General features: G+C 39.9%; 1 protein-coding gene across 5 annotated transcripts; it reads left to right on the forward strand.

Annotated features, from left to right (window-relative positions):
• The first annotated feature begins 501 nt into the window (after window positions 1-501).
• On the forward strand, window positions 502-44,213 carry FMO4 (flavin containing dimethylaniline monoxygenase 4). 5 transcript variants are annotated; one of them, XM_012523798.4, is made up of 12 exons: window positions 559-699; window positions 802-864; window positions 2,456-2,529; window positions 4,114-4,253; window positions 8,303-8,386; window positions 11,331-11,519; window positions 12,131-12,293; window positions 25,891-26,033; window positions 27,410-27,609; window positions 28,707-29,059; window positions 32,401-32,470; window positions 43,307-44,213. In XM_012523798.4, exons 3-12 carry the CDS (start codon window positions 2,520-2,522, stop codon window positions 43,713-43,715), a joined length of 1,761 nt encoding a protein of 586 aa, XP_012379252.1. In that variant the 5' UTR covers window positions 559-699; window positions 802-864; window positions 2,456-2,519; the 3' UTR covers window positions 43,716-44,213. The 5 variants fall into 5 exon arrangements, with proteins under 5 accessions (XP_071063674.1, XP_012379252.1, XP_012379253.1 ...); XM_071207574.1 differs by having other exon boundaries at window positions 563-864; window positions 10,449-11,519; XM_071207573.1 differs by lacking the exon at window positions 8,303-8,386 and having other exon boundaries at window positions 502-864; window positions 10,449-11,519.
• Window positions 44,214-72,089: the final 27,876 nt, after the last annotated feature.

The raw sequence follows: 72,089 nt of genomic DNA on the forward strand, positions 1-72,089 counted from the left end.
TAAAGCTCACTTAGCTTCCAAGCACTCAGTGGAGGGGAAAAAAATAAATGATGACTACTTAGCATTCCTTTATTGCCACTCTTTCTGTAATTTTTCCTCTTCTAGTGCCCTAGGCTAATAAATAAAAATAATTTTGTATTTTCTGAAACACATTTTACCAGCTCTCTCCGCTGACCCAATCTGAAAGGAGGAAACTACTCCTTACAGTATATGAATTTTAAATTCACCCTTCTGGGACTAGAGAATTCTGAAGACGTGGAAGAACTAGATGAGGTAAATAGCCACCTTGATTACTTTCTGCCTTGGACAGCTCCTATTATGGTTTCAAGAGCCTAATACAAGGGTCATGGTTTATTAATAGAAGTTTGTGCCGAAAAGTCAAAGGTCTGTTTCCCCGAGAATACTGTGATTTGGCGCCCTCTAAAGGCTACCATGAGACGCGTTCTGCTCACCGCAGGTTTCCGGTAAATTTTCGGGCTTCGGGAACTGTGACGTTTTGGAGGGTGGGAAAACAAGTCCTTCGAATCCAGAAGCCGTATTCTAATTAGCTGTTCAGCCCTCCTTTGAGATTACGGAAGTTAGCAAGCCTACCTTACACAACTTTTTTTACTTTGTACTTTCTGCTGTCACCAGCATGACAGGAAAGATGAATGGCGTTTGTTTTAAACTGAGAGCACGTTGATCAACGTCGACCTCCCGGTTATCATTTTTTTCTTTTTTTTTAGGACAAAGAATTGGGTTACAAGCTTTCTGTTTTTGTTTGCTGCTGCTTTTTTTAAATTATTTTTTTATTTTTTTAAGGCAACCACTCTGTCTATATAGCCTTGAGAAATAACAAGTCAGAATCTGCTCCATGCCGACAAGGTAAGTATAGCAGATTTTTTTTTCCCCAAACGGGGAAGTGTTTTGTCCCGTGGACTTCCAGAAACTGCTTTTGCAGAGAATGACTATTCTCCCTGGAGAGTGCATTCCATAAGAATGAATGTGATTCCCTTCTTCTGGAGTCTCTGGATTAGGTTGGAGTGACAGAATTAAGGAGAGAGCAATCAAAGGAAAATTGTGGAGAAACAGTTATGCTGTGAGGGTGGACGGACTGACAGGAAGGTGTCAGTGAGAATACAGAATCATAGGACTTTCACCCTAGTTCATCTGGTGGATGAATGGGTTGCCACATATTGGGAGACAAAATATCCCATAGGTGATGTGATAGAAAATACTGTAACAGAGCAGAGTGGGGTATTGTTAAGAAATATAAACAGATAAACTCAGTTACCCAATTTGCAAATCATCTAGATTTCTCCAAGTCTCAAAAATGATTCCTATATTTGCTGGTCAGTTAAGATGGGATTTTCATGTTGTACAAAAGTCCATTTCAATGGATAATGGCTCTTTACTGCCTGCCAAGGCATCAAGTATAAGCAACCTTTGAACTTTAAAGTGTTAAACATTTGTAGTGCACTTTGTAATTGACGAAGAACTTACACATACCTTGTGTCCTCCCAACCAGCAAGTCCACAGTATTCTCTCCTAACTTTGAATTCTCATCTTTTTTTTTTAGCACCAATTATTTGGCATTCAGGCATAAAAGCATAGTCCTTTCAAACTGTAGGAGAGAAAAGAGAAAATTACTACAACTCTCTATTTTACAAATGTGGAAACAATGGCATGGAGAAACCAAGGATTTTGTCAAACATAGCACAGCTGGTTAGAAACAGAATCAGAGCTAAATCTCAGATCTCCCAATTCTAGTTCACTCCCTACATCCCTTTATTGAATTAAAGTATATTTTTAAATGTCTGCCCTGACTCAGAAATTTATAGTCTGTATATAAGGTGTAAGTTTACAAGGTCAAATTCCCTGTGTACTTTTCTGCCCATTTAGTCTCTAAGACAGTCTGAAAAACACAAGTGTTTTTTCCCAGGAACCTTTTTATCCACAGCCTGCTTCTATGTCTCTGACTAGGTCTCCAGGCAGGACTAAACAGCCCCAGAGAGTCTGCAAGTATTGGCATCCAGAGCAGCTTGTTATAGAAGTACCACATGGAACCCTGGCTATGCCTGCCTCTCTCCATATATTTGCATCTCCTTGGGGATAGTCACTGGGTCTTTTTTAAGTCTTTATTTCCATTATTTATTCTCTGGGTCTTAGTTACCTTTGGGGACTCCCCACTCAATTCAGTACCTGCGCTTTGAGGTATCCAGGTGCATCTTTAAATGAATGAATTTGTTGCCAGTCTGCACATGTTGCACTTTTCCAATTCAATTAGCAACCATTACTTTTGTGTTATTATTGCAAAGACAAAGCACAGGTGAGATCTGCCAACTGGAGGCCTCTACTTAGTGGACTGGAAATTCAAGTTTTCTTGTTGGTGGAGGCCATTTATTTCTGGTTAGAAGCTGTTTTGACCTTCTACTTCTCAACCTGAAGGAAGGTATGTTTATCTATTTGTTTATAGATCCTGATGATATACTTTATCTTTGTAAACTGCCTTTTCTTTGGAGAAGAGAAAGGAAAGCAGGATGCAGAGAGGTAGGAGAAAGATTACTGGGTAAATATGTTGTGCTTGACACCTTTGGCTAAGTAATATTACATTGTTTAAAACTCAAACAATTCTTCAACCTATCTATTTTTCTTATTTTACGAATAATATTGGCATTTAAGTTAGGTTGCTCAGGGTTGCATGGTTAGTCATTAGCAGAGACCTACTTTAAACCCAATTCCACTATCTCCAAAGTCCATTCTCGTTGCAGCCCATCTAGCTCTCCCAAACGAGTCAAGAGTCTAAAAGGAAGAGGCATAAATTTTACAATAGATCCTGAAGCCAGGCATAGCGACCTCAACTTTACAAAGGGCAGGGTGGCCAATAAGATTTAGAAATGAGCGATCCTGGGAAATCCCTCTGATCCTCATGGACTTTGAGTCCATGCATCTGCTCCAGACCCAGTGAGTCAGAGAGCTCAGAGTCTTCTTTCTGTCTGCTGTAAAGTCAGTTAATCCAATTTATTATTACTATTATGCCTGGAGATTCCAATCTGCTGAGGAGGTAGATTGCAATGCCACAGGGACAAACTCCTCCAAGCCCAACCCAGGGGTACTGCAACAAACCTGAGCCCCAGGCAAGGCCTTGTGATGCAAATCACAGGTCACCTCAGGCTCTCAGACCAAGGAGGACTGCCTACCCAGACTTCAGAGATGGAGACCTAGTTTCAAATCCAGATTCTGCCTTTTATTAAATGGTGTGAACTTAAGTTGCGCCAAATGGTGATGCTATTCATTTTCCCAATTACCCAAGGGCTCAAGAAATATTGGCTCTCTTGGTTCCCCAAGGCAAATACCATTATGATAAAGACAAAAATCACAGAAGGTTTATACAGCAAAAATCTCTCCTCAAAAGCACAGTAAAATAAGTTATACATGTTTTATTACAAATACTTTTACTTTGCCTTTACTTGAAAGGCAAAGTAAAATAAGTTATATATATTTTATTACAAATACTTTCAGGTCTGAACTGCCTTTTCTATGTTTTCTGAACTAGCCAAGGGTGTTGCAGGGAAAAGCAGTATTTGTAGCTGAGTCTACCTGACATGTCAGGGGCCTCAGCATGATATAAACCTGATTTGCTAGGAAAACTAGTTATAAATCCCCATTAGACATGCTTCCTCTAGTCTTCCCCTAACAAACACAGGCATTCCCATTTCCACTTGGAGTCATCTTGGACTCCAGAATATTCCATACGACTTACCTTAGTTACTTTGTTCTGTATTGTGACCAGTTTTACCTGGATACCTTGGCCTTCCCAATCAATTTATCCAATATCCTTATTGCAAGGCAGGGCAGGGCGCAGGGCCAGACATTCCTCAGGCTTCTAAATGTTTTAAATAAAAGCTAATGTTTCTGCTGCAAAGGATTCAGAGGGGCTAAAGGATGGCAAGGGGCCCGCATAATACTGAGGGAATCTAGAGTTATAAGGGGGTCAAGGGTTTAAACCAAAACAGATTTCAGAACCTGCTTTTTAAATCAGGTTTTATATCACTATAAAAGTTGGGTCCTGTGACAAGGGCTTTCTTCCAGCCATGTCATATAAAGAAGCTCTGCTTGACCTTTCTCTAACAGAGCATACCATGGCCAAACGAGTTGCAGTGGTTGGAGCTGGTGTCAGTGGCCTATCCTCCATCAAATGCTGCTTGGATGAAGACCTGGAGCCCACCTGCTTCGAGAGAAGCAATGACTTCGGGGGACTGTGGAAGTTTACCGTACGTGCTTTGCACCCTCCAATCTCTATAAGCAGTTTGCTTTGTCCCTGCTCAGCCATGGTGGCTTTAGCCTACTTTGGTGATCCAGACAGGGAGCAGCTCACTGCAACAATGCATAAACACTGTACAGGATGCAGTCTGATAAGTAAGGAATCTTGGAAATGGGCAGGGCATGACCAGGGACAGTTAGGAGAGAGGGGAAGAAAGAGTTAAATCTGGTAGAAAAACATAGTATTGAAGGTTTACAGTGATTTCTGAACCATGGGCATTCTAAGACAAAGTAGCAGAGTGCCACTTCAAGTAAGATGAATGGCATATTGAATACAGAATGGACTCTATGGGGGATGGATATGGGCATCAGAGAGTGAAGCCCCAGCCATTGTTCAGGTCTTTGGTAAGACAACTGGCAAGGATGAAACAGGACCTCTGACCTTTGAAGGTCAGTGGGCGTGGGGAAGGTGGTAGCTTTCATGTTACCAGAAAAAGAAAGCAGTCACAGACCAATCAGTCATTGTTAGAACTGGGGTTTGCAGCTGAGAGGACATGACTCAGGGCCAGGCCAGCTGTACGGTAACTTGAGCATCAAAAAGTCGGCTGGAAATAGTTAATGCCACCACTCTGGGGCTCTGGGAGTAGGAAGGTCTTTAGTGGGTTTCAAGGGATCTGCCACAGTGATGGGGTCTAAGAAAGTGTCAGAAAATGGAAGCAAGGTAGGCCCAAGTACTAAATGCTTCATTTGAAGGGAAGGGCTCATTCAGTCATTAAGGGAAGACTAATTCCAACTAATAAAATGAGGGAAGGCTTCACGGAAAAGGTGAAGAAAACAGAATAAATAAAAGTATGTAAACAGGAGTGGTCACAACTTTAGGATATATAGTATACTAGGAGTAGAACCCTTTTCTGGTATACTGTGAGCCTCATCAAGCCACCAAATGTCAATGTAGAGGGAAAGTATTGGGTTTGGTGTGCCTATCTTCTGCTATTCAACCCAATGGTTGGTTTAGTTTCCTTTTCATATTCTGAAGTAATACAGATTAATTTTAGAAAATAATGTTGAATTTTTAAAAAGGAAAATAAAATTAAGTATAATAACCGTACCCACAAGTGGACACTGTTAATGTAATATTTTGATGTAATTCCTTCTAGTGATAGATATACATATATATTTTAAAGATTTATTTTACTTGTTTATCTCTACCCCAACTGTACCCTCCCCCGCCATTGTCTTCACTAGCTGTCTGCTCCCTGTGTCTGTTTGTTGTGTGCTTGTCTTCTTTTTTTTAGAGGTACCAGGAATTGAACCTGGGACCTCCCATGTGGGAGGGAAGCACCCAATGGCTTGAGCCACCTCTGTTCCCCGTATATGTTTTAATGATGTAGTAATACTAAATTTCATTCATTCACCAAGTACCTCATGTCCCTCTGCCAGGACACTGGTAAATAAGATAGACAGAGGCCCTGCCCTCCTTACAGTAAACAGTAAAAAATGATTCTAATTCAGCATGATCAGCTCCATGTTAGAACAGGGTGCTATGGAATCACGACTACCTTCCTCAGATCTGTCATGTCATGGAAGGCTTCTTGGAGAAAATGACACTAAGAAAGAGACTTAAAGGAGAAATAGCCATTAGCTAGTTGAGGAGAAAGGAAGAATATTCCAGGAAGAGGAAATAAAAGGCCCAGAAAGGAGTAGAAACATGGGACATTTGAGGAACTAAAGTAAGCTCAGGATGGCTGAAACTTACTGTGCTAGGTGGGAGTTAGACATAAGGTGAGGGGGAAAGCAGAAGTTGGATTCTAGAGGGAACTGAACCCATATTCGTGAGTTAAGACTTTGTCCTAAGAAGAGTGAGGCCTGTAATGTATTAAAACAAGAGAAGGACATAACAAGATTTGTGTTTCAGAAAAATCACTGTAGCTTCTGGTAAGAAAGAACGGTAGCAAGATCAGAAAGAGGGAGACGGGAAGCGGACTTGGCCCAGTGGTTAGGGTGTCCATCTATCACATGGGACGTCTGCGGTTCAAACCCCGGGCCTCCTTGACCCGTGTGCAGCTGGCCCGTGCGCAGTGCTGATGCACGCAAGGAGTGCCATGCCACGCAGGGGTGTCCCCCGGATAGGGGAGCCCCATGCGCAAGGAGTGCGCCCTGTAAGGAGAGCCGCCCAGTGTGAAAGAAAGTGCAGCCTGCCTAAGAATGGCACCACCCACACGGAGAGCTGACACAACAAGCTGACACAACAGGCTGACGCAACAAAAAGAAACAGATTCCCGTGCCACTGACAACAACAGAAGCGGACAAAGAAGAAGATGCAGCAAATAGACACAGAGAACAGACAATCAGGGTGGGGGGGAAGGGGAGAAAAATAAATAAAGAAATCTTTAAAAAAAAAAAAAAAAAGAAAGAGGGAGACGTGTTAGAAGGCTGTTGCAAGAGATGATGGTGGTCATGTCAACTAACACGATTAGAGCAGCCGGGAAGAGCCGTGACGGATGAAGAGACACTAAGAAGGCAGAATCAGTGAATAGATGTAGAGGGAAAGGAGGAAGGACCAAAGGTGACACCCCAGTTTCTGGCTGGACAGCTAGTGTCACGGTGGATCATATACTGAGGTAGAACAAGAAGGAAGTGCAGGTTGAGGGTAAAGATGACAAATTGGTTTGTGCCAGTTGTGATGTCCAAGTGCCAACTTCCAGAAGGCAGTAGGATATACTGGTCTGAAGCTCAGGAGAGAAATCTGGGCTGAAAATTTAGATTAGAAGCCATCAGCAGGAAAGGACATGGTTGGGTCCATGAGCTGAAGAGAAGTGCTGAGCTTAGGACAGAGCTCTAAAAAATACTGATACTTAAGAGAAAAGCAGCTCCTTCCCTGGTCCCCAGGTGCAGGCACCGGCAGGGAGCAAAGGGTGACATCTTCAGGAGACACGATGGCATCATGACAGTGGGAGCCATGCTCTGAAGCGAGGTGGCAAGGAGCTTCCCGCACTGTGGGCCCTGAGGGCGAGGGCAGATGGTGGCAGGGAATGAGGAGGTGGCCGTCATCCTGAAGTACCTAGAATGCGAGGACAGGGATGCTGCGGTGGCAGCCAGCAGGTTGGACTGGCAGTGCCCAGGGTCCCAGAGCACAGAGCGTGCCCTTCACCTCATCCCCGAGCCCTATGAACCGCTGGAGGAGCCGGCGCCCAGGGAGAAGCCCAGGCAGAGGTACGGCAAGACCCTGGAGCGGTATGTCCAACATGTTGGGAAGGTCATCACCAAAGTAAGCTGCTGCACAGCCCTCGGCCTGCAGGGATTTGCAGAGGGCCACTCAGCCGCCTTTGGAGTAGCCACCAGCAAGGTATCCTTTGTCCCCTAGTGGGAGCTGCCAGGGCAGAAGCTATACAAATGAACTGGAAGTCTCTGCTCTGGGAACAGGGTGAATCCAAGAACATTTCAGACTTGAACCCACAAAATACTTGGATAAAAATAAAGTCTTTCTTCCTCGAGTTGGATGAGTTCATGAATGAGTCATCCCTGTCCCCATCTGCTGAGGTTTTCATGTCTCTTGGACACACATGGATCTGTGTGATAATCCACAGAGGATTAGGCCCAGGTTAGGCTTGCTATTAGAATCAGTTTACCAAAGTAGAGCCTTCATATGAAAGTGGAAGAGAGGTGGATGGAGGAGAACACTGACAAAGGAGAGCACTGTGGTTGGGTATGCATAGGAGTGGTTATGAAGGGAAGAGAAGGATTTGACCTAAAGTCACAGGAATTTTTATATTCTCCTGAAGAGATCACCAGTTGACCAGGCACTCGCACCCTTGGCTGCCTTGGTTCTGAAGGCAGCAAAGGAGCTCTTTATTTCTGTAGCCATTGTTCCTCATCTCCTCCTTCCACCCCTCCCATTCCTAGCCCTTTGTCACCAGGATTTTAATTGCAGGCTTGAGAAGAAGGAAGGAAGGAAGGAAAATTCTCTTTGAAGGCTATGATGCTTTGAAACTGTGTTAACAGATATGTCATGACTGTTTAAAGCAGACAAGAGCTTGCCATTTTAACCTATCTCTTACAGTGTGCAGCTGTCAATGAGGAAAGGCAAAACAGCAAGTTCAGATGCAGAATGGGTGACTCGTTTGTTGTGCCCAGTTCAGCCCAGGTAGGCCCAGCCACATGTTTGTGACTGGTCAGACTCCTGTGCAGCAGCTCCAGGGCCCACTCTGAGCAGGCTGAGGGGTGCCTTTTGACCCCAACCTGTCTAGCAGCATCACCTCACTCCTGGTTGCTGTTCAACTCCTCCTCTAGGCCCCCCTGATGAAGGGTGGTTTGTCTTGGGGCTAAGGGGCCAAGATAGAGACAGAGAAACACAACACCTGAATGGAAATGTGTGATTTAGAGAAAGAACCAGGAAGTAGAAGGCAGGTGAGAAGGACATTGGAAAGAGAGAAGCAGAAGTACTGGTCCAGCTCTGGATTATCCATGTTAGGGAATCTTAGGAGGGCCAGGCTTTCAGCTCTAGATAGGGTCCAGAAGAGGCTGAGTGAGCTCACACTGGCTGTCTTTGGAGCATCCTTTCCTCTTCTACAGTTCCCAGTTTGCCTTCATCTCACCTGAATTCAAAGGTGAGGATGAGAGTGGGTGCTGGGCCTAACACCCGCCAAGGATGACCCGTGGGCTACCACTGAACCGTGGGTCAGGGAGGTGAAATAAAGAGGAAGTTCTTCTGTCAACCTGCACGATAGGGCAACTGTTTTAACTTTGATTCCAGAATATCCAGAAGTCCAAAGTGGTTGTTGCTGACCAGTCTGCAGGTGCATTAGCGTGCAAGGGAGACCTCCACTCTCATGCTGTACAGATCAAGTCCAACCAGGGGGAGAGTAGAGACCATGGGAAGAACACTGACAGACAGACAGAAAAAGGAATGGGGTGGATGAGAAAGTTGTAGCTGTGAAGCTAGACTGAGATTTAGTTCTGGAGACTCTTTTTTAAGATGAACTTGGACCCAATTCCTGAAACATTAATATTTGTGAGGAGGAGAGAAAACAAATGATCTTGTTTTAACCTAAATGATGAAATTTGATTTTTCTTTTTCACACATCTAAGATAATTATAGCTTGCCTGGCAAAACTTGGAGACATAGGCAATGATCGTAAATGGAAGAAAAAGCATAGTTTTGAGTGTCTTATTTTCCTGTCTGCTAAAACAAATAATATACAATGGGTTGGCTTAACAACAGGAATTTATTGGCTCGCTGCTTCAGAGGCTTGAAGGCTTGCTTCCTCCTGGGGTCAGTATCCTCTGACTGGTCAGCAGATTTTGGAGTTCCTTGCCTTTTCTGTCAAATGGCAATGTACGTGGTGATGTGTTTTATTTTGTCCTCTGGATTCCATTGATCCTGGATTCTTCCTGTGGCAAGTCCAATTTCCTTTGCTTTTAAGACTGCAGCCATTGTAAATTAAGGCCCACCTTCATTCAGCTTGGGCACACCTTAGCTAATAACATCTTCAAAGGTCCTATTTACAGATGAGTTCACACCCACAAGGCAAGGCATAAGGACCTGAAAATGCCTTATTGTGGGGGACATGATTGAATCCCCATTAAGAGACTCAGGATGTGTGAGGCTTGTTGTTCGCAGGACATGACTATCAGGAGAGAGGAACTTGGGCTATCTTAGGAGGACACCACTTAACCAGTGATGCTGGTGAGCACCAAGGAAACCCAGTATGTCATTTTGGGAAATGCAAGTGCTACCCAGGGAAGAGAGATCTACTGAGGGTTTTTCCTTGCCAGGGAAAGTGTCCAAGGAAGACTTTTTCCCCCAAATTGGAGAAACAATAAGACCAAATACGTTTGGCCCTGAAATTCTTGAAGTCTGGATAAGAGTGAACCGAGAAATTTCAAAAATAGAAACTCCCAGAAGCTGTTCAGGTTCATATGTACAGAAGATTAATGTCTCAAAACTGTTCCTCAGCCTGAGTGGCCATACATTGATGTTTTCCTTTTACTCAGTTCATTGAGCTTAAGAATTTGAACTCTAGCCATCATTTTGCCAATTGCTTTTTCTTTCTTTTTCTTTTTGTTCATTTCAGGGCCCACACCCTACTGAGAACTGAGTTTTAGAACTTTCCCTTTACATGTTTGACCAAGAGATTTTTGTGTTTCCTTTGCTTGCTCTACTATGTAAATAAAACCCCCTAATTTGTTTTTGTTTTTTTTTTAAGAGATAAGCAGAGGAAGAGACTCTATCTAACAAGGGGAAACAATCAGATATACTGGAGGAAACCCAGAAATGTGGTATCTTAGAAGCCAAAAGATTGTTTTTCCCTAGAAAGAGGGAGAGCTCAACATCATCAAATCCTAGAGAAGAGTCAAGAAAAAAAATAACTATGAGGTATCCATTGGCTTCAGTAACAAGTAGTTCATTTGGTGCCTTTAATATAGTCCTTTCTGGTTTTGTTTTGTTTTGTTTGAGTGATGGCAATGGAAACAACAAGGTATTGAAGAATATGTAAAAATAATTCTTTCATGAAGATGGAGAGAGACAGAGCTAGAGAAGACATAATGTTGAGAGTGGGTTTTGTTTGGTTTTGTTGAGTCTTTAGTACTTTAAGTACTGATCAGAAGAAGCCAATAAATAAAGAAATTGAAAATATACATTGACCTGATGTGAAAAATCAGTGAGGAGTTCTCAGAAGAGAGGCAAGAAGAAGCTGTCCAGAGCATTGTTGAAGTGATTAGTGTGATGAAGAGGAGGACGTATCTACTGCTGTAACATGAGAGTAGAAGGGAAGGATGAACAAGGCAGACCACAGGCTCTACATTCATGGGCAATGCTAGCCTTGGAGAGTCGTCCCTGTTAGACTTTGTTAGCTTCTTTGTGGTTTGAGAAAGGTATTGTATTTAATAATTCCAATCCCACCTGTAATTTCTAATAATTATACCATGGGAACCCAAAGCTGAACTTCCTGAAACTCCTTGAAATTACCAGTGGCATGCTAATACTAACTGCTGTGAACCTTTCTCAGCTGGGCTGGCAAGAACCACCTGATTTCTGTTCTCTTCGTCCTATCTAATCCATCAAGCTAACTGTGCCTTCACCACAGGAAATTTCTAAAGATGGGATGACCACAGTCTATAGGTCATTAGTGACAAATGTCTGCAAGGAAATGTCATCTTACAGTGACTTCCCCTTCCAAGAAGATTATCCCAATTTCATGAATCAAGGAAAATTTTGGGAATATCTCCAAGAATTTGCTGAGCATTTTGACCTTCTGAAATACATTCGGTTTAAGGTAAGACACCTTCAGTTATGGAAGAATGGTGAATAGGGACTTTCCTATTTAACAATTTAATAGAAACAGATGCTTAAGTAACTTTTTTCCTGATTTTCTGTTTATGTAAGTAAGGCAGATAATAATGACACCTTATTTCTCCTAAGGCTCATATTTTACTCAATCATTAAAATACTGAATTTCCTGATTCCTCCATTATATGCCAACACTCAGGATGAAATCTAGAATTTTTTGAAAGGAAAAGAAAAATGAATTTTGTTGATAAACCCATTGCAAAGAAATGATTGAAGTCTGGCCTACAGAAATAATAATCCCCACTCATTTTCTTACATTTTTCAAGTGCATCGGGTATTGTAACTCATCTCTTTCTCACTAGGAATAAAAACTGTCTGCCTTCCATGGAAGGAATCATGTTTTGTGTTCTAGTCTGTACAACCCCTTTGGGACCTTGTGCAAGTTGCTTAAATTTCTCTGAGAAGATAAACCATTATATATAGACCTCCTGTTATGGAACTTGGCCTACTTAAAATAAAAAACACAGTTACCATACCAGTTATCGCATGAGGTCCCAAGGTATTGATAGGAAGCAAATGTTTGTCTTTTGCTTTCAGACCACTGTGTGCAGCATAACAAAACATCCAGACTTCTCGAAAACTGGTCAGTGGCACGTTGTTACAGAGACAGAGGGCAAGCAGGACAGAGCTGTCTTTGATGCTGTCATGGTTTGCACTGGACATTTCCTGAATCCTCATTTTCCTTTGGAGTCCTTTCCTGGTGAGTCATTTTATCCAGGACCATGCCTACCCTTTTGTATTCTTCTAAAAGAAAAGTCACTCGTATGTAGTGGGAAATGCTTCCTCTTGATTATAGATAATGTCATGTTCCCACTCAGAAATAATATTACTTTGAAGGTATAAAGTACCATATAGGGTTCAGTTATTATTTGCTTATTAATATAAACATTATTGCTGTTGTTATTTTTATTTCAGTTTTGTAATGTCTGTCTAACCCAAGATCAGTGATTACATAAGGTTTAAAATTATCAGATCTGTCACGATAAAGAAGAGACTTTGATTTTCATGATGGAATTACAGGTCATTTGTCTCAGGAGTAACCTGTAATTCAACGACTTAAAGTGACAGTATAAGGAAATCTGAGAGGTTGTTAAAGAAACAAATGAAAAATTATGTATGCAAAGGAATATTTTCATCTTAAAAAATAGTCTCCACAATAATAATCTACACACCTCTTAAACCAGGACTATCAACAAAATAAGTTTTAAAAAGTCCCTTTTGGAAATGCTTTTGACTCCAACAGCATGTTTTTCTAATATGCTCATGATTGGCCTATCTCCATGTTTTGAGGTCAAAATTGATTATTTAAAAAGCCAAAACTGTTCCTATTCAGATGAGAGAAATAAAATTAGTCTTAATAAGGATTACTAAAATATAGTAAAGCCACTATTCTTTGATCATTTATAAGTATCCCTAAAGGCATCAGTAAGTGAAGTTTTAAAACTTCTTCAAGGAATTAAATGATTTTAAGGAAAGAAGAGTGTAAAGAGTAAAATTTGCAAACTTTGATGAAAGAAGAAAGGAGAGGAGGGAGGAAGGGAGAGAGAGAGGGTCTTTTCACCATAATCCCAAAATCACAAAATATCCCATTCCAAAAAAAAAAAATGATGTGTTTAGAAATAGAACTCAATACATAATCTTGCAAAGAAGCAATATTGTAAATGGTGGATGGGCACAGGCTTGCTGCTGGGCTGAGAGCTAAATACAGAATAGTACAGCATTAAAGGAATCTATAACTACCTCTTATAGCAATGTTTCTATGGAAAAATGTATTACAACTGCTGTGGAAGACAGTTTGGCAGTTTCTCAGAAAGTAAGTATAGAATTACCAGATGACTCAACAATCCCACTTCTGGGTATATATACCCAAAAGTACTGAAATCAGGGACTCCAACAGAAATTTTCACACTGATATTCATAGTCGCATTATTCACAATTGCCAAAAGATGGAAGCAACCCAAGTGTCCATCAACCAATGAATGGATAAATAAATATGGTGTATTAGTCAGCCAAAGGGGTGCTGATGCAAAGTACCAGAAATCTGCTTGCTTTTGTAAAGGGTATTTATTTGGCGTGAAAGCTTACAGTTACAAGGTATATATACCTTTCTCACCAAAGTCTGTTGCATATGTTGAAGCAAGATGGCAGGTGATCTCTGCCTGCCCTCTCCTTCCGGGGCTTCCTCTTCCACTTAAGGCTCCATGAGCCCAGCTTCTTCTGTTCTCAGCTGCAGGCTGGCATAGGGCTCGTCTCTCAGGGCTTCCTATATCAGTCTGGCATAGGGCTTGTTTCTCTCCAGGCTTTCTCAGTTGCTCAGCTGAAAAAAAAAAAAAAAAAAGCTGCTCAGCTGCAGACTGTCAAGAATGGCTCATCTCTCCCTGGGGCTCCAGGATCAAAACTGGCAAAGTTGTCTCTCTCTTCTTCTTGTGTGTCTTCTTGAGTGAGTGTCCATTTATATCCGCCCACCAAGGCAGCAGGGACTCAACCCTGAGTTGATCCCTATTGATGTGGTTGAATCAAAACCATAATCTTAGCATGTAATTTGATCACGACATGTCAGCTGAATCGAATGCATTCAAAGGGCGTCAGACCCAGAGGAACAGATGAGTTCACAAACAGTCATTCTTTTGGGGATTCATAAATAGTCTCAAACTGCCACTACACACAATAGAATATTATTCCGCTATAAAAAGGAATGCAGTTCTGATACATGCAACAACGTGGATGAACCTTAAAGACATCGTGTTGAGTAAAGAAATCAGTTTGACAAGCCCAAAGGATAGCTATTGTATGATCTTACTGAGATGAAATAATTAGAATAAGCAAACTCAGAGTCAGAATTTGGAATATATTAATAGGTTACCCAGGGCATGGGGTGGGAGCAAGGAATAGGGAGTTAAGGCTTAAAATGTATAGAATTTCTGTTTGGGACAATTGAAAAGTTTTTGTAATGGATGGTGGTGATGGTTACACAGCATTATAACAGCACTAAGCTATATATATGAACGTGGTTAAAAGAAGGGAAATTTAGTTGTATATGTTACCAGAATAAATTTTTTTTTCAAAAATATCCATGGAACTGCATAACACAAACAGCGAACCCTAAATTAAACCATGGACTACAGTTAATAATATAGTTATAAAAAAATGTGCTTTCATCAATTGTAACAAACGTACCACACCAATGCAAGTGTTAATAACAGGGTAGTATATGGGAATTCTGCATTTTATGCATGATTGTTCTATAAACCCACAACTTCCCTAATAAAAAAGAAAGAAACATTGTCTCCCTCCAGGAAGCCTTCCCTGACTCAGTCTAGGCCAGATGCCCTATTGGGTCCATCTTAATACCTCCTGTTCTGGGAGGAAGTATAGTATCATGATTGAAAACTGAACTCCAGAGTCAGAAGGGCTGTTGCTATACAGCCTTGGGTAAATTGTTTAACCTGCTGCCTCAATCCCATCATTAGTAAAATGGAATAATAATTGGCTAGCCTGTGGGGTTGCTGTGAAGTTTAAATAAGTTAACATGTATAAAGCCCTTAGAGGAGTGCCTGAGAGTTGCATAGTAATGACTAAATGTTAGCTATAATATTTTCATTGTCTGTTTGTTTGCCTGTCTCCCCACTACAGGATGAACTCCCTGAGGGGAGGGACTGCCTTTTACCTTCACATCACCTAGACCTAATATAGCACCTTAAGGTATATAATGTTGAAAGGACAGTATGAGTGAGGCACAATTATTAGCCGATTTTATTTTTACTTCTTTTTTTTCATTTTAAAGCAATTTATTGAGGTATATAATTCATATATGAACATATATGAAAAATAAGTGTATAGTAAAAGTTGTGAACTTACAAAACAAGCATGCATAACATCATACAGGGCTCTCATCCATCACCCCACCAACAACACCTTGCATTGTTGTGAAATATTTGTAACAAATTATAAAAAAGCATCATCACAGTATTACTACTAACTAAAGTCTGTATCTTATATTTGGTGTGTTTTCCCCCCAACCCACCCTATTAATTTTTTATTCATAAACCATAATACTTATCTAGTGTACAATTGATGACATTTGGTATGATCACTGAGTTGTGCATTCATCATTTCAATTAATATTAGAGCATTTTCATTAATCAAAAAAAAACCCACTATCAAACTCATACGCTAGTACTATTAATTACAAATCCAATGATGTGTTTTCACCATTACTATTCATTTCCAAACATTCACAAACAATATTTTACCAATTCTGCACAGTTTAAATCTCAGCTTTCCAATCTCTAAAAACATTCTTTCCTGTAGTGACATATTCTAGCCATTAACTCCATGAATTTGCTCATTATATTTAATTCATAATAGTGAAGTCATACAATATTTGCCCTTTTGTGTCTGGTTTGCTTCACTCAACAAAATGTTCTCCAGGTTCATCCATGTTGTCATATGCCTCACGACTTCATTTCTTCTTACAGCTGAATAATATTCCATCGTGTTTGTATCCCACAGGTTGTTTATATTCATCAATTGATGGACTCCTGGGTTATTTCCATCTTTTGGTAATTGTGAATAATATCTCTATGAACATCGGTGTGCAGATGTCTTTTCATGTCACTGTTCTTAGTTATTCTGGGTCTAAACCTAGTAGTGGTATTGCCAAGACACATGGTAGATATATATCTAACTTCCTTAGGGACTGCCAAACAGACTTCCACAGGGGCTGTACCAGGCTACATTTCCACCAGCAGTGAATAAGTGCCCCTTTCCCTCCACATGTGGGAAACAGGCACTCAACCGCTTAAGCTATATCCACTCCTCAGGATCTCTTTTTTTTTTTTTTTTTATTTTTAACTTTATTTTGTACATTTAATAATTGCAAATATAAATAGTAATTTAAAAAGAAAAAGGAAATAGTTTAATAAAAACATACATTTCTCAGTTAAATGTTCTGGATATATATAAATTCAGTATCTCTTTATATATTATGGATATTAGACCCTTATCAGATGTGAGATTTCCAAATATTTTCCCATTGAGTAGGCTGCCTTTTTACCCTCTTCACAAAATCCTTAGAGGTACAGAAGTGTTTAGTTTTGAGGAGGTCCCATTTATGGTTTTTTTCCCTGTTGTTCATGCTCTGGGTGTAAGATCTAAGAGACCCCCAACTACTGCAAAGTCTTATAGATGTTTCCATACATTATCTTCTAGGGGTTTTATTTTCCTGGATTTTATGTTTAGGGCTTTGATCTATTTTAAATTCTTATGTAAGGAGTAAGATAGCAGTCCTCTTTCATTCTTTTGGTTATGGATATTCAGTTCTCTCAGCACCATTTATTGAAGAGTCTGTCCCAGAAATGTGGATTTGGTAGGCTTATCTGCAGTCAGTTGACCATAGAGGTGTGGGTCTGTTTTCAAACTCTCAATTCTATGTGTCTGTCTTTATGCCAATACCATGCTGTTTTGACCACTGTAGCTTCAAGGTCAGAGAGTGTGTTTTCCTACTTTTCTCTTCTTTGTTAGGCTGTTTTTTACTATTCAGTACACCTTTCCCTTCCAAATAAATTTGGTAATTGCCTTTTCTATTTCTGTAAAGTAGGCTGTTGGAATTTTGATTTGTATTGCACTGAATCTATAAATCAGTGTCGGTAGAATTGACATCTTCACAATGTTTAGTCTTCCAATCCATGAATACGGAAAGTCTTTCCATTTGTTGAGGTCGTCTTTGATTTATTTTAGCAGTGTTTTGTAGTCTTCTGAATACGAATCTTTTATATTCCTGGCTAAACTAATTCCTAGGTATTTGAGATGTTTTTTTTCTTGTGTCTTTTTTTTTTACACATTTTTTTATTAAAGTTAATAGATCACACAGAATGTTACATTAAAAAACGTAAGAGGTTCCCATATAATTCACTCCCCACCCCCCTACCCCCATCATTTTTGTAAATTGTATTTTTTTAAGATATATACATCACAAAAAATGTTACAATAAAAAACAAAAGGGAGGGAAGCGGACTTGGCCCAATGAATAGGGCATCCGCCTACCACATGGGAGGTCCGCGGTTCAAACCCTGGGCCTCCTTGACCCGTGTGGAGCTGGCCCATGCGCAGTGCTGGTGCGCACAAGAAATGCCGTGCCATGCAGGGGTGTCCCCTGGTAGGGGAGCCCCACGTGCAAGGAGTGCGCCCCGTAAGGAGAGCTGCCCAGCACGAAAAAAAGTGCAGCCTGCCCAAGAATGGCACCACACACACGGAGAACTGACACAACAAGATGACACAACAAAAAGAGACACAGATTCCTGGTGCCGCTGATAAGGATAGAAGCGGTCACAGACAAACACATAGTAAATGGACACAGAGAGCACAGAACTGGGGTGGGGGGAGGGGGAGAAAGGGAGAGAAATAAATAAAAATTAAAAAAAAAAAACACATAAGGGGTTTCTGTGTACCCCCTACCCCCCACCCCTCCTCCTACACTAATAACCTCCCCCATCATTGTGGCACACTCATTGCACTTGGTGTGAACATATTTTGGAGCACTGCTGCACCACAGGGATAATAATTTACCCTTTAATTCACACTCTCCCCTTGAGGTTTTTTTATTGCTATTGTAAAGGAATTTTTTCCTTGATTACCTCCTCAGTTTGCTCATTACCAGTGTATAGAAACACTACTGATTTATGCATGTTGATCTTGTATCTTGCCACTTTGCTAAACTCATTTATTAGCTCAAGTAGCTTTTTTGTAGATATTTCAGGAATTTTAAAGCATAGGATCATGTCATCTGTGAATAGGGAAAAATTTACTTCCTCTTTTCCCATTTGGATGCCTTTTATTTCTTTTTCTTTCCTAATTGCTCTAGCCAGAACTTCTCATACAATATTGAATAACTGTGGTGACAGTGGGCATTCTTATCTTCTTCCTGATCTTAGAGAGAAAGCTTTCAGCCTCTCCACATTGAGTACAATGTTGGCTGTTGGATTTTCGTATATGCTCTTTATTATGTTGAGGAACTTTCCTTCTATACCTATCTTTTGAAGTTTTTATCAAAAAAGGATGCTGGATTTTGTCAAATATCTTTTCTTCATCAATCGAGATGATCATGTTGTTTTTCCCTTCAATTTGTTAATGTAGTGTATTATGGTAATTGATTTTCTTACATTGAACCACCTTTGCATACCAGGAAAAAACCTATTTGATAATTGATGTATAAGTGTGTTTATATGCTATTGCATTCTATTTGCAAGTATTTTGTTGAGAATTTTTGTACCTTTGTTCATTAGAGAGTTTGGTCTGTAATTTTCTTTTCTTATAGTATCTTTATCTGGCTTTGGTATTACGGTAATGTTGACTTCATAAAAAGTGAGTAATTTTTTCCTCCTATTCAATTTTTTGGAAGAATTTAAACAGGATTGGTATTAATTCTTCTCGAAATGTTTGGTAGAATTCACCTGTGAAGCCATCTGGTCCTGGACTTTTCTTAGAAGATTTTTCTTAGAAGATTTTTGATGACTGATTCAATCTTTTTGCTTGTGATTGGTTTGTTGGGTTACTGTATTTCCTGTAGAGTCAGTGTAAAGTGTGCATTTCTAGGAATTTGTCCTTTTTCATCTAGGTTGTCTAATTTTTTGGCATACGGTTTCTCATAGAATCCTCTTATGATCCTTTTTATTTCTGTGGGGTTAATTGTAACATCCTCCCTTTCATTCCTGATTTTATGTATTTGCATCTTTTCTCTTTTTTTTTTTGTTAGTCTTGCTATGGGTTTGCTAATTTTATTGATCTTTTCAAAGAACCAGCTTTTGGTTTTGTTGATATTCTCTATTTTTGTTGTTGTTGTTGTTTGGTCTTTGTTGTTGTTGTCCTCAATTTCATTTATTTCAGTCTAATCTTTGTTATTTATTTCTGCTCTGGGACTAGTTTGTTTTCTTTTTTCTAGTTCCTCTAGTTGTTCTGTTAGTTCTTTGATTTTAGCTCTTTTTTCTTTCTGTTGTTTTTTTATTTTTTCTCTTCTTTTTAAATATAGGTATTTAGGGTTATAGATTTCCCCCTCAGCACTGCCTTTGCTGTATCCCATAAATTTTGATATGTTGTGTTCTCATATTCCTTTGTCTCAAGATATCTACTAATTTATCTTGCAATTTCTTCTTTGACTCACTGATTGTTTGAGTATATTGTTTAGCCTCCATATATTTTCAAATTCCCCCTTTCCTGCCTATTATGGTATTTAGTTTCATTCCATTATAATCAGAGAAGATGCATTGTATAATTTCAATCTTCTTGAATTTATTGAGAACTGTGTTGTGGCCCAATATGTGGTATATCCTAGAGAAAGATCCATGAACCCTTGAGAAGAATATATAACCTGCTGATTTGGGGTGCAATGTTCTGTTTATGTCTGTCAGATCCAGCTCATTTATCATATTGTACAAGTTCTTTGTTTCCTTGTCGATCTTCTGTCTGGTTGTTCTATCTATTGATGTGCATGGCATATTGAAATCTCAAACTATTACCATAGAGATATGTTTCTCTCTTCAGTCTTACCAGAGTTTGCCTTACGTATTTTGGGGTACCCTGGTTAGGTGCATAGATATTTATAACTGTTACTCCTTCTTGGTAAATTATCCCTTTTATAAATACATCATGGGGAGTGGATGTGGCTCAAGTGATTGAGGACCTGCTTCCCACATGGGAGGTCCTAGGTTCTGTTGGCAGTGCCTCCTAAAAACAAACAAACAAATTAACAACAAGCAAAACAAATGAAAAAACCACCTCAGGAGCCGATGTGGCTCAGTGGTTGAGTGCTGGCCTCCCACATATGAGGTCCTGAGTTCAATCCCTGGTCCCAGTACCTAAAAAAAAAATACACACACACACACACACACACACACATACATAGATGCCTTGTGCATTTCTTATCATTTTTTTTGCATTTAAAGTCTGTTTTGTCTGACACCAGTATAGCTATACCTGAAATCTTTTGGTTACTATTTATGTGAAATATCTTTTTCCAACCTTTCACTTTCAGTCTATTTGTGTTCTTGGGTCTAAGGTGAGTCTGCTGCAGACAGCATATGGATGGCTCATGTTTTCTTCTCCATTCTGTCAGCCTGTGTCTTTAATTGGGGAATTTAATCCATTAACCATCAATATTTTTATGGTAAAGGCATTACCTACTTCAACCATTTTATCCTTAGGCTTTCATATGTGATATCTTAATTTTTGTCCGTCTTTTTACCTTTTTAGTTCCTTTTTGGATGGTCTTCACTTCTACACTCTCCTCTGAGCCTCTCTCTCTCCTCTTGTCATTTCTGGATGCAGAATTCCTTTTAGTGCTTACTGCAGACCTGGATTATTGTTTATGAACTCTCTTAGTTTCTGTTTATCTGTGAATATTTTAAGCTCACTATCATATTTGAAGGACATTTTGCTGGATAAAGACTTCTTGACTGGCAATTTTTCTCTTTCAATACCATAATTATATCATACCACTGCCATCTTGCCTCCATGGTTTCTGAAGAGAAATCCATATTAAGTCTTACTGGCCATGCTTCACTTTTCCCTTGCTGCTTTCGTAATTTTCTCTTTGGCATTTGGAATTCTGCAGATTATGTGTCTTTGGGTAGGTCTATTTGGATTTATTCTAATTGGAGTATGCTGTGCTCCCTGGGCACGTATATTCATGTCTTTCATGAGAGTTGGGAAATTTTCAGCCATTATTTCTTTCTTTAAATACTTTCTGCCCCTTTGCACTTCTCATCTCCTTCTGGATCTCCCATAATACACAGTTAGAGCTCTTCTTGTTATAATTCAACTCCCTGAGCCCCTGGTCAAATTTTTACATTCTCTTCTCTCTCTGTTCTTCTTTCCCTTCAGTTCAGTTGTTCTTTCCACTATGTTGCTGATTCTTTCTTCCATGATTTCCAATCTGCGGTTGTGTGTCTCTATTGTATTTTTAAAATATTTTATTTATATATTTCTCCCTACCCCCTCGTTATTTTTGCATTTGTCATCTTCTTTTTTTTTTAGGAATCACCAGGAACCGAACCTGGTTCCCATGTGTGAGGGAGACGCTTAATTGCTTGAACTACCTCCATTCCCTGGTTTGTTGTGTCTCTCATTATGTTTTCCTTCTTGTGTCTCTTGTTGCATTATCTTGTTGAGTCAGCTCACTGTGCCATCCCATTGTGTCAGTGCACTGTCTTGTTTGTCTTCTTTAGGAGGCACCAGGAACTGAGTCCAGGACCTCCCATGTAGTAGGTGGGAGCTCAATTGCTTGAGTCACATCCACTTCCCTCTATTGTATTTTTAATCTCACTTACTGTATCTTTCATTCTCATAAACTCTGTTAATTTTCTATCCAAGATATCAAATTTTTCTTTGTGTTCCCTCAATGTCTTCTTTTGTTGTTGTTGTTGTTGTGGCATCATCTTGTGTGTCAGCTCTCTGTGTGTGTGGTGCCATTCCTGGGCTGCGCTTTTTTTTTCGTGCAGGGTGGCTCTCCTTGTGGTACGTGATCTTTGTGCATGGAGTTTCCCTATGTGGGGGACACCCCTGCGTGGCACGGCACTCCTTGGGTGTGTCAGCACTGCGCATGGGCCAGCTCCACACGGGTCACGGAGGCCCGGGGTTTGAACCACAGACCTCCCATGTGGTAGACGGATGCCCTAACCACTGGGCCAAGTCCGCTTCCTCAATGTCTTCTTAATTTTTTTTATTTCTTTAGTTATGTCCTTCAACTCCATGATTTGATTTAGGAGATTTGTATGAAACTCATTGTCTAGCTGTTTCCAGTCCTGTGTCTCAACTGGAACTTTGATTCGTTCCTTTGCCAAAGTCATATCTTCCTTTTTCATTGTAAGACTTGTAATTTTTTGTTAATGTCTAGGTCACTGATTCTGATGTTGAGTTTGCTCTTGATGTTCAGTTTCTCTCTCTTGCCTAGGGATTTACTGTTAAGTAGCTGTGTGCTACCACTGTTCTTTCGTTGTTTTTTATCCCCTCCCCCCCAAGGTGGCTCTCTTATCTGTCTGCTTGTTGTCACTCATCTTCTTTAGGAGGTACCAGGACCTGAACCCAGGGCCTCCCATGTGAGAAGCAAGTGCAAAACCACTTGACCTACTTCTCCTCTCTGCTGTTTTGGCATCTGCTAGTTGTGGCATCTGCTGATTGCAGCATCTTGCTGATTGTGGTGTCTGCTCATTGTGGTGTCTTGCTGATTGTGGCATCTGCTCATCTTCTTTAAGAGGTACCAGAAACCAAACCCAGGACATCCCACATGGGAGGCAGGTGCCCAGTTGCTTAAACCCCATCCACTTGCTACCACTGTTTTTTGACTCTTGGTTCAATTTGTTCCAGGTATTTAGGATTGCTCCTATTTACCTGCTCAAACCAGGGCTAAGGACCCAGTAATGGGGTGCAGGTCAGTTTCCTAGGGCTTTGGGAAGGGTGGCAGTAAAGGTACCTGCTTGCCTCCTTTATTTATTTATTTTTCTTTTATATGCATTTTTTGGTCTGGCCAGCAGATGGCGATCTTGGGCAGACTGCTAACCTCAGTCAAATCTCACAAACAAACTTTTTAGACGGTGTTCTCCACTCTTGGTTGGCCACACCCTCCCTCCCTCCGCCTCTTCAGCAACCAGCCCAGGGCAGTAGGGAGGGAGTTTGAGAGGGCAAATTATCTTTAGCTCCTGCCTGCTCTCAGGACAGTGTCAGTACTCCATCTGGCCTGGAAGTGTGAGACCTCTCCAAAGCAGGAGACAAATCTCACTGGCCAAAATCTGAATTTGCTGTAGGCTGTGTCTCTCCCTCTTCCCTTTCCTTGGGGAAGAGGATCCCTGCAGTCCACAGCTGCTGCAGTCTGCAGACTGTTTTTTGCTCCATAGTTAAGGGGAAGGGAGCACTCTAGGGCTGTTGCAGTGCTATTCACAGAATTTTTCAGCCCTCTGAAACTCCTTCCTTTGCCCCTCTCTCTTCTGGGTGGTGCCCCCTGGTGTTCTTATTTTTACTTTTAAAAACCTGATCTGAGGTGCCTGTCTTTCCCCTCCCCTGAATGAAATCTCCGACAGTTCCCAGGACTTTTCTGGTAGTTTTCCGGTAATGAAAAATCCTCTGACCACATTAAATTATCGAAATGCTCTCATTTCCATAATTAAAATGCCCTATCATGCAATAATCAAAATCATGGAACTACATGTAATGTTATAGCTTCTCCCCACTCCAGCAGGTACATCTTCCAGTGGAAGACAGCTTCTTAGCTGGCACTTATCTGGAGTAGTTTTCTCTGGCCTCCGGGTGGAAGTGGGGGCTTAGCACTGACTGTTTTGTGGGGTGCATTCATAGGTGCCTCAGAGAGTCTTTCCATTCCTGGGGACTCTAAACTGTAGATCCTTGTTGCAGGGTTTGAACTCTCAGACTGACTATTTACAACCCTTTAAGCCCAAGGTTCCCCAGGTCATCTTGACACAAACTATTTTTGGGGGTCCCATTGCCTGTTCAAATGGCCACCTTGTGCCAAAGTCCCTTAAAATTGGCATCAGACTGACTCACCTATATGGCTTCATCTGGTCCCTGTGAATTATGTATTTCTGCTTTGCCAACAGTTGCAGAAAAACTTGCTACCAGTCTAGCCCCCATCCTTTACAGGCATTTCCAGCCTCTGCCTTTCAGGCAGGGGGTCAAACACCAGTGTCTGGCTTCAGTCAGTCTCTTGATGCCAAGGTCAAGATCTCAGAGTCATCTCCTTGAAGCCCCTTTCACTTGGCTCCATGCCAAGGTGACTGAGCATGCAGTAGCACTTCAACAGTTCTTTTCTTGAAATTCTCCAATTTTCCCCCTCCTGGCACTTCAACTTCAACCCTTTTATACCCTCAGTGTGGGTAAGAGGCTAAGGATCACAAAACTGGTCTGCATAAAGATTCTTTGCAAAGTCTGTATAGTTGGTTTAGCACCTCATTTGGAATGTGGCACCTATTGTTTAGTTTTCAGAAGGCCAAGAATCCTATTCAGATATTTTGTTACAAGTAATTGGGTTTTTTTTTTCTTCTTTATTTTCTTTTAAATGTTACATTCAAAAAAATATGTATCCCCCAACCCACCCACCTCTACCCTCTCACATCAACATTTTCCATCACTGCGGCACATCCACTGCAGCTGGCGAATGCATTCTGGAGCACCGCTGCGCCACATGAACGGTGGTCCACACTGAAGCCCACACTCTCCCCCAGTCCACCCAGTGGGCCACGACAGCGCACAACATCATAGAAAGTTTAGTGAGTAAGTGAATCCGACTGAATGGTAGGACAGTGATATATTCCAGGAGCACGTTTAATCTTTATGCATTAAGACTTCAAAGGCTACTTGAAGTGTTGGGGTTGGAAGCTATCTAGTTCTCCAAACTGATAACCTTCCCTTTCCTCTGACTCTTCGTACATGCTCCTTCTCACCTGTCAGTGGGTCTGCCGGGTCACAGTCCCATCACCGTTGTCTCTTCCACCACCTCTTATAATTTCCGTTCCTGCTGGCCCCGCTGCAAACACCCCTGCTTCCACTGTAACCACCATCTTTAGTTTATGTGAATCCATGATTTATGTCTTTCATGTCTTCCAAGGAGGTAGTGTTTGATTTACCGAAAATAAAAAGAGTAGAAATATTTGTTAACCCTGCTCATACATATCAGTGTCATAACTGTGCCTCTATTGACAGAGTGTCAGGAAACTGAGAGATCAGTCAGAAACATAAGTATAAACATAAGAATAAAGTATAATTAAGACCAGAGTATAATAAATCATTAATAAAGTAAAATACGCATAAAAAAAGTATAAGTAACATGAACATAAATCACAAGAATAATTACTTACTTTACAAGAGAACTTGCCACCAAATCTCTTTTGGGAAATACTTTCATTAAATTAAATTTCACTTTGTAAGCATTTTATGTACACAAATCACATCTTTATAGAATATATCTGTTAGGTAAAATAACATGCATCAACAATCTACTTCTTACCCAGGATGTTCATAATCATGCATGAAATGTTTCTTACTATTTGCCTGCATTGAATTCGATTTCCCAAAGAAATAGTTTTGAAAGGAAACACTCATTCTGCATTTTTACCAAGACAGGTTGTGCTGGCTTGCAGCTTCAAATGCTGGTTCTATTGCTGGCAACAAATGGCAGGGGAAAGGGCTGGCCTGTTTAATATAGGACTTCCCTTCTTCCACAGACCCTATCCCTGAAGAGAGGGGGATTCTAGCTTTAGATATTTCTAATCTTCTGACCCCATCCTTCCCCTTAGGAATCCATAAGTTTAAAGGCCAGGTCCTGCACAGTCAAGAGTACAAGGTCCCAGAAGGCTTTCAGGGCAAGCGCGTTTTAGTGATCGGTCTTGGGAACACCGGAGGGGACATAGCTGTGGAGCTCAGTCGAACAGCAGCTCAGGTACACCATTTCTGAATCCATACCCCTATCATCAATTCTTGCTGGAGAAGTACTAAAGATTATAAAACACATGGGCCAATTGCTAAATTACATGAACACAAGGTAAGTGAAAAAACCTGGAAATTGTTAAAGCTGCTCGTGGTCCTCTGTGAGCTAATTAAGAATCCATACTTATAGACTTGAACTATTCTCAAAAAGAGTCTAGAAAAATTGCATGGATGCAAGACCACTATGCATTTGTCAGAGATGCCCCTTTAAGAACAAGACCAAATGGGCAAATTATCCCACCAGGCCAGTTATCTTTCCGTAGATGAACTTTAACACTCCACCTATGTAATTCTGTAAGGATAGAAAGGGGAGGATGTTTTCTGAGCATCTCCAAATTTTCAATTAAAAGACAGATCTATACCTTGTTTTAAGGTAAAAGCAGCCCTTATTTTATCTAAGAGGTATGCATAAGGATTTTAGAGGGAAACGGACTTGGCCAGTGGTTAGGGCGTCCGTCTACCACATGGGAGGTCCGGGCTTCAAACCCCGGGCCTCCTTGACCCGTGTGGAGCTGGCCCATGTGCAGTGCTGATGCGCGCAAGGAGTGCCGCGTCACGCAGGGGGGTCCCCCGCGTAGGGGAGCCCCACGCGCAAGGAGTGCACCCGTAAGGAGAGCCGCCCAGCGCAAAAGAAAAGTGCAGCCTGCCCAGGAATGGTGCCACCCACACTTCCCGTGCCGCTGACGACAACAGAAGCGGACAAAGAAACAAGACGCAGCAAATAGACACAGAGAACAGACAGCGGGGGTGGGGGGTGGGGGGGATTAAATAAATAAATAAAATAAATAAATCTCTTAAAAAAAAAAGGATTTTAGAAAGTCCAGTCATACACTCACAAATTAGAAGTCTCTTCCAGTTTAGCATAAATGATTAAATTTGGAAAGAATGGATTTTTGTTTAATTCAGTTAAAATTGCTTCCCAGACCTTCACTTTAAATTCTATATTATTTACATGTAAAAAAGCACCAGATCAATACTGTATATCTACAAGTATTATAATTCTTTATATTAAACATGATGAAAATATTACACTTGAGAATATGGCAGTAAGACACATTCAAATTCCTTTACATCACCTTTGATTTTCCTCAATATCACTCTTTTTCACCCTCTTTTTCTCATTGACTGTATTTAACAGATATTTAGATCTGTTAGTGAATTGTGAAAACAGTGGCAACAACAGGGTTGAACAGTCATTTGTAAATCTATGTGCAATTTACCAACCCTCTGTTATTATTAGACAAGAAAGTATTTAGTTTGAAACACACTGAAGAAAAATACTACAAAATGCCTAGCTCGTGCTTTTATTCTTCTTGCCTTATTTTTTAGGTACTTCTCAGTACTAGAACCGGTACTTGGGTTATTGGCCGCTTTTCAGATGGAGGCTACCCTCTTAATATGATGAGTACAAGAAGATACATTAATTTGATTGCACAAGTTCTTCCTTCATGTGTACTAAGGTGGATTCAAGAGAGGAAGTTGAATAAAAGATTTAACCATGAGAATTATGGATTAAATATTATGAAAGGGTATTTTTAACTTTTTTATTTAATGGAAAATAATTAAATCAATAGTTTTCATTCAATTTTATTCAGAAATCAAAAAGTTCAGGAATCATTGTGATTTTACTTCCTTAAGATTGTCGTTCCTTAACATTGTTGTTCACCAAGTGCCACAACAGTTCTTAAAATGGGAGTATTTCCTATGTGGCAACAAAAATAATAATATATGAGGCTAAAGGAAATTCATGAGGTTAGGTGAAAAACTTTCATATCCAGCTTGAAAAATCAGGAAATTTAAATTGAGCAATCTTGAAATTGTTACCATCTGGAAATAGAATACTTGTAATATCAATGAATGCAGATGTCCCACTCTTGCTAACATATAATAAATGTCTACTCTGGCTGATTGACTAGAGGTATGAATTTCAAAATAGGAATTCCTGGTGTGATATATTTTAATATAATCTGTGTAGAGTCCCACATTGGCAAGGAAAAGAAGACCTTTGATATGAATGTAAGGTCATTAAATATGAATTTTATTATATATTTGACCCAAATGTTTTTCTTTGGTGAAATATCTTTCAACTTATGAGGAAAGTTAAAGGCAAAGAATAATTGATAGGTAAATTTTATTAAAGACATATGTCTGATGTGATTAGGTAGAATGATGTTGACAATATCTGTCACTTAAATAATATGGTGTTTAATATAAAATTCACATTCTTTGTTTTATTCAGAATATTTCTTACTGATATCCTCTTTGCCTAGTGTCATTCTCTTGAGGCCTGGGTGACGTGAGACCCAAAACTGACCATCAAATGGACTGCTGTCTACACTTTCTTGATGCACTGACAAAAGTCCCAGAAACTAATTCTAAAAGATAATAGCATTTTAACCCCTTCCAGGAAACAGTAGGTTTAGTCATTTTCCATATGCCTTCTACTGGGAGCAGGAAAACAAAACATATATAGGAAACAGTGTATCAGGTAGACAACTTTGAATTAGAATTGGTCAATTTACAACCTTTGTTTGGCAGATAATTTCCTTGAATTGGCCAAATAAATCATTTGCTTAAATGTCTTGTAGGTGTAGTTCAGTGACTAATTTTCTCTTCTGTGTCAAAGGAAAAAAACAAAGTTCATTGTGAATGATGAGCTGCCAGTCTGTATCCTCTGTGGGGCAGTCACTGTGAAAACCAGCGTGAAAGAGTTTACAGAAACCTCTGCTCTCTTTGAAGATGGGACAGTGGAAGAAAACATTGATGTTGTGATCTTTGCTACAGGATATACATTTTCTTTTCCTTTCCTTGAAGAACCTCTCAGAAGCCTTTGTGCAAAGAAGATGTTCCTATACAAGCTGGTTTTTCCTTCAAGCCTAGAAAGGCCAACATTAGCTATCATTGGTCTCATCGGCCTTAAAGGATCCATCTTAACAGCTACAGAACTCCAGGCACGATGGGCCACAAGAGTATTCAAAGGTACCTTTTTGCTATTGAAAACCTCTGTGATTAACTAAATCTTAAAATTAATCTGCTATTATTTATTTAAAACCAAATAGATGAGAGCTAAGACAGCATAAAACACATCCAAAGAAAGGGGAAAATGGACAACGAATTTTACATATGTATAATATTATAATGGGTGCTATGGCATCAGTGTGACTGAGTGGAAAGAGGTTTCTGATTCCATGGAGGGGCAAATTTGGGCAACAGAATAAAATTAGATTTCTCAGATTAACTGAAATTATTGGAAGCATTGGGATCCTATTCTCTTCTCTCTTTTTTTTTTTTTCTTCTTTTCTTTTCCATTCCATTCCATTCCCCTCCATTCCATTCCATCCTTTCTTAGGTCTTTCCATTTATTACTAGAAGTAGAATTTTGCAGTGCTTTCAAAGAAAGGTATTGGAATAATGTACACTGTGAATAAAGTTGCGATTTGGGGATATAGTTACCTCGAGGAATTGCACCCACAAAATATTTTAAACATTAAATAATAATAGTTGTCCCAGGACACAGCTGCTGGAGTCAGAGAGACCAGAGGTCAAATCCCAACTCTGAAAATTATTAACTATGTGACAACCATTCTAAACTTCAGCTCCTTCATCTTTATAATGGGCATAATAAAACCTCTCTTACAAGGATTTTGTTAAATGTATAATGTCTAAAAAGCAGTTAGTACAGTACCTGACATTTAGTAAATGGTCATTAAATTATAGCTGTTGCTTTTACCATTGCTGTTATTGTCATAGCTCTCTAAAGCAGGTTAAGTTTTAGATTAGTAAATATTTTTTTAAATTGTAGTTGTATTATTTTAAAATATAAATAGCAATTACAATTGGGCCAAATCACTGTCCTTAAGGAGAAGTCTGCCCTTAATGGTTAAAAATATTTACCAGTAATTTATAAACCACATATAATACTGTACTAAGTACTGTTCTACAACTCTTCATTGAATTATCACAAATTTTAAATTCTTTTTCTTTTTTAAAGTTCTTTATTACAGACCTACAAAATGAGAGAATTATATATTACTCTCACTTGCTTGGGGTTTTTTTCTTTCCTTTTTACAAAACAGCAGCAGGAAAGAAAAACACAGGAGGCAGATGAGCCACGCCCCGGGGTTCAGATGAGAAGGGCCAAGGTGAGGACCAGACACTACCACCTGACGGTCACAGAGCAGGCCGGCCTTGGCCACCAGGCAGGGCTGTCCAAGCCTCCTGGGACATGCCAGCACTAAGGGGAGCAGACAGAAAGAAAGCGGGAGGAAGACAGATATCCCCAAATCGGCAGCAGCATCACTCCTGACAGCCACGCTGGGCAGGCGGCTGGCTCGGAAGCACTCCCAGCTCCCACGCTAGAGGCCTGGGCCCCAGAGCATGGGCTTGCAGGGGCCAGGGAGGGGGTGTGGGGTGTGGGGCCACTACAGAAGGGCCGTGCTCTATTGGGGCCCCTCCCCAGGACCACTGGGGGCTCAGGCAGGCAAGGGCAGCAGGGACGCCTCCCTGCTTGTCGGCCGATCAGCTTCTTCAGGAAGGCCTCCAGCAGGTCCTCATCCTTGATGCCCACAAACTTGTCCACCATGTCCCCGTTTTTGATGGCCAGCACGGTGGGCACAGCAGACACCTGGGAGGGGGCGAGGGAGGCAGAGTTGCCCGAAGGAGAACTCTTCTCAACTGCTGTCCCCACACCCTTGTGTGGAGGCTGGTGGCCTGTCCAGGGCAGTGCCTGCCTGAAGCCATGGGTGGGGCCGTTAAATTCTTGAATACCAGTTAAAGTGCTTTCACAGCATTTATTATTCGATTATATTAAAATGGACACAAAGATTCAAAGATGATTCTTAAGTACCACGTTTTAAAAAATATTTTATAATGAGCCCAAAATGCTTGTCAGAGGGGAGCAGGTGTAGCTCAGTGGTTGTGTGCCTGCTTGCCATGTAAGAGGTCCTGGGTTCAATCTCTGATACCTCCTAAAAAAATTTTTTTTTAATGCTTATCAGAATGATTGAACTGACAAATGAAACACACTATAGGAGCAATCACTTTCTTCTCCAGAGAGCCTCCAAGAGGCAATCCAGATACCACCAATTAAAGTCTTACCTTTTTTTTTTTTTTTTGAGGTACTGGGGATGAGTACTGCACCCCAGACGTCATCCATGGGAAGCTGATGCTCAACCACTGAGGCACATCAGCTCCCCTGAGTCAGCTCTTTCATCTGTTTGCTTCTTATTTGTTTTTTGGGTTTTTTTTGGAGGCAGCAGGGACCAAACCCGGGACTTCCCATGTGGGAAGCAGGCACCCAACCACTTGAGTCACATCTGCTCCCTTTACTAGCTTTTTTACAGAATAAAATGACCCTGGGTCCAAGAACACCACAGAGCTAGGCTGAACCTATTCCCTGTGGATACTAAACCCACAGTATTTGGCATCTAACAGGGGCAGGATTGGACAGCCCAGCCAGGTCAGAATGAGATGAGGAACAGGCTAAACTATCAAGGTCCTAACTGGCCGGTGTGGGGTGGGGAGGCAGGGAAGGATAGGGGGTGTGGAGGGTCTAGGAGCCCAGAGAACAGAATGGTTTTTAAATCCTGGAACAGCCAAACTGAAGAGAATTGCTAGGGTTCAAGAAACTGAGTCAAGAACAAGTTTCATGGATTTGGAAGAACAGGAAGAACAGAGTCCAAGTGCTGAGATTGTCTAGACAAGAGACTGAGAATGAGCACATCCTCCCCAAACTCAAGCAGACAGAACCTCTGTAAGACAGACAGAATGCCAGGCCCTTTCCATGTATGTACAACAGATATAAAGACATGACAAAGCAGGGCTATAAAAATGGAGGTCAAATTATTAGTTTTAACACAAAAAATATATACATACACATAAATTTCACTTGAAGAGAGAACGTCACAAAATCTACATTCAAGGTCCTTCAGGAAGGTAAGGACTTGGCAAATTGACTACCTGTGCCATCCCTCAGACCCCCAACTAGAGGTGGGACACTGAAATGAATGTGACTCTTTATTCTAGAACATGGAACTGTTTGCGTTGTGCATGTCTCCCTTTATACATGCTTCTTGACGTGAGAGCAAACAGGGACAAACAGAGCAGGCCATCTGGGGCAGGTGCTGATGATGTGGGCCACTGGCATGGTCTCTCAGTTCTGTCAATAGAGTCCCCTGCCTTAGTGAGTTTGGAGAGGGATTTTTAGCCTCTGCACTCCAATTCCATTCTAAGCTTTGACTCTCACATTTTGGGGGAGAAGAACTTAAAGGCAAAGCTATTAATACCTGTGATGCTAGTATTGTTTCCGTTTTTTCTTGTAGGGCTCTGTAAGATACCTCCATCACAAAAATTGATGGCTGATGCAACTAAAAAGGAGGAGCTCATAAAAAGGTATAAAATATGACTTGATACAGAGAAAAATTACCAATATATTCCAGTTCAGGAAAAAAAAAGATTCTCAATTTTAAAAGCCATCCCTAGAGTACCAGTATGGCAGGTTGGAAATAACTGCACTAAGAGTCAGAAGAATATGTTTTTAGTCCTAACTCTGCCACCAACCAGATATGTGGCTCTAGATGAATTACACAGGGCCACCAAGTCTTCTCAGTGGATCACAGAGTCCATCCTCCAGCTGGTAACAAATCCTATCTTTGCTTGGTCTACAGAACTCCATTCTATCTTCATTCTCCTCCTATTACTCTGGCTACCCCTTTTTGTTAATATTTTCTCTTGTTTCCTCTTCCTCATTTCCAAAAGTTAGTGAACCCCAAACTTAGTCCTCAGACCTTTTCTACCTTCTAAATACACTCACTCCTAAGTTGGGTTTGTGTCTCTAGCCCAAATCTCCCTATAAGTCCAGATTCCTAATCCATCCCTGTCTAGATAGCTCCACTTAAATATTTATTTAAATAGCATCTTTTTAATTTAAAAAATATCTCCAATTTAATATGCCCAAAAACAAACTCTTGACCCTCCTCTACCACCCCATCTGTCCCACAAATATGTGGTTCTGATGGCTTTTCCCTATCTCAGTGAAAGACTACTTATTCCAGTTGGCCAGCCAAAAATCTTGCAGTAATCCTTTTCTCGTCTTTTTTTCTCACATGCCATATCAGAAAATGTTGTGAGTTCCAACCCTCAGAATAAATCCAAACACTTTTCACTAGCTCCTCTGCCACCAGTCCACACCAGGCCACTATCATCTCTCACCAGGACACTTGCTGTCACCTTTGTTTTTCAAAGCATTTTAATGGGATGTAGTTACATACCATACAATCTATCCAAAGGGTACTATCAATGGCTTTTAGCATAATGACAGTGTTGTGCATTCATCATCACGAAAAATTTTAGAACAATTTCGTTACCAAAAAGAAAAACTCCACATCCCTTAGCAGTCACCTCTCAATTCCGCTATCCTTCCCTAGCCCTTCATAACCCCTAATCTAATTCCATCTTTATAAATTGATTTATATTTACATTTTATTTAAATGGAATCATACAATATGTAGTACTTTGTGTCTGGTTTCTTTCACCTAGCATAATGTGAGTTGCTGTTGTTTTGCCTATATTAACATCTTGTAACATTAACATACATTTGTTCAGTTTCAAAGAAAAACTATCTTATATATACAATATTACCCATATTCATATTTCACATGAGATTTTACTGTGTTATACAGTCCCATGTTACATTTTTTAGCTTTCCTTTTAGTAATATATATGATCTTAGATTTTCTCTTTCAACCACTGTCATACCCATATAATAGTACTATTAGTTACAAACACGATGTTGTTATTTCATATTTTCTATTCATGTCGAAAAATTAACAATGTCTTTACCAATTATGCACGAGTTAGCCCTCAGCTTTCCATTCTCTTAACTTCCTCCATTTTCTGGTGACCTATATTCTAGTTATTAACTACATGAGTTTACAATATATTTAGTTCTTAATAGCACAATCATACAGTATTTATCCTTTTGTGCCTTGCTTGCTTCACTCAGCACAATGTCTTCCAGGTTCATCCATGTTGTCAAATGCTTCATGACTCCATTTCTTCTTACAGATGCATAATATTCCATAACGTGTATACACCAAATTTGATTATCCACACATCAGTTGATGGACACCTGGGTTGTTTCCATTATTTGGCAATTGTGAATAATGCCACTATGAACATCAATGTGCAGATGTCTTTTTGTGTCACTGCTTTCAGTTCTTCTGGGTATATCCTAGTAGCGATATTGCTGGGTCACATGGTAGATCTACATTCCACTTCTTTAGGAACTGCCAAATAGTCAGCTACAGTGGCTGTACCATTCTGCATTCCCACCAACAGTGAATAAGTGTTCCTATCTCTTTGCCTCCTCTCCAACTCTTGTAGTTCTGTCTTTTTAATAGTGGCCATTCTAATAGGTATGAAATGATATCTCATATTTTTGATTTGCATTTCCCCATTCGCTAGTGATGTTGAACATTTTTTCGCCATTTTTATTTCTTCTTTGGACAAATATCTTTTTTTTAAAAGATTTATTTATTTATTTCTCTTCCCTCCCCCCCTCCCCCCCCCTCGGTTGTCTGTTCTCTGTGTCTGTTTGCTGTGTCTTCTTGGGCAAATATCTATCTGTTCAGGTCTTTTGCCCATTTTTTAATTGGACCATTTCTATTTTTATTGTTGAGTTGTAACATCTCTTTATATACAATGGATATTAAACCCTTATCGGATGTGTGATTTCCAAGAGTTTTCTCCCATTGAATTGGCTACCTTTCCATCCTTTTAACAAAGTCCTTTGAGGTGAAAAGTATTTGATTTTGAGGAGGTCCCAATTACCTATTTTTCCTTTATCGTTCATGCTCTGAGTGTAAGATCCAAGAACCACCACTTACTTACTAAGGATCCCTATATTTTCTTCCAGTAGTTTTATGGTCCTGGCTTTTATATTTAGGTCTTTGATCCATTTTGAGTTGATTCTTGTATCGGGAGGAAGATAGGGGTCCTCTTTCATTCTTTTGGTTGTAGATATCCTGTTTTTCCAGCACCATTTGTTGAAGAGACTTTTCAAGATTTATTTTATTATTTTTATCTACCTATCTATCTATTCATTTATTTATTTATTTCTCCCCACCCCCTCATTGTTTGCACTTGCTATGTCTATTGTCTTCCTTGTTCCTTTAGGAGGCACTGGAACCGAACCCAGGACCTCTGATGTGGAAGGGAGGCACCTAATCGCTTGAGCCACCTCTGTTCCCTGCTTTGTTGTATCTCTCATTATGTTTTTCTTCTTGTGTCCCTTGTTGTGTCATCTTGTTGCATCAGCTTGCTGTACCTGCCTGTCACGTCAGCTTGCTGTCTTTGCTTATCTTCTTTAGGAGGCACTGGGAACCTCTGCTCCCTGCTTTGTTGTGTCTCTCATTATGTTTTTCTTCTTGTGTCTTTTGTTGCATCATGTTGCTGTGTCAGCTTGCTGTGCCTGCCCGTCACACCAGTTCACTGTCTTCTTTAGGAGGCACCAATAACTGAACTATGGATCTCCCATGTGGTAGACAAGAGCTCAATAGCTTGAGCTGCATCCACTTCCCTTGAAGAGATGCTTTTGACCCAGTAATACGGACTTAGCAGATTTGTCAAAAACCAGTTGGCTGTAGAGGTGCGGGTTTATTTCTGGACTCTCAATTTTATTCCACTGATCAATATATCTATATTTATGCCAGTACCATGCTGCTTTAACCACTGTAGCTTTGTAGTATGTTTCAAAGTCAGGCAGTGAAAGTCCTCCCTCATCGCTCTTCTTTTTTAGAATGCTTTTGGCGACTTGGATGCCTTTTCCTTTCCAAATAATTTGGTAATTGCCTTCCCTATTTCTGTAAAGTAGGGTGTTGGAATTTTGATTGGTATTGCATTGAATCTATAAATCAATTTGGGTAGGATTGGCATCTTCATGATATTTAATTTTCCAATCCATGAACATGGAATGTCTTTCCATTTGTTTAGGTCTTCATTGATTTCTTTTAGCATTGTTTTTGTAGTTTTCTGCATATAGGTCCTGTGCTTCTTTGGTTAAATTAATTCCTAGGTATTTGAGTCTTTTTGTTGCTATTGTAAATGGAATTTTTTTCCTGATTTCCTCCTCAGATTGTTCAATACTAGTGTACAGAAACATTATTGATTTTTGTATGTTGATCTTGTATCCTGCCACATTGCTGAATTCATTTATTAGTTCAGTTAACTTTGTCGTAGACATTTCAGGATTTTCTAAATATAGGATCATGTCATCTGCAAAGAGTGAGAGTTTTACTTCCTCTTTTCTTATTTGGATGCTGTATTAGTCAGCCAAAGGGGTGCTGATCCAAAATAACAGAAATTGGTTGGTTTTTATAAAGGTTGTTTATTTGGGGTAGAAGCTTACAGGCCATAAAGCATAAGTTACTTCCCTTACCAATGTCTATTGCCATGTATTGGGGCAAGATGGTTGCTGATGTCTGCCAAGAGTTCAGGCTTCTTGGGTTCCTCTCTTCCTCAGCTCCATTTCTGTCTGGGCTCAACTCCTCTTTTACTGACAAGGTCAGCTGCAGACTATGAGGCTCTCTAGGCTTTGCCTCTCTCCCCAAGGCCAGCTGTAGGCTATAAGGTGACAGGCTCTGTCTGTCTCCCTGGGGCTCAATTCACTCTGGGCTCAGCTGCTTTCCTCCTTTGTGTGCTTACTTCCTCTGCTCCAGCTCACTATTCCAGCATCAAAACTCCAACTCTGTCCTTTGCCATGGCTTTTATCTGTGAGTCCCACCCACCAAGGGGTGGGGACTCAACACCCTACTGATGTGGCCCAGTCAAAGGCCTAATCATAATTTAATCACATCCATATATAGAACAGTTTACAAACATAATCCAATTATCTATTTTTGGAATTCATGAACCATATCAAACTGCTACAGATGCCTTTTATATCTTTTACTTTTCTAATTGCACTATCTAGAACTTCTAGCATAATATTGACTAATAGTGGTGACAGTGGGCATTCTTGTCATGTTTCTGATCTTGGACGGAAAGGTTTCAACCTCTCCCCATTGAGTACAAGGGTGGCTGTGGGTTTCTCATTTTTGTCCTTTACCATATTGAGGAATTTTTATTCTATTCCTGTCATTCTAAGTGTTTTTATTAAGAAATGATGCTATATTTTGTCGAATGCCTTTTCTGCATCTATCAAGATGATCATGTGGTTTTTTCACTTCAATTTGTTAATATTACATTAATTGATTTTCTTACGTTGAACCAACCTTGCATACCAGGGATAATTCCCACTTGGTCATAGCATGTAAGTCTTTTGATATGCTGTTGGATTCTTTTTGCAGGTATTTTGTTGAGAATTTTTGCATCTACGTTCATTAGAGAGATTGATGTGTAATTTTCTTTTCTTGTAGCATCTTTATCTGGATTTGGTATTAGAGTAATGTTGGCTTCATAAAAATGTGTTTGATAATTTCCTTGTTCTTCAGTTTTTTGGAAGCGTTTAAACAGGACTGTTGTTAATGCATGAAATGCTTGGTAGAATTTACCTGTAAAGTCATCAGGTCCTGGACTTCTCTTTGTTGGGAGATTTTTTTTTTTTAGGATGTACCAGGGATTGAACTTGTACATAGGAAGCAGGTGCTCAACCACCGAGCTACATCTGCTCCCCAATGAGAGTTGGTTTTTTCATTTGTTTTTTTGTTTGTTTGTTTTTAGGAGGTATTGGGGATTGAACCTGAGACCTCATACTTTGGAAGCAGGTGCTTAACCACTTGAGCTGCATCTGCTACATGTTGGGAGATTTTTGATGACTGATTCAATCTCTTTACATGTGATTGGTTTGCTATGTTCTTGTATTTCTTGTAGAGTCATTGTATGTTGTTTTTGTGTTTCTAGGAATTTGTCCATTTCATCTAGGTTGTCTATTTTTTTGGCATATAGTTTCTCATAATATCCTCTTCTGATCATTTTTATTTCTGTGGGATCAGTTGTAAAGTTGTAACGACCACCTTTCATTTCTGACTTTATTTGCATCTTCTCATTTTTTTTCTTCGTTAGTCTAGCTAAGGGTTTGTTGATTTTATTGATGTTCTCAAAGAACCAGCTTTTGGTTTTGTTGATTATCTCTATTGTTTTTTTGTTCTCAATTTAATTTATTTCTGCTCTAATCTTTATTATTTCTTTCCTTCTGTTCACTTTGGGAATGGTTTGCTGTTCTTTTTCTAGTCTCCAGCTGTTCAGTTAGATCTTTGATTTTTTGCTCTTTCTTCTTCTTTAATATAGGTATTAATATTTAGGGCTATAAATTTCCCCCTCAGCACTGCCTTTGCTGTATCCCATAAGTTTTTATAAGTTTGTTCTCATTTTCATTTGTCTCAATATATTTACTAATTTCTCTTGCAATTTCTTCTTTGACCCACTGATCATATAGGAGTGTGTTGTTTAGCCTCCACACAATTGTGTATTTTCCCCTTTCCATCAATTTGATTTCCAATATCATTCCATTATGATCTGAGAAAGTGCTTTGTATAGTTTCATTCTCTTTGTATTTATTGAGGCCAGCCTTGTGACTTAACATGTGGTCTCTCCTGGAGAAAGATCCATAAGCATTTGAGGAGAATGTATAACCCGCTAAATTGAGATGCAATGTTCTGTGTATATGTTAGATCTAGCTTGTTTATCATATTGTTCATGTTCTCTGCTTCCTTGTTCACTTTCTGTCTAGTTGTCCTATCTAATGATGTGACTGGTGTGTTGAAGTCTCTAAATATTATTGTAGAGATGTCTGTTTCTCCCTTCCATTTGCCAGAGTTTGCCTCACATATTTTGGGGCACACTGGTTAGGTGCAGTTATTTCTTCCTGATGGCTGGTCCTTTTTGTTAATATATAATGGCCTTCTGTATCATAAATTTTTTTGCATTTAAAGTCTGTTTTTTCTGATACTGGCATAGCTACCCCTTTTCTTTTTTTGTTTGCATGGAGTATCTTTTTCAACCCTTCACTTTCAGCCCATCCTGGGTCTAAGATGAGTCTCTTGTAGGCAGCATATGGATAGCTCAATAGCTCATGTTCTTTTATCCATTTTATCCATGATCTTTTATCCATATCTTTTGATTGGGAAGTTTAATCCATTCATATTCAGTGATATTACTGTAAATGTATTATTTACTTCCACCATTTTATTTTTTGGCTTTTATGTCATATATTATTTTCATCTGTCTTTTTTACCTTTTCTGGTTATCCTTCCTGCTATTCTTGCCTTCTTCACTTTCCTCCAAGCCTCTCTCTCTCCTGTTTTTTTTTCTTTCTGGCTGCATGGCTCCCTTTAATATTTCCTGCAAATGTGATTCTTTTTTATAAACTCTCTTAGTTTCTGTTTATTTGTGAATATTTTAAACTCACCTTCATAGTTGAAGGGCAATTTTGCCAGATAAAGAATTCTCAGCTGACAATTTTTCTCTTTCAGTATCCTAATTATATCATACCATTGGTTTCTTTTTTTTTTAAAGATTTATTTATTTATTTTTCTCCCCCCCCCCCCCCCCGGTTGTTTGTTCTCTGTGTCTATTTGCTGTGTTTTCTTTGTCCGCTTCTGTTGTTGTCTGCTGCACGGGAATCTCTGTTTCTTTTTGTTGTGTTATCATGTTGTGTCAGCTCTCCATGTGGGCGGTGCCATTCTTAGGCGGGCTGCACTTTCTTTTGCACTGGGCGGCTCTCCTTACGGGGTACACTCCTTGCGCGTGGGGCTCCCCTACATGGGGGACACACTGTGGCATGGCACTCCTTGCGCACATCAGCACTGCGCATGGGCCAGCTGCACACGGGTCAAGGAGGCCCGGGGTTTGAACTGCGGACCTCCCATGTGGTGGACAGATGCCCTAACCACTGGGCCAAGTCCACCGCCCTCATACCATTGGTTTCTGATGAGAAATCCACACCATCTTTCTGGGTGTCCCTTGTATGTGATGGTTTTCTTCTTCCTTGCTGCTCTCATAATTTTCTCTTTATCTTTGGTGTTTGACATTCTGAGTAGTATGTATTTTGGAGTATGTCTATTCAGATTTATTCTGATTGGGGTATGTCGCATTTCTTAGACATGTAAATTCATTTCTTTCATGAGCGTTGAGAAATTTCCAGCCATTATTTCCTCAAATACTCTTTTTACCCTCTTTCCCTTCTCTTCTCCTTCTGGAACTCCTATATTGTTATGCTTTGTGTTATCATTCAACTCCCTCAGCCCCTGCTAAATTTTTTCCATTCTTTTCTCTCTGTGTTCTTCTGTCTCTGTAATTTCATCTCTTCTGTCTTCTATATCACTTATTGTTTCTTCTATCATTTCAAGTTTGCTGTTGTATGCCTCTAATTTTTTTTAAGTAGGTACCAGCAATTGAACCTGGGACCTTGTGTATGCAAAGCAGGTGCTCAACTACTGAGTTATATCTGCTCCCCTCTAATGTGTTTTTGATCTCAGCTATCATGTCTTTCATTCCTATGAGCTCTGTTATTTTTCTATTTAGGTTTTCAAATTCTTCTTTGACTCAATCAGTGTCTTCTTAATGTCCTTTATCTCTTTAGCCATAAAGATGTCTTTCAATTCACTAATTTGATTTTGGAAATTTGTATGCATCTCATTGATTAGTTGTATCAAATCCTGTGTCTCATCTGGGTCTTTGATATATTTATTCCTTTGCTTGGGCCATTTCTTCTATTTTCTTAGTAAGGCTTTTACTTTTTTTTTGCTGATGTCTAGGCATCTGATTGTGATGGTGCATTTACTCTGATGTTCAATTTCTCTCTCTTTCATGGGGATTTAGTGGTAGGAGGCTGTGTGTTACTGCCATTGTTTGATTCTTAGTTCAACCTGTTCTGGGTCTTTAGGACTGCCCCTGTTACTTGCTCAAATCTGGGTCAGAAGGGAGTCTATAAAGGCCAGAAAAGGCTTCTCTTATTTACTTTTTTTCAAAAAAAGATTTATTTACTCCCCCCCTCCCCCCATTGTCTGCTCTCTGTGTCTATTTGCTGTGTGTTCTTCTGTGTCCACTTGTATTCTCATCAGGTGGCACTGGGAATCTGTGTCTCCTTTTGTTGAGTCATCTGGCTGCATCAGCTCTCAGTATGTGTGGCGCCACTCCTGGGTGGGCTGCAGTTTCATGCAGGGCAGCTCTCCTTGCACAGGGGCCACTCCTTGCATGGGACACTCTTATATGGGGGCATCCCTGCGTGGGCCTGCACTCCTTGCATGTAGCAGCACTGTGCATGGGCAAGCTCACCACATGAGCCAGGAGGCCCTGGGTATCAAACCCTTGGACCTCTTATATGGTAGGCAGACACTCCATCTGTTGAGCCAAATCCACTTCCCTTATTTACTTTTAATTTCCTCACATGGACTTCCTTAATTTCTTCACATGGGCTTCCTTGGTCCACCAGCAGATGGTGCAATTCAGCAGCTCTCTCTGTTCAAAGCCTGGTCAGTTTGTGTTTGCTGCATTAGCGGCAGCAGCAATGTGGCAGATGATCCTGTCTGGAGGCTAGTCAGAGCCAGCAATCCAAACTTCCTCAGAGGCTATTCTCGAACCTTTGCTGGTGGCCACCTCCATTTTTGCAAGTAGAAATAATTCCACTCCACTCTGCATCCTCAACAACCAGTCTGGGTCAATAGGGAGAGTGATTGAGAGGGTTGGATCTCTTTAGTCCCTTGTCAGCTCCCAAGGCAAAGAATGGGGTGACACACCTGGCCTGGTAGAACATAGCAGACCAAATTTGTTGGCCAAAGCTGAATCAGTCTGAGACTCCATCCCTCTTTCTCCCATTTCCTAGAGAGATGGATCCCTGTGGCCCCCTCTGTTTGTAGCCACCGGCCCAAGGAGGAGAATTCAAAATTATCTGCTAGTAGGGTAAGGGTACAGTGCCAGCAACTGCCGCTGAAGGATCTCCTCAGTCTTAACATTGAGACTTTATCCCCCTGTACTCCTCTCTCTTTTGGGTGGTATCTAGCCTTCTCCTGGTGTTCTAAACCCTAGAACATTTTTTTCCAGGCCATTTCTGCCTGGAAATTTAGTTATTTTTCTGGGAGAGAAGAGAGTCCTTTGTCTTTCTAATCTGCCATCTTCCCTGAAGAGCAGTCATCTCTTATCTGGTCTCCCTCTTCCACTCTGGTTGTTCTACAGTCCATTCTTGACACAGCTATGAGAACGACTCGCATCATATTGGTCTTTGGTATAGAAAACTCCAATTGCTTCTCATTTCATTCAAAGAATCCTCACTGAGTCCTCAACCCTACAGGGCACACAGCAATCTCTATAGTCTCACTGCCCACCATTCTCCCACACCATCCATACTACTCCAGTCACTACTGTCTCCTCACCAGTCCTCAAACATGCCAGAATATTTGTACCAGCTATTCTCCCTGCTTGGAACGTTCTTCCCCCAATTACCTGGATAGCTCACTCTGCTCAAATATCACCACATAAGAGAGAAGCTTTCCCTGACAATACTATATAAAATAGCAACCCACACAGTCTCACCCTTGACTTTCTCCCTTACCCTCCTTTATATTTCTTCATAATACTCATTACCACCTGTCATATTATATACCTTTTGCCTGCTTTTTAGTAATCTGCTGATTTCCTCCATTAGAATATAAGCCCCTTGAGAACAAGAGCTTTGCTTGGTTCATTGTTGGATCCCCAGCACCTAGAAGGGTGTCTGGCATGTGAAAGATACTTAATACTTATTTACTGAATGAATGAATTAATGAATAATATTGGGACATCATGAAAATGTACTAACAACAGAGATAGATGTAAATAGACACTGTACTCAGATCTGTATTATTGTCCAATGCTGGCACAACAAATGTGGCCCTATTTTTAAAATAATGCAGGTCCACAAATATGTGCTTCTGATCATGGTCATTCATTCAACAGCTAATATATTTGTTCTGATCAGAATTTACCTTCATAGCAAATTCTTTAATCTAACACATTATTTAAAGCTGCTCTCCCAAGTTGCTTTTTTAAAAATCTCCTTTAACCAAAATAATGACCCTCACTTCTCTAGATAAACTCTTATTTTTTTCTTTCAAGGAAAAACATTCACTAATATGGTTTGATCCTAAAGTGAAAGTAATAAAATGGGGAAGGGGAGAGAAGTGGACTTTTCACTTGAAAAAATGCATGGCAGGGGCTGATGAATGAAAAGTGATCCATCTTTTTCCCTCTTAGGGGTAGAAGTAAAGATACCAGTGAAGACAAACGCGACTACATTTCTTACATGGATGACATCGCTGCATGCATAGGCGCAAAGCCCAGTGTCCCATTTCTGTTCCTCAGGGATCCCAGACTAGCTTGGGAAGTTTTCTTTGGACCATGTTCTCCTTACCAGTATCGCCTAATGGGTCCTGGAAAATGGAGTGGAGCCAGAAATGCCATCCTGACCCAGTGGGACAGGACATTGAAACCCTTAAGAACTCGAATTGTTCATGATTCTTCCAAGCCTGCCTCCATGACACATTATTTAAAATCTTGGAGGGCACCTGTCCTGCTTGCCTTTCTTCTAATTATCTGTAGGCCTTCGTGTTTTTTTAAACTGGTGCGTGACAAACTGCATGATAGAATTTCCCCTTACCTATAAGTATTTCGTGAGGATGAATCTGATTGTTTATGAGAGCTGCACCAAGGCATGTTAATTCTGTTTCCAAATGTCTTGTGCCTCCTTCCTCTCCTTTTTCTTATAATTGCTATAACCCAAGTTCAGGTCCAGCCATCTCTTATCTGAACTATTACATCATCTTTCTCTTTGGTCTCACTACTTGTTTTCTTGCCCCTCTTTTCAACCCATATTCAACACTGCTACCTAAGAGATTATTCTAAAATGAAAATGTGTTCATTGAGTTAAGATCCCAGAATTAGAATTCCAGCTCTGCCATTAACTGTGTGGCTTTAGCCAAGTAACATAGCCTCTCTAAATCTCAGTGTCCTCATCTGGAAAATGATGGTAATAATAGTGCCTTCCTTAAAATGAACGCTAAATACAACAATGCAAGGTGTTTGATCTACAGTAAATTGACTATTAACAACCAGATTCAGAGGACATTTTCTAGTCTATGAATTAAAGGATTTGAAAACTGTTGCTTGCTCTGTTCCCTATTGTATAACCAGAAAACGTGGCTTTTGTGGCCCATGGATTCTGGATTCTCTGCTATCATCATTTACCATCTTTTGTCCTTGTGTGCCCAACCAAACCACCGAGGTTTGCTGCCTGCAATGTCTGAAGGAGCCCAGTCAATGAGCCCAACCTCACTTCTGACACCAGCTGCAAAGTTAGAAGGAGCACATTCCACAAAACCGCCCTCATTTCTGACACCAATGGCATGTTCAGGGAATTCCTAAAACCGCCCACAGTCTCAATAATTTCCTAGGAGGACTCACAGAACTCACTGAAAGCTATTAAACTCACAGTTATGGTTTATTGCAACTAAAGGACACAGATTAAAATCATTTAAAGGAAGAAGCACATAAGGTAGAGTCCAGGAAAGTACCAAATGCAGAGCTTCTAGTTATCCTCTTTCCATAGAATTTTGAACATGTTACTTTCCTGATATTAATGTGTGACAATACACATGGAGTATTGCCAACCAGGAAAGCCCTTGGTGTCCAATGTCTTTATTGAGGCTACTGATCAACTACCCACATCGCCAATTTCAGTCTTCAGCCCGTCTGGAGGTCAAGCTGATCCTGCCTGTCTCAAAGCCCCTACTATAAATCATACTGTTAGACTTTCTGGCAGTGGCTAACCCCACCCTAAACAGAGGCATATCAGGCATAACATTCCAGGGGTTTAGGGAATTACTCCCTGAAGCCAGGGAAAAGGGCAGACCTTCCTTTGGGCAAGGTGAATTTTTTTACTACAAACTGCCACTATCCCTGCTACCTGCACCACCACCACCACCCATGTGCTACTCAGAAGGACCCTCCAGAATGAGCAGGAGGAATTGCTCCTAGTTATTAGGAGTAGACCTCCTGATATAACTAGTTGAGGGGGCATATGTAGCAGTTTGATATGGTTATGAATTCCAAAAATAGATACTGGATTATGTTTGTAATCTGGTCTGAATACCTGGGTGTGATTAAGTTATGATTAGGGCTTTGAATGGGCCATGTCATTAGGGCATTGAGTGGGGTGGTGACTCGCAGATAAAAGACATGGCAAAGGATAGAGTTGAGGGTTTTTGATGCTGGAGTTTGATGCTGAAGCCTTAATCTGGAGCCCTGAGAAGTAAGCACAGAGAGGAAAGAGAAGCCAAAGAAGTAAGCACAGAGAGGAAAGAGAAGCCAGCCCCAGGAAGAGAGGAACCCAGGAGGCCAGAACCATCACAGATGTCAGTAGCCATCTTGCTCCAACACGTGAAAATAGACTTTGGTGAGGGAAGTAACTTATGCTTTATAGCCCGGTATCTTTATGCTCCTACCCCAATAAATGCGCTTTATAAAAACCAACCAATTTCTGAAATTTTGCATCAGTACCCCTTTGGCTGACTAATACAGCATCTAATTCCAAATCTGCAAAAACCAACTAAAACTGGCCAACAGAAACAATGCCATATTTATCTATACCCAAGTTCTTGAAGGAGAAAGAACTGAAATGTCCTCATTAGTTCATCATAATTTACATCTTTGATGTTGCTGTTTTTTTTCTTTGTTTTCATTTAAGATGAGAAGGCAGACTCAGAGAAGTTAAGTAAGTTGCCCTGTTTCATACAGCAAGTAAGAGAACAGGGATTTGAGTACAACCACATGTAACCAGAAAGCCCAACCTGCCTCACTCTTCACTTGGAAAACCAACTTCTCTGTTCACCCTCTTTCAACCTCAATTTGTTTGTCAATAAAACCTCAACCTGGACACCTCCTCTTCCAGGAAGCCTTCATCTCCCTTCTCGCTCCTCCTTTCTGTCTACCTCTATAATTTTAATAGATGTCCAAATACTTTTTACATTCTATGACTCCAGTCCTCAAAACAAATGGTACAGGTAAAGACCACTGTAAGAAAACCCATTTTTAAAAGGAACCCAAATTTCATAGTAGATAATGGGGAAAAATTAGACTTGATCAAGACTTCAACTTGAGAAATGAAAACAAATTATGCAAATTGCTTTCCTTTTTTGTAACCAAATTTTTATTATAATCACAACTATGTGCTACTTACTAGAATGAACAAAGAATAAATGAAATGCTGACAGGAAGGTTTTTTTGCCAAATTATTTCACAATTCAATATGATGACAAGATTAAGATATTCTCCACCTTATTTAAAATCCTTTACTTCATGTTTGATTTTCAAAGCAAGATTGTATGGTGTATTAGTCAGCAAAAGGTGTGCTGATGCAAAATACCAGAATCTGCTGGCTTTTATAAAGGGTATATATTTGGGGTAGAAGCTTACAGTTATCAGGCCATAAAGCATAAGTTACTTCTCTCACCAAAGTGTTGCCACATGTTAGGACAAGATGGCTGCTGACGTCTGCCAAAGGTTCAGGCTTCCTGGATTCCTCTCTTCCCAAGTCTTCTCTCCTGGCTCAGTTGCTCTGCTTTCTCCACAAGGTCAGCTGTAGACTTTCAGGCAAATGGCTCCTCTCTCTTCCCAGAGCCTCTGCCATGTCTAATCGAGCCTCCTCTCTGCTCCTCTGTGTGCTTACTTCTGGGACTCTAGCATTAAAACTCCAAACTCTCTTCTCTGTGGTGTGATTTCTCTGTGAGTCCCTGCTCATCAAGGGTGTGGGGACTCAATATCCTACTGATGTGGCCCAATCAAAGCCTTAATCATTATTTAATCAAGTAAAAGAAAAACCTCTGAATCCAATATAATCTAATATGCCCTGAGTGACAGAGCAGTTTACAAAGATAATTCATTATCTATTTTTTGAATCATAAACAATATCAAACTGCCACATATGGTTACTCATTTTGTAAAAATATTCAAAGTTTTCATTGATCTTTACCAAAACCTCTTTTAATTCTTTCATATTTAATGTGTTCTCTTTTTAAACGCCAGTCTTTTCATTATCCTTGTCCATTTTCTCTGTTTTGTTCTTAAAATTTCTTGTATAATGTAACTCTGTCAGACCCTGATTTGCCATTGGCTTAGCAGCTCTGCCCATTATTATCTTCATCAACTTCCTGAAATCCTTCTTGTTGTAATTTCACTTTGTTGTTGGTTAGCATTGTATGTTCCGCAACATCAGACAACCAGAGACTGACCACACAAACCCTGACAAGAATGATATGCAGAGTAGACGCCACTGTTCAGTGGGGTATATGTTTAAGAGAAAATTAAATTTGTAAATGGTCAGTTAATTCTTCATGTATTCAATAGCTATCTAATGAACATGCACTATGTTCTAAGCACTATTCTAGACTATGTGGAGATAGAGCAGTGACTAAAAAGTGATAAAGTCCTTAACTTCATGGATTTTATAACCCAGTGTGAAAGGCAGAAAATAAATAATAAAATATGAAATAAAATTTTGGATACTGTTAAGGGTTGAATTACATCCCCCCCCCCAAAAAAAAAAAAAAAAAAAAGATGTTGAGGTCCTAACCTCCAGTCCCAAGGACATAACCTTATTTAGAAATAGGGTCTCTGAAGATGTGATTAGTTAGGAAGAGGTCAAACTGGATTAGGGTGGGCCCTAAGCCATTATGGCCAGTATTCTTTAAGAAGAGGGAAATTTGGACATATAAACTTTGGGACAAAGGCCATATGGAGATAGGGAAAGCAGAGCTTTGAGTGATGCATTTGCAAGCCAAGGATTGCCAGCTGTGATGGTTAAATTCATGTAATTTGGCCAGGTGACGGTGTTCAGTTGTTTGGTCAAGCAGGCACCGGCCTGAGTGTTACTGTAAAGACGCTTCCTGGACCTAAATCATCAGTAAGTTGATTGCATCTGTGGTTGATTACACCTACAATCAACTGAGGAGATTGCTTTCAACAATGAAAGAAATCTCCTCTAATCATTTGAAGCCTCTGAAGAGAAGTGATAATTTCAATAGTCAGAAGAGAGTATTTCCATTTGTACTTCAGCCAGCCAGCCTGTCTGGGAAATTCATCAAAAACCATTATCAGAGTTCCCAACTTATGGCCTGCCCTGTGGAATTTGGACTTGTGCATTCTAACAGTTACATGAGACAATTCTTATATAATCTCATAATATTTACATTACATATATATATCCTATAGATTTTGTTTCCCTATAGAACCCTTTAGTACCAGGAGTGGTGTTTTGTTTTGTTTTTTTAAGATTTTTAAATTTATTTCTCCCTCCCCCCTGCCTCCAACTTACTGTTTGCACTTGCTGTGCCTGTTTGTTGTGTGCTAGTCTTCCTTTTTAGGAGGTACAGGGAACTGAACCTGGGACTTCCCATGAGAGAGGAAGGCACCTAATTTCTTGAGCCACCTCAACTCCCTTCTTTGTTGTGTCTCTCATTATGTTTTCCTCCTTTTGTTTTTTAATGTATCATCCTGTGTTAGCTCACTGCACCAGCCCATCACATCAGCTCACTGTCTTGCTCGTCTTCTTCAAGAAGCACTGGGAACCAAACCCAGGACCTCCCATGTAGTAGGGGGGAGCTCAATCACTTGAGCCATATCCACTTCCCTAGGAGTGGTTCTTAAGAAACAGAATATAGGATGAGATTTCTAAATTGGTTCTGAGGTGTGGGGAATTCATTCTCTAACCTGATTAGATTCAAAGACACTAGTGACTCTTTTCAACAATCAAGATAGCACTGATAGTCAATAGCATAAGTTGGCAATAGAGATACATAAAAATTCACCATTGGATAGGGCTACTCAAATGCTTATAAGAGGCAAGGCTCTGGGTGAGAGTGTTTTTGTCACCTTAAAAGAGTCTGTATAGTTAAAAGGTATAATGATATTGACTGGTTCTTCCTAAGTACACTGGATACAGTTGTAAAAGAAAGGAATAAAATCAAGTTTCAAATTCCCAACTTAAGTGCTGCATGAAGGACATGAAAGGATATATGTGTGCCCTGAAATAAAATCTTATTTCATGTAGTCACAAACTTAAGATTTTTGAAAACTAGACCCAGAGTCTCATTGTGTTAGTGGCTAAATTACAATGTAAACTAACTTCCCAACTTTGCAGAGTGTCTGCTCTTAAAGTGAGGGCATTGATTGGAAAGGAATGTGATCCTGAAAATTGAAATGGGTACATATGGGTGGACAATGATGGCAGTGGGGGCATTGAAATCCTAGATTCTGCTGAGTCTTTGCCGCATAAACCTGTATGGTGTGCCCTGAGGAACCAGCCTCCCGACCTCCAGTCTGCCCTGAGTTAGCTGCCATCCAACCTCCACCTAAAGAGATTAATCCTGCTGTGCCTGATAAACGCATAACAACCTCCCCTGAGGAAAGAACCCTCACTCCTTTCTCTGAAGAGCTTAATCCTGTTTCATCAGATGAAATTGAAATGGAATGCCCTGAGGTAGATGGCTTGTAAGACACTTCTGATTCTTTTCATGACCCATGCCCACTGCCCATTTTCTTCCAGACTTATAACTAGAATGAAATCCCAACAGGCCACAAAAAATAAGGTACGAAGTGTGATCCATGAGGAGGTATGCTACACACTCCCAAAGAATTGCATAATTTTTCCAATTTATATAGATAGAAATCAGGGGAATATGTGTGGGAGTGGATATGAAGGGTATGGGATAATGGTGGAAGGAATATAAAATTGTATTAAGCAAAGCTTATTGATATGAGTTCACCAAGCAGAGATTCTGGATTCAATGTTGTAGCACAAGGGATTAGAAATGGCTCTAACAATTTGGGTGGTTAGCTGAAGCATGGACCAAAAGGTGGCGTACATTGCCTGAAGTAGAGATTCCAGATCTGCCATAGTATAATGTAGATGAGGAAATCCAAAGGCTAAGAGGGATAGGAATGTTAGAGTGAGTTTATCATGTAAGACCTGCTCACCCACCCCAGGAATGTCCAGAAGACACACCTTTCACCAGGACTGTGAGGAATGCATTTATGAGACAACCTCTATCATCCCTGAATACTCTGTGGTTGCTCTTCTCTCTAAGTAGGATATTACCGTGGGAACTGCTGTCACTGAACTTGAACCCTTAAATACAATGGGGGCGATCAGATGCCAGGTTGACAGAAACCAAGTGCCAGCACTTAACCACCAAAGACAATGTTGGCACGACTGCAGTAATGGACAGCAGACTCAAAGCAGTAATCAAAATAGTGTGACTCACACAGACATATGATGTTGACTAGTAGATCGTGAAATATATAGAAGTAAAATAGATGGTCAGTCTATTAAATTCTTACTTGGTCAAGTGAACAGAAGTCTGACTTGAATTACAAAAACAGGGAGTCATGGCCCCTTAATCAAGCCCCAAACTTGAGACAGTTTACAGTTCCAGAACCCCTTGAATGAAGGGAAGGCCAGGTCCTCTTTAGGAAGGACCTGTTACATGGCCACAAAGAGACCTACAGCCTTTTACCAGGATAAATGCGTTGTGGAAAAATAAGTGAGCAGACATTTCAGGGATTATTAGACACATGCTCTGAACTGACATTAATTCCTGGAGACCCAAAATGTCACTGTGCACCACCAGTCAGACTAGGAGCTTATGAAGGTCAGGTGATCAATGGAGTTTTAGCTCAGGTCCACTTCACAGTGGTTCCACTGGGTCCTCAGACCCATTCTGTGGTTATTTCTCCAGTTTCAGAATGCATAAATTAGCAATTGGCAGAATCCCCACATTGGTTCCCTAATTTGTTGAGTGAGGGTTATTATGGTAGGAAAGTCCAATTGGAAGCCACTAGAACTTCCATTACCTAGCAAAATAGTAAATCAGAAGCAATATGCATTCCTGGAGGGATTGCAGAGATCAGTGCAACCATCAAGGACTTGAAGGATGCAGGGGTGGTGATTCCAACTACCTCCCCATTCCACTCTCCTATTTGCCTTGTGCAGAAAAAAGATGCATCTTGGAGGATAACAGTGGATTATCTTAAATTTAACCAGATGGTGACTCCAATTGCAGCATCTGTTCCAGAAGTGGTAAAATCTGATTGCTAGGGCAAATCACATCCCTGATACATGGCTTGCAGCTATTAAAGACCACCAGAAAGAGTTTGCTTTCAGCTGGCAAGACCAGCAATACATCTTCACTGTCCTAATTCACTGTTACATCACCTCTTCAGCCCTATGTCATAATCTAGTCTGAAGGGACCTTGATCATCTCTCCCTCCCATAAGGCATCACACTGGTCCATTATATTAATGATATCATGTTGATTGGACCTAGTGAGCAAGAAGTAGCAATTACTCTAGACTTATTGGTAAGGAATTTGTGTGTCAGAGGGTAGCAAATAAATTCCACAAAAATACAGGGTCCTTCCACCTCAGTGAAATTTCTTGGTGCCAAGTTGCACAGGGCATGTAGAGATAGTCCTTCTAAGATAAAGGATAAGCTGTTGCATCTGGCCCCTAATACAATAAAAAAGATGCACAATGCCTATTTGGCCTTGTTGGATTTTGGAGACAACATTTTTTATTTGGGTGTACCCATTTACTGAGTGACCTGAAAAGCTGCTAGTTTGAGTGGGAACCAGAACAAGAGGAAGCACTGTGACAGGTCCAGGCTGCTGTACAAGTTGCACTGCCACTTGGGGCACATAACCCAGCAGATCTAGTGGTACTGGAAGTGTGAGTGGCAAATAGGGATGCTATCTGGAGCCTTTGGCAGGCCCTATGAGAGAATCACAATAGAGACCCTTAGAATTTTAGAGCAAATCCCTGCCATCCTCTGCAGATAACTTCTGTCCTTTTGAGAAAGTTTTTGGCCTGCCACTGGGCCTTAATAGAGACCAAATGCTTAACCATGGACCACCAAATTACCCTGAGTCCTGAGTTGTCTATCATGAACTGAGCATTGTCTGTCCACCAAGCCATAAAACTGGGCATGCACACCCATATTCCATCATAAAATGGAAGTGGTGTAGAAAAGAGAGCTTGAGCAGGTCTGAAGGCACAAGTAAGTTACATGAGGAAATAGCCCAAATGCCCACGGCCCCCACTCTTGCCAAATTACCTTCTCTTTCCAAGCCCACAGCTATGGCCTCTGGGGTATTTCCTTACAATCAGTCTACTGAGGAGAAGAAAACTTGGGCCTGCTTTACAGATGAATCTCCATGATCTACAGGTACCACCCACAAGTGGACAACCGTTGCCCTATAGCTCCTTTCTGGGACATCCCTGAAGGACAGTGTTGAAGGAAAATCAGTGGGCAGAACTTTAAGCTGTGCACTTGATTGTTCATTTTGTTTGGATGGAGAAATGGCCAGAGGTGTGTTTGTGTAATGAGCTGTTTTCATGAGCTGTAGCCAATGGTTCCAGATCAAGGAACTGGAAGGAACATAACTGGAAAATTGGTAACGAAGAGGTCTGGGGAAGAGGTATGTGGATAGACCTTTCTGAGTGGGCAAAAAACATGAAGATATTTGTGTCCAAATAAATGCTCACCAGAGGGTGACTTTAACAGGAAACATTTAATAATCAAGTGGATAAAATGACCCATTCTGTGGATAGCACCCAACCTCTTTCCTCAGGCACTCCTATCATTGTCCAGTGGGCTCATGAACAAAGTGGCCATGGTGGTAGGGATGGAAGTCATGCATGGGCTCAGCAACATGGACTTCCCCTCACCAAGGCCAACTTGACTAGAGACACTCCTGAGTACCCAATCTGCCAGCAGCAGAGACCAGCACTCCCTGATATCACACCATTCCCTGAGGTGATCAGCCTGTTACCTGGTGGTAGGTTGATTATATTGGACCACCTCCATCATGGAAGGGGCAGTGTTTTGTACTAATTGGAATGGACACACACTCCAGATATCGGTTTGCCTTCCCTGCATGCAATGCTTCTGCCAAAACTACCCTCTGAGGACTTACAAAACACTTTATCCACTATCATGGTATTCCACACAGCATTGCTTCTGATCAAAGAACCCATTTTATGGTAAATGAAGTGTGGGAATGGGCACATGCTCTTATCATGTTCCGCATCATCCTGAAGCAGTTAAATTTGCAGAACAATGGATTGGCCTTTTGAAGACTCAACTGCAGCCTAACTAGGTGCAATACCTTGCAGGGCTGAAGCAGTGTTCTCCAGAAGGCTGTGTAAATTCTTAATTAGTGTCCATTCTATGGTACAGTTTCTCTCATAGCCAAGATTCATTGGTACAGGAATCAAGGGGTAAAAATGGGAGTGGCACCGTTCACTATTACCTCTACTAGAAAAATGTTTGCTTCCTGTCACTGCAACCTTAAACTCTGCTGGTATCCAAGTCTTAGTTCCAAAAGGAAGAGTACAGTTACCATGAGACACAGCAATGATTCCATTAACTGGAAGTTAAGACTGCCACCTAGCCACTTTGGATTCCTCATGCCTCCCATTCCTGGAGTGGCATGATATTTTCTGAATTTCCCCCTTTATCTGGACTTCTGGTGCTCAGTATTACTCCCTCATCACCACAGATCCTTTTAAGGACTCCTTAATGGTTATAAAATGCCCCAGGACATGCTAGTCACTGACTTAGCTGTCTAATCCTTGGTGAAACATTTCTCTACATATATAATGAAGATACCAATAACCAATTGGCCAAAAGTATAAACGTCATTAAAAAATATTTAAGACTGGGGTAGAGAAAACAGTTTTCTTCTCAAATATAGACATCATGAGGAAAAATACTAGTAGATAACAATCTTTTCATTTGAATTGCTCAGGATAGATATCTTGACTTCACAAGCACCAGTAATATTTTAAGTCTAAGACTAACCCTTACTTTCTGTATCACTCTGTTTAAAATCTTCATATTCCTCTAAAATAGCCTGCTCATCACTAGAATTGATATTAAATACATATTAAAATAATTTGTATCTATAAATATATCTTGTTTTGCTAATCTTAGAAATTTGTAAATCTCTTATTTGCTCTTTACTCCATCGTACCCTATCTGGGCATTCTGATACATTCACTTCCAGCTACCACTGTGTAACCTTTCTTAGAATTAGGATGGCTTCCCCCCTTTTGAGTCTAGATCACAGCTGTGAGAATAGTGAAGGAAACTTCATAAATTCTTATCTTGGCCAGATTTTCTAGAAAGATTTATCATACTTTACTACTAGCATATTTGCTGACACTGAGTGCCATAGATAACCCAGGGGCCAGATGGATTTCTTTGCTTTGCTCTCTTAACAGGGCTAGTTTTTTCTCCAATTGTCTAGTCATGCTCTTCCAGTGTATGTGTGAGTGTGACATCTTTCCACATTTCCTATGTGTCATCTGGGTCAATAATGACTTAGTTAGGGAAACGGATGTGGCTCAACTGATAGAACATTCATCTACCATATGGAGGGTCCAGAGTTCGACTCCCAGGGCCTCCTGGCCTGTGTGGTGAGCTGGCCCACATGCAGTGCTGCCGCACGCAAGGAGTGCCATGCTGCGCACAGGTGCCCCATGTACAAGGAGTACACCCCGCAAGACGAGCCACCCCAGATGGAAAAAAAAAAAGTGCAGCCCACCCAGGAGTGGCACTGCACACACAGAGAGCTTATGTAGCAAGATGATGCAACAAAAGAGAAACGCAGTTTCCTATTGCCACCAGAAATGCAAGCAGATGCAGAAGAACACACAGCAAATGGACACAGAGAGCAGACAACAGGGGGAAGGGGAGAGAAATAAATTAAAAAATAAATAAATCTGTAAAAAATAATTTAAAAAAATTAAATTGCTATTTACCCTCTTTCTTCCAATTTCACAAACCAATTTTCAATGTATATGGCCCTCACTTCCCTACAGCAGGTTCTGTTCTCCTCCACTCTGACCATCTGAGAATTGTGCTTGGTACAATTCCATGTGTTTAGCAAGCTGTTTAGAGTGTGGTCCCAAGTTATCTGTCCTGAAAAAATCCCCACACTTGTTTTTAGCACATTTTTCAGCCCTTAGCAACTGGCTTTTTATCTGACAAAAAGGGAAACATGAGGTGGTTCTGATTGATATGCTCACTAAACATTTCGTGAATCCCCAGTTTCCTCTAAAGTCTCTTCTTGATGAATCAGGTATACCTGGGCCTGACAGGCCTTTCCCCAATTTCCCTGTCTGTGCTTTTCCCACCTTCTAGGTAGGCACATTCTGTGACCTTCCCCTGATACAAGCTTCTGAACAATGCTTACTGAGGTAGAAAGTGCACAGCAATGTGCCTTAAAATATGGTCCATGCACTACCTACATTAAAACCACCTAAGCTGGTCCTCTAAAATGCAGAGTCTTGGACCCCAGCCCAGATATTCCAAATCATGCTTTTTTGAGGTAAGGCCTGGAAATCTGTATTCCAACAAATTTTGCAAATGACAATTATAACCATCACTTTCACATATACTGTTCTTATCACGTGCCAGGCATTGTTAGTAGCACTTTCCATATAATAACTCACTCAATTCCCACAACAACACTATGAGGTAGGTTTTATTATTATTTTACAGATAAGGAACTTGAGGAAGAGAGGTTATATAATTTGCCCAAGGTCACATAGCTATTAAAGCAGGGCTTCTTAACCTTTTTTGTTCCACGACCCCTTTGCCAGTCAGGTGAAAAGCAGACCTCTTACTAAGCCCACACTATACTGTGTGTTATTTAATTAATATATCACACCTGCACCGACACGTCCCCACAAGAATTTTTTTTTGAATTTCAATTCAAGCTCATGGACCCGTGGTTAAAACCCCTGGATTAAAGGATAAAACCAGGATTATTACCCTATAAGGCATTCATCAGTTTGTATCTAGAAACTTTATTCTAACATTTCTCTATTAAATTGACTATTAATGTAAGTACACAGATCCTTAAATGCTCTTTGAACCAGCTTTAGAGAAAAATTAAATCTTTGACATGTGTTCCTTCTGTGCTCACAAGAAAATTTATATCTTTAACTTCTGAAAATTGTACTTTGACTCTTTAGAAGTGAGTAAACCATTTACAAGAACTTTTCTGCCACAACCTTTTTCACAGTCAATTAAATCTGGGGAGAAGTGATTACTTGGTGCCGTCCACTGCTCTAGAGTAAAGAAAAGGATGTGGACTCTAAAGCCATATAGACCTGGGTTCAGATACGACCATATCCACTTTCTGGCTTAACAATTTGGGGCAATTCATTCTTTTTTTCTAAGTCTCCCTCTCTGTCGATGAAATGAGGATAAATATTTCTACCAGAGTTATTGTGAGCATTAAATAAAGTAATAAAACAACCATTTAACATAGTGCCTGGATTCCAGTGGGTGCTTAGTTCACATGGCATTACCTTCCCATTTTCCCAGTGATGTGCTGGTAAAAGTTAACAACCAGATTTCCAAAACAAAGTCCTATTTGTAGTATTTGCAAATCTCCATGGTGTAAATATTCCCACCATAGCAGATTTTAACCCACCAAGCTGGCTCTTGCTCTTCTCATTCTTCCCCTAGTAACTCCTCTCTCTGATCTCAGGTCCAACGCCTTTTCATCAGGGGAGACTACTGTAATCACCTAAACTAGTTCAAATCATCTGATTTTCCTCACAGCACTGTGTGTCTTTGCTTCAGAACCCTGCTCACAATTTGTAACTATACATTTATCATTATTAACTTCCATCATACCCATTCACCTGTAAGTACCTTAAAGGCAGAGACCATGGCTGTTTTGTTCTCTATTACATCCCAGGCACCTAGCACAGTGCCTGGTAGAAAGAAGGACCTCAATAAATATTTGTTGAATTAATCAAACAAGCAAGCAAGCAATTGAAAATGGATGGATGGATGGATGGATGGATGAATGGATGGATGAATAGATGGATGGGTGGAACTGAGTTTTTGTTTCTCCTCCAAATTCTATACAGTTACTTACCTCTAAATTTCTAACTGGTGCTTAGCCTTCCCCTGAGCATCTTTTTGCACTAAGTTGCTCAGATCACCTCTCTTTGGCAGTAAAACATTTTCTAATGGCTAAAGGACCAAGTATGGAGCAAATCTCCTGGATGGCATCATTGTCCATCTGACTACAAGTACTAATGGCACTTAATTTCTTCAGAACTGATTTCCAGGGTGAACCGGATTTTTCAGTGCCAGCCCATGAGTTAAGTCTGAGCCTTCCACATATTCACTGAGCCTCAAAAGTCAACCCCTGTAGTTGAGATAATTTTCCAGGTTCCTGTTCCACTTTGGAGCTTGGATCCACCTATCAATTTCCTTCTCGTCTCTACGTTTTTCATACTACTACTGATACTTAACACCTATCCAAGTTACAGATTATGACAAGATCAACTTTTACACAACTTGACTCTTCCATAGAAATTACTTTCATATGTAATTAGAAATCGTTTCAGAAAGTCATAATTAACATCATTTTTTTCTGAAAGAGGATTAAAAAATATGAAATTCAGAGTTGTTATTTTATATTTATTTATTTTTTTCTGGATGAGGGATTTTTTTTAAAGATACATAGATCACCCAAAATATTACACTAAAAAATATGAGGTTCCCATATACCCCACTCCACACCCCCAGAGTTAGTTATTAGTACTATTAATTTAGAACTTAAGATCTCTATTCAGGTCACCTTACAGAAAAAACGTTAACATATATAAATCTGGAGAAAAAGAGGTCAAGTTTAAATAAAAATAATTTGTATGAAATGTCAGTTAGGTATGTATGTAAGACACCTGTGTAAACAAGTGAGGATGAATAACCACATTAATGAGACTTTTTAAATGTCCCATCTGGCATTACAGATGTTTTTCTGGCAGATTTTTGCAAGTTCAACCGTCTAGTACAATTATGAGCCAAGTATGACCTGCAGGCCATATGCTGCCCATCTAAGCTTGCAATGCAGCGTGGAATCTAATTTCAGGAATCTTCTACTTTGAATAATGGAGAAACTGGGACCCACTTAGAGGAACTCAGCAAGCCTTGAATAATGCTTGCTGATCAAGTGTTTCAGATCAAGTTTCATAACAAAGAAGGACCAGTCATGTGCAACAGCCTGAACTGCTATGTGTGCTGTTCACTGGAAGGGGCTTTATAAGTTTTCTATTGCTGCTGTCACCAAGTGTTAAAAGCTCGGTGGCTTAAAACAACAAAAATTTATTCTCTTACAGTTCTAGAGACCAGCAGTGCAAAATGGTTTCCCTGGGCTGAAAACAAGGTGTGGACAGGGCCAATCTCCTTCCAGAGTACGGTAGAATCCATTTCCTTACCTTTCCAGCATCTTCAAATCTCCCTCTGCCTCCCTTTCATAAAGACACTTGTGATGACATTTAGGGGCCACACAGATAATCCAGAATAATCTCCCCATCTCTAAATCCTTAGCTTAATCACATCTGCAATATCCCCTTTTCCCATATAAACTAACATTCACAGGTCCCAAGGATTAGGTAAGGGACATCTTGGGGGGTGAACATTATTGGAAAATACCACAAGGGGTAATGGAAAATCCAGTCTGGGCCTGGACTTGGACCTTTATGAGCAGTCATAGCTAGAACTGGGGCTGAAGCAGTTTCCCTCAGATCAGCGTTTACAAGTTTTTCTCTCCAGTTTAGCATAAAATACAGGTGTAATATATACCCATAATTATATATAATACATATAATACTATATGTATTATAATATATTTAAGTCATTTTGTCCTCCATTGCTTCTTGTAAAATTAATACATTTTCAATTAAAAATATAATTTTAGTAAAAGAATGCAATACTAAGAGGTGTTATGAGATGAATCACATTTCACAAGATCAATTCAAGGAAATCCAAAATAAAGCCATTGTAAAAGTGTCTTACTCAATAACAAATGTGTTCGAAAGCTCTTGTTGTACAATTTCTAAAATTTTTCTCCCCAAAAGGAAACCACTCAGGTGAATCATAAAATAAAATAAAATAGAATAAAATAAAATATTAAACTGCAGATATTATACTTTCTGGTTTAATAATAATACACTTAATTTAAAAGAAATAAATGAAGCTCATAAGCATTTTTATTTCCTGGACTACCTAAGGCATATAATTTCTAACACATCAGCAGTCTCCCGGTTGGCCTTACTATAGGTGTTCAAGCAGACTCATGAGTCCCTGTGGGAATAGTAACCAGGGTACCTGCCATTTACTCTGTAGAAGAGAAGCAGAACTATATTCATATCTACACATGCATAGAGCTTGTCTGACCTCACTTTACTTATATCAGGTAATCTAGTCTCCCTAGGCAATCCTCAATTATGGGTCAGGGGCTTGGCAGGTGAACAACAGTTCAAAAAGTCAGATATCATGACCCACTGGCAGTAGCGAAAACAATGATAGACAAAAGCAGATAAGAGGACAAACCATGAGGAAAACAGGAAGAGAGCAGAACCTTTAAGTATAATTGAGTACTCCAAGTCATGTGCTAGAGTTAAGCTGCTTTCAGTAACCCTTAAAAGATAGAAAACCAGTTGTTATGGGTTGAATTGTATCCTCCAAAAAGACATGTTCAAGTCCTATGAATGTGACCTTATTTGGAAATAGGATCTTTGAAGATGTTTTAGTTGAGATGAAGTCAAACTGGATTAGGGTGGCCTCTAATCCAATATGACTGGTGTCCTTAAAAGAAGAGGAAATCTAGACACAGAGGAGATGGCCATGTGACAACTGAGGCAGAGATTAAAGTCAAGGATTGTTAGCAAACTACCAGAAGCTGAGAAGGGTTAAGGAAGGATTCTCCCTTACAGATTTTGAACTTCTAGCTCCAGAACTGTGCCTAGGAAACTAAGACAATGTTTGTTACCAGTAAGTGGGATTCTACTGTAACAATTACCCAAAAATGTGGAAGTGGATTTGGAAGTGGGTAATGGGTAGAAGCTGGAAGAATTTTGAGGTGCCAGTTAGTAAAAGGCTAGATTGCCTTGAAGGGACTAGTGGTAGAAATATGGACATTAAAATCAATTCTGGGGAAGCAGATGTGGCTCAAGTGATAGGGCTTCCACCTACCACATTGGAGGACACAGGTTCAATCCCTGGGTCCTTCTGGTGAAAAAGAAGAAGATAAAGCATGCCTGCACAGTAAGCCAGTGCCCATGTGGCAAGCCAAGTACCCATGCAGTAGCAGAGTGCCAGTGCAGTGAGCTGAGTATCTGCGTGGTGAGCCGAGTGCCCACATTGTGAGCCAGGTACCCATATGAGTGCCCATTTGGTGAGACGAGTGCCCACATAGTGAGCTGAGTTCCTGCGCGAGTGCCCACATGGCAAGCCAGTGCCCGCATGGCAAGTCAAGTACCCACATGGCGAGCCAAGTGCCCATGTGGTGAGCCAGTGCCTGTGCAAGTAAGTCACATAGCAGCATAATGATGCAACAAAAGAGAGACTAAGGGAAGAGTCTAGGTGAAGTGCAGCAGAAACCAGGAAATGAGGTGGCGCAGCTGACAAGGAACCTCTCTCCACATCCGAGGCCCCCAGGATCGAATCCTGGTGAATCCTAGAGGAGAGAAAATGAGAAGACAGAAAGAGAAATAGATACAGAAGACCACAGAGCAAATGGATACGGACAGCAAAAACAGCAGCGGGGGGAGGGGAAAAGGAAGGAGGAAAATAAATCTTTAAAAAAAGATAAAGCAATTGTGGTAAGGGCTCAAAAAGAAGGGAAGAGAGCTGTAAAGAAAGCTTCTATCATCTTAGAGAATACATACATCATCATGAGCAGAATGTTGCCAGAAATATGAATGTTAAAGGTGCTTCTAGTGAGACCTTAGAAGGAAATGTTAAATGTATTATTGGATACTAGAAGAAAGGCAATCCTTATTATAAAATGTCAGAGAACTGGACAGAATTATGTTCTCATGTCAGGGAGAAAGCAGAACTTACAAGTGATGTACTTGGATATTTAGCTGAGTTTCCCAAGCAAAGTTAAGACAAAGTCAAAGTGGATTATGATAGGCTCTAATCCAGTATAATTGGTATTATTAAGGGAAGAGGAAATTTAGACACAGAGAAAATGGCCATGTGACAACTGAGACAGAGATTGAAGTCCAAGAATTGCCAGCAAACCACCAGAACTTGGGAAGGGTTAAGAAAGGTGCAGTGCCCCCATGTGCCAATTTCACCCTCCAGGTGAAAGCAACTTGAGACAACAACCAAAGCAGTATAAAAAACTATTGAGGCACATGGTCTGGGGGAAAGGATTACCTGCTTTAAACACCAGGAAGTAGGAGAAGGTCTCTCTCCTGAGAAATAGAGGGGACATTCAAACTGCTATAAACAGGAGAACTCAAAGCAACTAACAAGAACGAGCCCAGACAAGACAACTTTGCATTCACCTAAGGCAGACTTTCCTAATAGGATACCTGACATTCAAGAAAATCTCTGTCATATAACCAGCTAGTCATAAAATTAAAAAACAGACTCTTCAAGAAATAAATCTCAGAGCTCACATTTTAATATATGAAAATGTACAGTGTGCAAAGAATGCAAGACAAACAACAACAACAATGAAATAAAATAAAAAATAGAAAATGACAGCCCATCAAAGGGAAGAGCATAAAAATCCAGAAAACACCAGTGAAGAAGACCAGACTGTGGACATACCAAACAAAGATTTAAAAATGTTTAAAAAATGCTCAAGGATAGTGTGGCAGTTTGATATTTATGAATTCTAAAAAGAGATATAGATTATGTTTGCAAACTGGTCTGTGCCTCTGGGTATAATACCCTTTGATTGATTTAAATTCAAAGGTTTTAAGTTTACTTAATTAAATCAATTCTGGGCCTTCTGATTCAACCATGTCAGTAGGGTTGAGTGCCTGCCCACTGGGCTATATAAATGGACACTCAATCAAGAAGATACGTAGAAGGCACAGGAAGAATGAGAGCCCCATAGACATTGGAAGAGGTGAGGACTTGGTCATTTCAACCCTGACATGTAACAGAAAGAAGAAGGCTCAAATAACTAAAGCCCAGGGAGAGCTGAGCCATTCACCTGAGCGTTTGCAGCTGAAGAGTTATGAGCAGCTGAGAAGGTGTGGCAAGAAATGAGCCCTCCAGCTTCTTCCAGTTGAGATTGGAAGAAGCTGAACCCATGGAGGCTTAAGAAGAAGAGGAAGCTGAACTCTCAAAGAGGTTGCCTGCCATCTTGCTTCAACACATGGCAACAGACTTTGGTGAGGAAGTAACCTTGAATTGGACTCTTTAGGGCCTTGAAACTATAAGCTTTTACCCCAAATAAATACCCTTTATAAAAGCCAACAGATTTCTGGTACTTTGCACCAACACCCCTTTGCTAACTAACAGAGAGATGAAGGAAAATACAGAGAAAGAAGGAAAGGATCTCAGGAAAACAATGAATGGGCAATAAGAGGCTCTTAATAAGGAGATAGAAATTTTAAAAGTGAACCAAACAGAACTACTGGAGTTAAAAAAACACAATAACTGAAGTGAAAAATTACCAGGAGCATTTCAAAAGCAGATTGGAAATGGCAGAAGAAAGAATCAGTGAACTCAAAAAACAAGAAAATTGAAAGGGTGCAGGTTGAGGAACAGAATGAAAAAAGAATTATAAAAAACAAGTAGAGCCTAAGAGACCACTGGGACACCATCAATCATCCAATAAATGGAAAAGAAAAAAGAAAAAGGGACAGAAGGAATAGTCAAAGAAATAATGACAATTTCTCAAACTTACCAAAAGAAGGGAATATGCACAACCAAGAATCCCAGAAAATACCAAACAGGATAACCATGAAGAAAAGCACACCCCATTAGATATTGGTCCACTGTCAAATTTCAGAGCTCTGAAAACTGCAGAGAAAAACATGTTATATACAAGGGAGACCCAATTAGATTGAGTACTGATTTCTCATCAAAAACTGTGGAGGCAAGAAGGCAATGGGCTGGGAAACAAATGTGGCTCAAGTGATTGGGCTTCCTCCTACCACATGGGAGGTCCCAGGTTCAGTTTCCTGTGCCTCCTAGAGAAGGCGAGCAGCACAGCAGGCAGGCACAGCAAAATGATGCAACAAGATGATGCAATAAAAGAGACACAAAGAGGAAAGACAATGAGAGACACAAAACAGGTTCCCAGTACCTCCTAAAGAGAAGATGAGCAGATACAGAGAGCACACAGCAAATGGACACAAAGAACAGACAGCGACTGCAAACAACAAGGGGGTGGGGTGAAATAAATAAATCTTTAGGAAAATAAGAAGACAGTGACTTGAAATACTTAAAAAGCTGAAGGAAAACAACTATAAACCAAGAGTTTTATGTCTGGTGAAACTTTCTCTCAGAAATGAGAGAGAGATTAAGACATTCCCAGATAAACAAAAGCTGAGGAAGTTCATTAAGACCTGCACTACAAGCAATGCTAAAGGGAGAATGAAAGGAAAGGACACTAGACATAAAGAAATAAAGACATCAGGTAAAGGTATCCATTTGAGTAACTAGAAATGCTAATAATATATTGTATTTTTTGGTATGTAACCTCATTTCTTACTTCCTACAGGTGCTAAAAGGCAAATGCATAAAAAATAATAAATATATGGTTTTGGACAGAACATGTACAACGTTATCTTGATAACCAATACAAAGACAGGCGGGGGACAAAGGGGTACAGGAACAGTGTTATGTATGTGCTATTGAAGTTAAGTCAGTATCAAAGTAAATATGATTGTTCTATATTTAGGATGTTAAATTTTAACCCCAAGGCAACCACAAAGAAAATATATGCAAAATATATCCAGAAAAACAGCACACTAAAGTTTGTAACAACAGTATTCGCAATTGCCAAACAATGGAAACAACCCAGATGTCCATCAACTGATGAATGGATAAACAAACTGTTGAGTATACCTATGATGGACTATTTATGCAGATATAAGAAGAAATGAAGTCATGAAGCATGCAACAAAATGGAAGAACTGAAGGATGTTACTGTTGAGTGAAGCAAGCCAGACACAAAGGACAAATACTGTATGATTACACTATTATGAACTAAATATATTGTACAAGCTCATGGAGTTGATAATTAGAATATATGTCACCCAAAAATAGAAGGAGGTTAGAGAATGGAAAGCTGAGGGTTAACCTGTGCAGAATTGGTTAAAAAGATTATTTGTAAATCTTTGGAAATGAATAGAAATGGTGAAAGAACATCATCATGTTTGTAACTAGCAGTGCTATTATATGGGTGCATTAATTGGCTAAAGGGGAGCTGAAAACTGGCTAAAGGGGAGTACTAAAAATCAGTAGGTTTTTATAAAGGGTATTTATTTGGGGTAGATGCTTATGGTCACAAGGCCATAAAGAGTAAATTACTTCCCTCACCAAAGTCTGTTGCCACTTGTTTGAGCAAGACAGCTGCCAGTCTCTGTGAAGGTTCAACCTTCTCCTTCCTCCTAAATGTCTTGCTCCCCAGGGCTCATTTCTTTCTGGGCTCAGCTGCCCTGGTCTCTCTACAAGGTCAGCTGTAGACTCTCAGGCTCTCTCTCTTCCTGGGGCCTCTGCTGTGTCTGTGGAGCCATCTCTACTCCTCTGTGTTCTTCTTTGTATTTACTTCCTGGGCTCCAGCATCAAAACTTCAACTCTCTCCTCTGCCATGTCATTTTCTCTGTGCGTCCCCACACACTAAGGGGGCAGGGACTTGACATCCTACTGATGTGGCCCTATCAAAGCCCTAAATATAAATTAATCAAGTAAAAGTGAAACCTTTGAAGTTAATATAATCTAATACACCCATGCCTTTTATCTGTGAGTCCCCACCCCTAATGATGTGGCCCAATCAAAGCCCTAATCATAACTTAACCATGCCCAGGGACAGACCAGTTTACAAACATAATCTAATATCTATTTTTGGAATTCATAAACAATATCAAACTGTTACAATGGGTATGACAGTAATTGAAAGGGAAAGTCTAAGGTCATGTATATTATTAGAAAAAAAGCTAAAAATGTGACAACACTGTGTAGCATAGTGAAACCTCATGTGAAATATGAGTGTGGGTTATTACATATATAAGACTATTTTTCTTTGAAACTGAACAAGATGTTAATATCAGGCAAAAATACAACCAAAGCAAAATGACAGTAGTGTATAATAATATATTAATAATCTTCCATTGAGTGTAAAAAAAGAGGGAAATATACTAAGTGAAAGAAAGACAAAAGGTACTACATTATTGTTTGTTCATCTACACAAAATATAAATACAAATACATTAGAAAAATGGAAACAATAGTTATGTATGGCAGGGGAAGTATAGAGAGATTGAGAGGTTATTATTAAGGGGTAGAGAATTTTTGTTTACTTTTTGTTTATTATTATTATAATTGGAATAATGAAAATGCTCTAATAATGATTGAAGTGATGAAAGCACAACTATGTGATTATACCAAGTATCATTGATTGTACCCTTTGGATGGATTATACACTTCGGATGAATTTAATGCTTTATTAATATGCATCAATAAAATTGATTAAATGTATATGTGTATGTATATCCAGATAGAAATGACAAGACACTCTATATGGTACAACATGAAAAATCAAATAAATAGACAAATAGCCATTAAGGGGAGAATTTAGGAACAAAAAGGTATAAGACTTACAGACTAAATAGCAAAATAGCAGAAGAAAATCCTGAATTATCAGAATTAATTTTAAATATAAAGGGATTTAATTCTCCAGTCTAAAGGCAGAGATTGGCAGAATAGATTTTACAAAACATGACCCAACTATATATGGTCTCCAAGAGACTCACCTTAAATTCAAAGACACAAGTAAGTTGAAAATGAAGGGATGGAAAAAATATCATTCAAGCAGTAACCAGAAGAGAGCTGGGATAGCTATAATCATATCAGATAAAACCTACTGTGATGGTTAGGCTAATGTGTCAACTCAGCCAGTTCTTTGTGCCCAGTAGTTTGGTCAAGCAAGCACTGGGCTAACTGTAATACAGGGCGTTTATGGACTTTAGTCACCATTGACTTTACTGCCGTGGTAAATCACAGATAGCTGGTTATAATTACATCAATCAGGGAGATTGCCATCAGCAATGAGTGACGCTTAACCCAATCAGTTGAATCCCTTAAAAGGGGAAGTGATTCCAGCATTGAGAGAGAACTTCCCAGCTCGTCTTTTGACAGCCAACGTCTCCCAGAACTCATCAAGAATCTTCATTGGACTTTCATCAGAGCCCCTGGTTGCAGCCTGTCTATGGAACCTGCATTTGTGCATCCCCACGGCTGCATGAGAGGCTCTGATAAATCTCTTACTATCAACAGATATCCCTTGTTGATTCTGTTTCCCTAGAGAACCCTGATTAATACACATACTTTAAGTTTAAAAAAAAAACTTACAAGAACAAAGACAGTCATTATATATAACAGGGTGCATTCAACAAGAAGATGTAGCAATTATAAATATATATATACACCTAACAGAAAAGCCCCAAAATGTATGAAGCAAATACTGACAGATTTGGGGGGGAGAAGTTGATGATTCTATATTAATAGTAGGAGACTTCAACACACCACTTTCAATAATGGATAGAGCATTGTAGCAGTTTAATATAGTTATGAATTACAAAAATAGATATTGGATTATGTTTGTAATCTGGTCTGTACCTGGGCATGGTTAAGTTATGATTAGGGCTTTGATTGGGCTACATCATTAGGAGTGGGGACTCACAGATAAAAGGCATGGCAAAGGACAGAGTTGAGGGGTTTTGATGTTGGAGTTTTGATGTTGGAGTTTGATGTTGAAGTCTTAAGCTGGAGCCCTAGGAAGTAAGCACACAGAGCAAAGAGAAGCAAGTCCTGGGAAGAGAGGACCTGAGCCAGGAGAAGAACACAGAGGAATAGAGATGGCTCCTTAGACAAGGCAGAAACCCCAGGGATAGAGACAGAGTCATTCACCTGAAAATCTATAGCTGACCTTGTGGAGAAACTAGAGAACCTGAGCCCAGAGGAACCCAGGAAGCCTGAACCCTTACAGACATCAGCAGCTATCTGGCTCCAACACATGGAAATAGACTTTGGTGAGGGAAGTAACCTATGCTTTATGGTCTGGTAACTGTAAGCTCCTACCCCAAATAAGTACCCTTTATAATGGCCTGCAGATTTCTGGTATTTTGCATCAGCACCCCTTTGGTGGACTAATACAAGCACCTAATCAGAAAACCAATAAGGTAAGACAAGGCTTGAACAATACTCTAAACTAGCTAACAGACATATAGAGAGCACTTCAAGAGAAACAAAAAACATATTCTTCTTGAGTGCACATGAATCATTCTCTAGAATAGACCAAATGTTAGTTCACAAAACAAGTCTTAATAAATTAAAAAATATTGAAATAATACAATGTACCTTCTCCAACCGCAATGGAATGAAGTGAGAAATCAATAACAGAGGAAGAAATGGGAAGTTTCACAAATATTTGGAAATTAAACAACATACATTTTTAATTAAAATTATTTTTAAAATTATTATTTTTAAATTATTCCTGAGTATTTAATTATTTTTTATTTTTTGTGAATGGAATTGTTTCTTATTTTTTAATATATGATTAGCATATAGAAACACAAATAAGTGGCTAGGCACAGTACTCTGTTTTCAGCACTGTTCTTCCCCCCCGCCATGATGGCTCCTCTGAGATTGCTCATTGTTTTTCCTCTTTGTTTGAACTTGTTGTCTGTTCATTGATTTTTGCTCATTGTCTGTTTTTACTTTGGGAGGTACCAGGAACCAACCTTCCATGTGGGAGGCAGGTGCTTAACTGCGTTAGCCACATCCATTCTCTGCTTGCTTGTTTTTGCTCATTGTCTGCTCATTGTTTTGCTCATTGTCTTGCTCACTGCTTTTTCTCATTGTCTGCTCAATGTCTGCTTGTTGTTTTTCTTCTTTAGGAGGCACCAGGAACCAAACCCAGGACCTTCCATGTGGGAGGTGAGTGCTCAACTGCTTTAGCCACATCTGCTACCCCAAACAATATACTTTTTTTTTAAGCAATAACATTTACTTTTTCCCCCATTATATAACTTTTACTCCTTTCCCTCCTCCTTCCCCTCCCCCTCTCCCACTCTGCTGTTTTTACTGTCTATGTCCATTTGCTTTGTGATCTTCTGTATCTATTTCTCTTTTTGTCTTCTTATTTTCTCTCCTCTAGGATTCACCAGGATTTGATCCTGGGGACCTCTGATATGGAGAAAGGTTCCCTGTCAATTATGCTACCTCAGTTCCTGGTCTCTGCTGTGCTTCACCTTGACTCTCCCCTTTGTCTCTCTTTTGTTGCATCATCATCTTGCTGTGTGATTCACTTGCGTGGGCACTGGGTCACTGCGCGGGCACTTGGCTTGCTGTGCAGACACTCATCTCACCACATGGGCACTGGTTCACCACATGGGCACTGACTCACCACTCATGTGGGCACTCAGTTCACTGCACAGGCACTCAGATCACCATGTGGACATTTGGCCTGCTGCATGGGCACCCACATGGGCACTTGGCTCACTGTTTGGGCACTCAGGTTGCTACACGGGCACTCAGCTCGCCACACAGGCACGCTTTCTCTTCTTCTTTTTCACCAGGAGGCCCCAGGGATCAAACCTGGGTCCTCCCATATGGTATGCAGAGGCCTTATCACTTGAGCCACATTCACTTCACCCAAACAATATATTTTTAAACAACCAATGAGTTAAAGACGAAATTACAAGGAAATTAGGAAATATCTTGAGGCAACTGAAAATGAAAATACAAGGTACCAAAACCAATGGGATGAGCCAAAGACCATGCAGAGATGCAAATTTACAGCTCTAAATACTTTCAGCAAAAAAGGAAAAATACTTCAAATCAGGGAACTAACCTCAAAACTGGAAGAACTATAAAGAAGAACTAACTAAATCCAAAATGAGCAGAAGGAAGGAAATAATAAAAATCAGGGTGCAGATAAATGAAATAGAGAATTAAAAAAAATAGAATCAGTGAAACTAAAAATTGGCTCTCTGCAAGGATCAAAATATTGACACAACTTCAGCTAGATTAGCAAAGAAAAAAAGAAAGAAGATACAAATAATGAAAATCAGAAATGGAAAGGGGAGCATTACTACTGAGCCCACAGAAACAAAAAGGACTATAAGAGGATACTATGAACAACTGTACACCAAGAAATTGGGTAGTCTTGATGAAATGAACAAATTCCTAAAAACACAAAAACTACAACATTGACTCTAGAAGAAACAGAATATTTCAACAGCCCAACTGCAAGCAAAGATATTCAATCAGTCAACAGAAATCTCCCAAGGAAAAAAGCCCAGGATCAGAGAGCTTCACAGGTGAATTCTACCAAATATTCCAAGAAGAATTAACACCTATCCTATCAAATTCTTCCCAAAAAAATTAAAGAGGAGGGAATACTCCCCAACTCATCCTGAGGCCAAAATCATCCAAATACCAAAGCCAGATAAAGATACCACCAGAAAAGAGAATTACAGATCTTTACCTTTTAGGAATATAGATTCAAAAATCCTCAACAAATTACTAGCAAACTGAATACAACAGCACATCAAAAGAATTATATATCATGATCAAGTAGAATTTATCTATACCTGGTCTGCAAAGGCAGTTCAACATAAAATAAACTGATGTAATACACCACATTAAAGATTAAAAATAAAAACCCCACAATCATCTCAATCAATGGAGAAAGGGCATTTGACAATGCACAAGACAAAGAGAAAATACTAAAACCATGGAGGCTAGAAGGCAGTGGTATAATATAGTCAAGGTACTAAAAGAAAAAAATTTCCAACCAAGAATACTCTACCCAGCTAAGCTAGCATTCAAAAGTGATGGAGAGTTCAAAATATTCACAGATAAACAGAAATTAAAAGAGCATTCCAACAAGAACCCTGCCCTTAAGAAATACTAAAGGGAATTCTGCAGGAAGAAAGAAAAAAAACAGGAGAGGAAGAGATAGAGGAGAGTGTAAGAGCAACAAAAAAGACAAAAAGAGAAGGAAAAAACAAAATATGACAAGCACAAGTCCAAACAAAATATGGCTAACATAAATAATTCCTTGAAAGTAATAACACTGAATGTCAATGAATTAAACTCACCTGCCAAAAGATTCAGACTGGAAGATTGGATAAGGAAATATGACCCATCTATATGCTGTCTTCAAGAAACACATCTTAGACCCAGGGACTCAAGGAGGTTGAAAGTGAATGGCTGGAAAACAATCTTACAAGCAAAGAGTAACCAAAAAAAGACAGGAGTAGATATATTAATATCAGACAAAATAGACTTTATTTATTTATTTTTTTATCTTTTATTTATTTATTTATTTTTTAATTACATTATGAAAAATATGAGGTCCCATTCAACCCCACCGCCCCCACCCCCCACTCCCCCCCACAGCAACACTCTCTCCCATCCTCATGACACATCCATTGCACCTGGTAAGTTCATCTCTGAGCATCACTGCACCCCATAGTCAATGGTCCACATCATAGCCCAGACTCTCTCACATTCCATCCAGTGGGCCCTGGGGGGATCTATAATGTCCCGTAATTGTCCGTGAAGCACTATCCAGGACAACTCCACGTCCCGAAAACGCCTCCACTTTAAATGTGAAACAATTGTGAGAGACAAATATAGACACTACATATTAGAGAAAGGGATAATCTTTCAAGAAGAAAGAACAATCATAAACATGTATGCTTCTAACAAGGGCACCTCCAAATATGTGAGGCAAACACTGGAAAAACTAAGTGAAAGAATCGATGCCTCTACAATTATAGTGGGGGACTTTAATACACCACTATCAACTTTGGACAGAACATCTCAAAAGAGAATCAATAAAGAAACAAAAACTTTGAACAGTATATTAGAAGAGCTGGACCTAATGGACATATACAGATCACTATACCCAAATACAGCAGGATATACATTTTTCTCAAGTGCACATGGATCATTCTCCAAGATAGACCATATGCTAGGCCACAAAGAAAGGCTCAATGAATTCAGAAAGATTGAAATCATACAAAATAATATCTCTGACCACAGTAGAGTGAAGCTGGAAATCTGCAAGGGCCAGAGGCCCAGATTTCACATCAAGATATGAAATTAAACAGCACACTCTTAGAAAAACAGTGGGTCAAAGAGGAAATCTCAAAAGAAATTAATAACTACCTTGAAACTAATGAAAATGATAACAAAACATACCAAAACTTATGGGATGCAGCAAAAGCAGTACTGAGAGGGAAATTTATAGCCATAAATTCATACATCAAAAAAGAAGAAAGGGCAAAAATTGAAGAACTAACTGCATATTTGGAGGAATTAGTAAAAAAAACAACAAAGTAACCCCACAGGAAGAAGAAAGGAAGAAATAACAAAGATAAGAGCAGAACTAAATGAAATAGAAAATAGAAAGCACTTGAAAAAATAAACAAGACCAAGAGCTGGTTCTTTGAGAAGATTAATAAAATTGACAAACCCTTAGTGAGACTAACAAAGAAAAAAAGAGAGAAGATGCAAATACACAAAATAAGAAATGAGAGAGGAGATATCACACTGACCCCATAGAAATAAAGACTATCATAAGAGGATACTTTGAAAAACTATATTCCAACAAAAATGACAATTCAGAGGAAATGGACAAATCCCTAGAAACACATAAGCAGCCTACATTGATGAAAGAAGAAATTGATGATCTCAACAAACCAATCACAAGTAAAGAGATAGAATCAGTCATTAAAAGCCTCCCAACTAAGAAGTGCCCAGGGCCAGAGGGCTTCACAGGTGAATTCTACAAAACATCCCAGAAAGAACTAACACCAATCCTGCTGAAACTTTTCCAAAAAATCAGAACAGTAGGAACATTACCTAACTCATTCTATGATGCCAACATTACCCTAGTACCAAAGCCAAA

Source organism: Dasypus novemcinctus, chromosome 13 (assembly GCF_030445035.2).
Source record: "Dasypus novemcinctus isolate mDasNov1 chromosome 13, mDasNov1.1.hap2, whole genome shotgun sequence".
Taxonomy (NCBI): domain Eukaryota; kingdom Metazoa; phylum Chordata; class Mammalia; order Cingulata; family Dasypodidae; genus Dasypus; species Dasypus novemcinctus.

Coding starts and splice junctions, on each gene's coding strand:
- FMO4 (XM_012523798.4), top strand. Junction 27,610..28,706: donor GGATTAAATATTATGAAAGG/GTATTTTTAACT, acceptor TCTGTGTCAAAG/GAAAAAAACAAAGTTCATTG. Junction 29,060..32,400: donor GGCCACAAGAGTATTCAAAG/GTACCTTTTTGC, acceptor TTTTTCTTGTAG/GGCTCTGTAAGATACCTCCA.